Raw genomic sequence first — 69,151 nt, 5'->3', positions numbered from 1 at the left:
ACATTTTTGGAGAGACCCCAATTCACCACAACACCATAACTCATACGGTACATATTAAACTCAGTTGTTCGGTCTGTGAACTTTTTCCATGAACCCTGAAGCTTATTCATCCATCCCTCGTTTGTAGCGTCTATCCCCTGAACTCCCTGACGCATGAAAGATGGCCATCCAGGCAGATGAGGGAGCATCTTTCCACCGAAGCCCCTGCTCGCTCTCCAAAACCAATAGAGAGTCTTTGGCCCCCATCTCGCCTCCATTTAATCTCAATGGAGCAATGATAGCAAACATCTGTAAGTGGGATGCGGCGTCTCTCTATCTGCTGTTCAGGAGAGCTATCAGCACAAAAACACTGCCTGACTGCTTCGCCGTCAGCGGGGAAAATGCTGTGAACAGCTGGATGTCCATCCAAGCGAGCACTGGAATGTAGATGAGGTCTGAGTGTGACTCAGAAAAGAGAGAAAATCTTAGTTCTTGGCTCCAGATGATGACCAGACTGATACTGGAATCAAGTGAACCTAAAACTGAAGCCTGTTTCAAGATATTGACAATAAGGATGAATAAAAACAGACATAAAGTGTTCGTAAAAATTCAATACTGAGTGAATAGAATGAAACCTTGAAACAGAAAAATATTTTTATACAAAAATGCTATTTTTTCAATCATGATCATCACGCTGGTACAACAGTTGATATAATTAACAAATACAGTCAATATTTATTTTCTATTGAATGTCAAGCAATGTAAATACATTATAAATGCCACAAAACTAAAACAAGATAAAAAATAATAATAAAGAAGAAAAGTTTGTTGTTTTATTAGAATATCTATTGGTCCAATTAATAGATTCTTAGTAGGCCTAGCAAGGTTTTAGTCAAAAGACTCACAAGAATGAAAGACTAATAATCTGAACGAAACACATTTACAGAGAAACATAAACCTTTGCAAGTTAAAAACACCATGGCCACAAACATTAGCTTTCTCGGGTCATTTGTATCCATTTATTTATTTTTTTTGTTCACAGTAGATTTACAGTTTTACCCCCTAAAACATTTACCGAAATGCTACAGCAAATAATAGTAGCCTGGTTGCAGACGTTCTTTATAATTGATTTATTCAGTTTGTTTGTTCAATAATACTTTTAAACATTTTTTATGGAAGCACACAATAACATTAAAAGTGACGTAGTATCAACGAGCGACGCTCAGAGCTAGTGATGCAGTAAATGGAGCGCCATTATTGAAAGTTACGGGGTATAATAATAAATATAAAGAGCGAGAAAGTCCACTAGGTGCAGGTTGGAGTGGTAGTGGATGGATCAAATGAACACTTTCACCCAGGAGACCGCTGTTCGTGTCCCGTGTGAAACCAAAAGTCAACGTTGACTTTATGTCACATAACGTTACATAAGAAAGTCCACTAAGGGTGGTTGTTATTTATGTAAGTTACGTTGTTATGGTTGTTATGCTACGTTGTTACGATACTTTGTTATGCTAGTTGTTAGGCTAAGTTAAGTTATTGTTTTTTCTAACCTTAACCAAGTTGTTTTGTTGCCTAAACCTAACCAATCATTTCATAACATTGGCATTGTGCATTTCTGCAAGCATGATACAAGGCTGATATGAAACCTATTTTTGGTACAAAAACGTCAACATTCAACGTATCTGTGGTTTGCAGAAACGTACAATGCCAACAGTTTTTCTGGCAACTGTGTTGCATTTACGGAGCGTAACATAAGCCAAACATAAAATCATAATTTTGTCATTTTTATTTCCTAACATGAAGGTCTAAATACATTGCCAGGAATTGAATGCTGGAGGAGAAGTGCAGAAACATTTATTTGGCCTAAAAATAGTCCATTTAATACATATTGATTCTAAAATTACTGCTAATAACATCAGTTAATAAAATAACCAACATATGTAAGAATGTAAACTCCATTCATGTTGCTGAAAACCCACAAATTATAGTTCTGTTGTTGTGCTCATTGATGGCTGCTTTCCCAGTAAAAACAACTGAGGCTTTGTGTGTGGGAGTAAGAATGGGGACTTCCTGTTTTTCTGTGACAGAGCCAGAAAAATGACAGCTAAAAAAGAAAATGCTACAAAAATGGCAACAAGCAAAGATGAGGTCAACACAGCTGTAGAGGCTGCGGTAAGTCGACTAACAGAAATAAAGACTGTTAATCCGTCATATTTCTTCGATCAACTTGAAAAAATGTTAACTGTTCCTTGCAACCGCTGCTGCAGCAAAAGTGCAGACTGAAAATAACATCTGATGACATGAAAAGTTGAACTCGAAAAATAAGCGCCCGAAAAATACTGTAGGTGCTTGGGAACGTGATGGCCTGCTGCGCGTTTTCATTGACAACAATGGATTTTAGCATGCAAAAGATGCGGCATGTGTACGAAAGGGAAAAAAAACAAAAGCATAATACTTCCTCTTTAAGAACCTGGGAAAATTAAAACTGGAGTAAAAGAATCTTTTTCATTTAATTTGTTTTTAATGGGCAAAACCTGTGTGTCATCATCATCAGGCCTGATGAAGCTGCACAGCTCGTTATGATACTAAAATATAAAAAGAAGAAATTCTTTTCCAGCGAGTCTTTTGTCACGGATCTTGAGTCATAATTATGTGACATTTGCAGCTCCTGTGATCCGAAACAGTGCCAGAATAAAAGCATCACATTGTCAAGTTATTATCTGCTTGGTATTACAACAAACACTGTTAAAAACCTGTAAAAAACAAAGTACTAACACAGTCTGACAAAGTTATTTATGACCGTTACTGGAGGCCTGTACTGAACTGAGGAGTCCACAATAACATTAAAGAGCGTGTCGACATCTGTTTTTGAAATTCTGGCCAACAGATAACCTTTTAAATTCCCAATGGGATATTTACACATACAACTCAGTAGAAAGTGAGCGATTGTTTAAACCAAATTACAGCAATGGTAGCTTTAAATACAGCGTTATTGGAATCAATTAAGAGACGATTACATCTTCCTATACATGGAGGTGCCGTGTGGTCCTCATTTCTGTAACCCCCTCTTGTTCATTCCACTGTATAGCGAGGTGATTTATATGCAGGCTACCTGCTTGTGTTGGCCAACTTCCAGTCAGATTCATCATTTCGTGCTTCTGTCACTGTAACAAGACAGAAGTTCATTGCTTTTCATTAGTTACATTGAGTTGTTTTTCATTTTTCATTTACAGACGGTGGAGAAGAGGAGCCCCTAAAGGCCGCAGCACTCAGGCGGGACGTTTTGTAACAGATACTCGACATGAGCTGCTCTGACAACGCCCTCGGGACTCCGGGCGGGGCCATGCAGGTCCGGGCAGCCCGTTTCCATGTCCGTGTAAAAGCTTCGATTCGACGTCGTGATAAATGCCTCAATTAACATTCCAGTCCATTAAGGCTTTGACATTTTTACTTTATCCGGACGTTTACAAAAAAAGCCTCACTCGCGGGCAGCGATCTTTTGGAAACATGGCCCCGCTTGTGAATTTGACAGCACACCTGCATTAAAAGCGCCCTGGTTTTAGTGTCCTGTGTGTTTTTACAGAGAGCTTTTAGGCTCCAGTAACAAAAGATAAAGATTTAACGAGAGGGGAGGCACTGAAAGGTTCGCTCACCGGCTGCCCTCTGAGCACCTTGGCAATTTTTTCTAGTGACTCACTGAAGCCCAAAATAGGTTCAGAAAAAAAAACGTTGAAGACTTACTTAAAGGACACACACATACACACACACACACACACACACACATGCATGCACATAGTATACACAATCACACACACACACACACACACACACGCGTACGGCTAATGCATAGGCTTCATCCGAAATCCTACATACCCGATTATGTGGACTATCACTCAACATACCTTTGTGTGAATAAACAGTAGTATGTATCTTTTTGGACGCACTGAGCTGTAATTTACGTTGTCACTTCCTGAGAGCTTCTTTGCCGGTTGGAGACGTGTAACCATGGTAACCTAATGAGACACCATACAACAGTTTGTTAGAATCAAAGTCTGAACTAATTTAAAATGTATATTACGTATAGCAAAGTCAAATCTTATACTTGCACTTAAACGGAAGCGTTGCTGACGTCACAGAGCTGTCCGTCAACGTCTGCTATGACTGTTATCACTTTGCATTGTGGGATACAGTAGGCGAGGTAGACTGGTCTGATGCATACTGGAGATTTTTTCCAAATCAGTACGACATCCGGGTATTTTTTACATCCGCAGAAAGGTTTGGTCTCATTTGAACCGGAGCATCTGCAGATTAATTTATGATCCACTAAAGTTAGGCACGATACAATATTAATAAATCCCCATTTTTGTTATCTTTGCCGCCTTTTGACCATGAGATTGATCTGTTCTTGGGAGGGGAGATGGAGACACACCTGGTGTAGATCTGCCCTCTACAGTGAACTATTCTGGTTAATAGATTAAGTATTAGTGTTTGTAGTAGATTTGTTCATGTTGTTCCATGAACACTAAATCAGATTATACATGAGGGAGTCACCAACACTGGGCCATTGTTTTCTTGTATAAGCTTTATGAAGGAGAGGGCTTTGCTCCTTGTTGCTGATCAGCTGCAGATTGATTGTTACTGGGTTGTTGTTTTTTTGGGGGGGGGTGGGGGTGGAGAGAAAGAAGCATAATGTGTTTCTTTTCCTAGTTTCCTTTAAAGAGCAATTTAACACGCTCCTTTCATGTATTAAAAAAATGCATTTGGACACAGTCCACCCCCGCTCCAGGGGTTTTACAAACTCTGCATCATTGTTGAAACTTCAAAATCACAAAAACAAAACTGTTAAAGCTGCAGTGGGTTGGGAGCAAATATAATTAAAAAAAGTTATTTTAAGAAAACGGTCACTATATCCTGACAGGAGTGCATGAGACAGGTAATCTGAAAAGAAATGATGTGCCTCTGTGTCCTCCGGTGTCCTCCAGTGCTCCTAATGGCATCTGCAAGATTTCACAGACAGGAAGAAAACAACCAATCAGAGCAGATACTATCGATATCGGGACTGAAAAAGTCAGATCGATGCATCCCTACTAAAAACCACCATATGTCAAGTAGACCGAACCCAATCCGCACACGAACATCATTTGTAAATAATTGTCTGTCTGGGTCGGGTATCCACACTCTAACATGCATACAGTCTTTTCAAAATAATCTTCCGTCTTCACAGGAAACAACGTGGTTAGGTTTAGGAAAAGATCGTGGTTTGGGTTAAAATAACGACAAAAGTGGCGTTACTTAATTACGGAAGTTGTGTGACAAATAAGTCAGCGTTGACTTCTTGTTCTCTCATGACCCATGAGCAGCGGTCTCCCACCCGTCCACCCCGACCTCCTCCCTACGCAGAGTTTGTCGCTCGAATTACAGTGCATTCATATTTGTAGGTATAGGCTGTTTTACGTTTAAGTGACAAAGCCCTCTAGTGGCCGTAGTAATTCGATTCAGTAAATCGGAAGTCAGGTGATGTAAATATAAAGCCCCAACGTGGGACTTTAACGTGGGAGACAACTGTTTGTTTCCCATTATCAACCGACAGTCGACATTTGTCTCTTTTAACCACGATTGTCCCTTAACCTTAACCACAGAGTTAATTAATTCTGTAACCCTGTTGACAGAGGTCCCCTAACCTTAACGACAAAGTCATTTTAATCTAACTTTATATTTGTATTTCAACCCAAACACTGCTCTTTCCCTAACCTAAATCAAGTTTGTATTTGTGCCTACATTTAACCAAACTCTCACCATCACATTGTCAGATCATAAAACTGATTTACAGTGAGCGTTGAATCAGAAAACACTTGTTCTGTAGGGCAGTTACAAACAACATGTTTTGTCGTTTAATTTGGAGGACCTGTTTTTGTTGTCAGCACACAATAAAATACATATTGCCTGGAACCAAGTTTCAAACATTCTCATTTGTGGTCCCATGGCTGTCAGTGGTTTGTGCCATTTTGATGAAATATAAAACAGAAACATTGAAATATTTATGCTACAAAAAGGGCTAAATATTGATCGAATATAGTTAATTTAAAATGAGGGTTCCCTCTAGGTTTCATTTGTTTGGTGAGCCGATTATGATCATTTAAATGTGAATCAAATAATCAGACTTCGCAGTTCTAATTCGCTTTTAATCCAAAACTGAATTGGTGCTCCATGTCTCCCTGTACCCAAACGTTTTTATGTTTCCCGTAATTCAGCTAAAAAACAGACATGATTTGTACGTCAGTGTGATTGAGTTTAATAACACACAGCTTGTGAAGTGTCTCGCTGTCAGACGCCGGCTTGCATCTGGCTCTTGAAAACTCTGGGACTCCGCTTAAGAACAGGGGTACATGAACAGGATGAGAGCAATCCAAAACATTTCAAGGACTTGTTTGACGGCTGTTTTATCACAGTGCTCATGAATATAGACAGCATTGCCTTCTCCTGTTATTGAGACTCACACTAAGCAGCTGACACAGAAAATCATTCTCGCTATTTTACTGTTCATCTCCCTTAGATTCTGATGCTGCACACTAAATGTACCGAAGTCAGTGTTTTGCAAGTTACAAGTAAATCCTCACATCTTCGAAACAAAACAGGGAAAGGGAGAGTTCAACTTTTTGGCTTTCTGGCAGAGATTTACCTGAGAAGACGCACATGTCTGTCCGTTAAAGCAGCAGTGGGTAGCATTGGAGCAAATATGATTAAAAAAAAGTTATTTTTATAAAACGGTCACTACATCCTGACAGTAGTGCATGAAACAGGTAATACGAAAAAAAATCTTGTGCCTCTGTTTCCTCCGGTGCTCCTAACGGCATCTGCAAGATTTCACAGACCGGAAGAAAACAACCAATCAGAGCCGAGCTGGAGCCTGCCGTCTCTGAGCAGCTGTCAATCACTCGCAAACTCTGATCAAAAGCTCAAACTAGGCAGCAGATTTTGTTACTGTAATGTCTATTCCTCACCTCAAATGCTTTCAGGAACAAGGTCAAATTAAAGCTATTAAAGCTGAAGTAGGCGAGATTGGAGCAAATAGGATTTTAAAAAGTTATTTTTATAAAACGGTCACTATATCCTGACAGTAGTACATGAAACAGGTAACCTGAAAAAAATCATGTGGCTCTGTGTCCTCCGGTGCTCCAAACGGCATCTGCAAGATTTCACAGACCGGAGGAAAACAAGCAGTCAGAGCTGATCTGAGGTCTGCTGTCCAGCTGTCGTCTCTGAGCAGCTGTCAATCACTTTGACCAAACGGTCAAACTAGGCAGCGCTGATCAAATATGAATCAATATTTTGTTACTGCAATGCTTATTTATATCCTCAGATGTTTTCAGAATCAACTTGTAGTGTACGGTTTAGCTGTAAAATGAGAAGAAATTTGTGACGCGGGAGCCATGTTTAGATCAGGTTGAGATGAAGAAACGCCAAGTATTGGTCACATGACCGGAGCACAGCCAATAGGAATGCTCTCTCTCTGAAATGACCTGTGATTGGTCAAAGTCTCCCATTTTTAAAGCCTGAAAACAGAGCCATGAGGAGGAGCAGAAGTCTAGTTATCTCTCAGAACACTTGAATTACAATGTGCTGGAAGGTTATTATGGAATTCTTGCACAATGATGCAAAAAATATACTGCCTACCGCCACTTTAAATCCAAGTGGTTTATAGTGAGAGATTTGATATGATTCATTGTGGAAATAATTGAGAAATTTCAAACAAACAAAAAAGTATTGAAAACACAAACAATGGTGAATGATTTGTAACTACTGGGCACCAATTATTAATTTTAGAAAATTATTTCTTTTCAGAATTTTCTTCCCAGACACCATACAAACATACACCAGCTGTGGTTGTTGTATTTACTGTGTGATTACTCAAAACAAATGACTACAAAATTAATTAAATTCAAGCTTTTTCATTGGTTTTTAGTCCTTGAAAACTTTCAGCCTGAAAACTGAAAACAAAATAGTGTTTACTGTATTAAAGATAACAGAAACTCAAATGATGAAATAGTGAATATTCATCACTTCATGGACGCCTCAGTGACTGTACAGTATCCAATACTGCGGAGGTTGTTTGGTGACCTCTCATTAGCATGAGTTACAGACTGACCTGACCTCTCTGTAATCTGCTCCCCCACATGACGGGCGCATCAATTATTGAGCCATTAATTATTGGCTCAAACAGATGTCAGTCAAGTGAGACGGACACTTTGACCCTGATGAATAACACACAGAGCTATAAACACACAGGGAGTGTGTCTGACCGTCCGGCCGGCTGGCCATGAGCACTCGTGTGTGAACACATTTGAGAGGTGCTATAAATTTCAAGGACGGGGAACTGGTGAAAGGAGAGCTTCCATGACAATGACTGGCACATATATCAGCGTGTGTGGTGGTGTAAATACTCACACTGCTCCATTTCACTTCAGGGAACCAAATAAGCATCCCAGTAAAAGACATTAACACATCTAATTTGGGCCATATGGAGGGAACGTATATGTAAATGAGGTGGCGATGGCTGGATGAAAGATTCGCTGGTACTATGCAAGGTGGTGGTGGCTGGAAGATAGATCACAATCTCTTAATATAACCTTCCTGGAGCCCTTCAGAGTGAAAGCTCAGCTTAGAGAGTGATTTTATCTTCTGCTCAGGCTTATTGAGCTTATTTCAGTCAGTTCCGTTAGTAGAGAGCTGCACTAAAGCTCTCAGAGTTCATGCTTTTATTCCCTCTGGAGCCGCCGACGCCGACTATGCTCATTCATCATACTGTACTTGTGGTGGTTTGGATAAAAGTGTTGTGTTTACGTAAGGTATCCTAAATGAATGGTTGTTATATTTACTGTTTGATAATTCCAGGTGGAATAGTGGCAGGTCTGGTGATATTCTCTATTTTCTTACTAAATCCCATAAAAAAAAGCATATAATAAACAACGAATATTAACTTATTAATTAAGTATTGTCTTATAGATCTTATAACTCTGTACCATAGAGTTCCATTGTTGTCCAAAAACTATTAAAAAAACATGTCCACAGGATCCGTCCTTTCCACGCTTCCCATTCATTGTCTATGCAAGCAGCTGTGCAATGCATTCTGGTAGCATTCGAGAGACGGGGCGTCATGTTGACCGCTCAGTGGGTAGAGTGATACTCCTTTAACCGCAAGGTTGGCGGTTTGATCCCCAGCTCCTACTGTCTGCATGTCGAAGTGTCCTTGAGCGAAACACTGAACTGCAAGTTGCTCCCCAGGTGCTTCACAGCGGCCCACTGCTCTTAACGATGGGTTAAATTGCATATGTAATTGCATATGTATATGATGAATATAATGTATGATAATATAAACGTTTAAGTTTTAAAAAGTTTAAGTTTTTTTTTATAGTTCCAGGTGAAAATGTGTGGTAACTCTTCATTTTACAAATCTGCAAATTACATGGTAATTAGGTGATAATTAGCAGGTAACCTATTTGAAATTTCTTTGGAATTACAGCCAATATTTACCTCAAAATGTATAGAAAATTACTTTATTATAAACATTATTTGATAATTATATTCCGCTATTTTCCGATAGCTGGTAATTTATTTCATACATTTCCAGGAAAAGAATACAAAGTTAATTGATATGCTTTATTTCCATGTCTGCTGGTAAATAGATAATAATTAGCAAATAACTTATTTGAAATTTCTTTAAAAACTCCCTGATTGATTACATTAGTTACCGGGCTACATTTGTGTAGACAATAAGTCATACAATGGAGAGATTTGTGCCTGATCAGAAGTGTCTTCTATTAGTTTTGGTTTTCCGCCTCTGACGAAGAGCAGCGCACAGCCGCTTCTAATAATTTGGAAGTAATTCCAAATAAATTTCAAAATGATAACCTAATTACCATGAAATTCGCGGACCTGTAAAATGAAGTGTTACCAAATGTGTCAAGTCTGGGGATATTCTCTATTTTCTTACTATCAAAAAATCCCATTACAAAAGCCCATAATAAACAACAAATATTAACAAGTATTGTCTGATAGATTTAGCGTCATTCGAGAGACAAGGCGTCATGTTGACCGCTCCTCATTTGCATAAAGTTGAGGTCTAGGCTACTTTATGCAAATCAGGGGCGTCCGCCGTTAACCGTTGTTGATCTAAAATAAAGACAAAACTTCATGGCTTATTTCTCGCATAAAATGTTTTCAGAAACACATTTCAGTGAGCTGTTTTCATGATAATTAACATAAAAATGTTTCCAAACAAGCTGCCATGTTGGTTCCGGTTTGAAAGCTCGGAGCAGCAGCCCACGAGGGAAAGCGTTCATCCAATCAGGTGCCTCGTGTCTAGTGGCAGCCGGTGGGAGGCGATCCCTCCTGTCCAAAAACGCCCCTGTAAACATGTACCATTACACTGGGTGACTTGTTTGTTAGTTTCCATGACTGTAGTTTATTTCGAATCAAATCCCACACACACCGTCCTGCTGCCAGAGATACTCACTAAAGCACCAAATGTGTATCAATCCACGGCTAAAAATAGACCCTAACAAATAACACAGTTCAATCCTGTTTGAGAAAAGTTTGCTAAAAACTAAAAAACAAACTTTCAGTGGCTAATATTTTTTTTTCAAATTTGACCAAAACTATATAAAAATGAAACAAAATATTCAGTATTTCCTTTATAAAAGAGTTTCTCTTCATCATATTGTCTGTGAAGATTCTCAGTCTTCCAGGTCATGGTGTATCCAGAAGGCTCATTTTGTAGCAGTGTGGAGAGACGCTGCTGAAATATAATTAGAAAGCTGAAACATCCCACGGAATAGATGAAACAGGACGAGTTGTGTCAAATATATCTGTTTTAAAATGAAAAGGGTTTTAACGAAGAAGATGGAAAGTGTAAAATATTGACCAAGGAATTTTTAAAAGTTAGCAGTTAAAAGTATAAAGAATATGTGCCATGTACAGAGATAATAACCCAAAAGTTGAGTGTGGAGACTTTTTATGCTTGTGCATGTACATTTGGGTATCTGGAGCGCCTACCAACCCACAAACTGTGAAATAAGACAACCCAGTCAGTTGTTAGTGGACTGTCCAGATCAGAAAACATGTGATTCAACAAGCCATTCAGATTTGACTCCCCTTCCTATGTCACATGCAGGCTCATTAGAATATACCGCCGACGGCTTGAGAACTGCCTTAGTAAAGGTGCACCCATGGACTGTATAGAAGAAGTGGACGTAGTCGCCGTGACGTCACCAATTGGTTTGTGGACTGCTGTTTTGAAGCCTCGAGTTTGACATTTTGGCCGTCGCCATGTTACTTTTTTGCAAACAAAAGTGACACAAGGTGCACCATATTCTTCAGAGAGGCCAATCAAACGCTCCGTTTTAGTGCATTTTAACGGGATGGCAACGGAATTGTGTTGCCAGGCAACAGTTTTGGTCCATGTTTACTTCCTCAGCTGATGTTATGTACATACACCGCAACAGGAAATAAACTGGGACACATTTAGAATGTTTATGTTTAAACTGTGTGATTAAAACCCTGTGATGATCCAAATATTGTATATTTGTGACATCACAAATGGACAGAAATCCCAACGGCTTGTTTCAAACGCACAATTTCTGAATACGGGCTGTGTGTGTTTCTCCATATATTGAGCGTTTTCATGGTTTAACAGTATTTATATAGCACTTAAACCTGTTTTATAATATAAAAGAAAAAGAAAATCTCACTTTTTACAATATGGGACCTTTAAAGTAACGTGTGTCCATGGGGTGGGATAAGAGTCCATGTCAATGGGGTCGTGGGCCATGCTTTTTTTGTATAGGTATAAAATATCAAAGGTCATTTAAAGTGCACTATCAAAAGCCTTTTTTTAAAGTGTTATTTTGTATGCACATATAACACCATATGACCTAATGGCTGTCAAGGTGTGAGCCACCGGAGAGTGGATTAGATAAGCATCAGCCACATAGCGATAAACCACAGAAGCTCATGAGCCGGGGCTGCTGGGGTGTGTCGCCGTGGTAACCGCTCCCTCTGCCCCTTCTCCAGCCTGCAGGTCGTACGTGGATGAAATATCTCACACAGCCTGAAGCTCAGGAGTTAAAAGTTTGCAGAAGTGTCCCCCTTCCTTCGTCCCCCCCTACCCACGGTCATCACTGGAACACTGCACATCATAACATCACGAGGACAAAACATAACGGAAATGTTTTCAGCCGGACGAGTTATCACTGTAATGAGGCTGTCACCGTGGCGACGTGCCAGGGTTACCGGTGACAGCCAGGACAGGTGACGCATGCCGCCGGCTATGGAGATCACAGCGGGCTACAGCCGTGACTTTCAGGAGGTCTAACCTTGTGTTGTGCCTCGACATATCGAATGCAGGCAGCCAAACAGCACTTTGATGTTATCTGTCTGCTGGCATTAAGTGGAAAGGTTGTTGTCTACCTTTAAATTAGTAATAGTTTTATAACATTTCTGCACATTTCTGTTTTACTATTCTCTGTAATGATTGGTACGATGAAAATAATGACTCAGACTTGGCAGTTCACAAAAGCTTTTATATTCCTAAACTCCTCTGGTGCACAGGAAGTCATGCATTTTATATTTCTGGCAGCACCATGTTTGGAATAAGTGATATGTTATAAGTGCAGAGACCCAAAGTTGTTGCGAAACTAGATGAAAACATGCCATAGATAAACATGGTCAATGACTCATTTGATGACTGATTTCCCTGAGGACATGGTACCAAGTGGACTCGCTTCTCTCCATATTTGCCTTTTTTCCTGTACCAGTATTGCTTTATCAGTGCAGGAAATGCATGCAAAGACTTAAACATGTGCATTCAGGCCGTCTTTAGTGCTATAGGACTAATTTGCAAATGATCCCAATACAAACATGCTCATATAAATTCTCTTGCAGGCATCACTTAACTGTCTAACGCTGCAACATCCTTCTTGCAAATTCGCTCGAAGCTAGATTTGACATTTTATGTAGCTGGTGATGAAACTGATGTGCTGTGAAAAGTGGATATCAATCCAGCAGGTCAACATTTTAAGTGCAAACACATCAGTTTTTTAAGAGGGTATATGATGGATGTTATTCTCTGGGCTATTTTTGCAAACACTTTTCTTTTTTCCTTTTTTTTACCCAGAGAAGGTTGGACTGATGGGAATATTGTGTATGTACAGTACAGTGCACTGCTGCCCCCATATGGCAACCAGAGTGAAATGCAGTTGCAAGTATTGAACCTTAAGTTTCTATAAAAGCCAGTTAGGAGGAGTAAAGCATACGTGGTTCAAAGAGCAATTTAGAAATATAATTTTCTTTGGCCTGATTTAAAGGCGTCATGGGTGGAGTCTGTTACATGAAGTGATGTTTTAGCACCAGGCTAAATTAATCAAGTCAGAACATGCAGCAAGAAAGACAACTTGAATGGCAACTTGCCGATTAATAGAATTATACTCAAAGGTCATTTTCAGGTTCGTACTTGTATTTTGTGTTTCTACTTGAACATGTTTACAGGCTGTAATGTTAAAAAAAAAAACTTTGTTTTCCTCATACTGTCTGCCTGAATATGCCTGTCTTACCCTCTGTATGAAACACGTTTTAGTGCATTTCAATGGAATTGCAATGTTATTGCATTGCTAGGCAACAGTTTGGGTCCATATTTACTTCAGGTCAGGTGATGGCACAGTTTCTAAGTATAGGCTGTGTGTATTTCTCCATGGATTGAGTGTTTCAGTTCTTACAGAGTATTTATGTAACCTGCTTTATAATAAAAAAGACATGAAATTCTCACTTGTTTACAACATTAGACCTTTAAATGCATCATGTTTAGGTAGGCAAAAATCTAAATTGTGTGTCTCAGGCCTGGTCTCAGTTAATTGACCCAGGTGTGTGTTTTTTTTTTTCACAGCACAAGTATAGAAGGAAAAGCACAGGTGCTTCTGATAACATTAACGACGGCTCAGTGACTATCCCCGTAAGCCATGAGAGCGTGACAGTGAGCCAGCATGCACAATACCAGGACCCTGACGCTGAACCAGCTAAATACAATTCAGAAATCATTATCATGTGCACATGTGCTTCTCCTACTGTGACATGTCAACATGTCTTCCATTTAAAAAAGGCCTGTTGGAGCCTGTGAAGAAATGAGCTACATGAAATGAACAAAACCAAACATGGACACACGGTGTGCTGAATACATTTATGGACATGTTAGCTGTGCAAGGAATCTTTAAAAATCCATTTAAAAATATTCAATTTGGAAATTCATATCACAGTTGACACTAAATTTACAGTGGATGGACATGATTATATACATTCCTTAAAATGTAATCAAATACCAACTTGATTTGGAGACTTTTCCTTTTGCCACATAACATTTTTGCAGAGTAGATTAGACCGTAGATGTGCCAATTTTGGTGATTCTGAGCACTTTTATGATTTCTTGTCCATCCTGGCTGGTTTAAAGTATAATGATTGACGGTCCAGAAACAGGCTTCTTCTGAAGATGCTCTGTCCTTCAGCATATAAGCTGTCTTAAGTGTAAATTGGAGCTGACCCATTGACAATAAATAGAGATCTGGTGTGAGAAATTTATTTGAACAGGATTTTATAGCAGAGATTAATCAGCTAAAGTGTCAAATGCGATTCAGTGTTGAGAAAATGCCTGGCTGTTTGACTCTGTATTTCCATTCAGAAGGCTAAACGCCAAAATGCTTCAAATCCAGTTAAGACAAAGATATTCAGTGTTTGGCATTCAAAAAAACATAGTGTTGCCAACCCTCCAATGTACTGTTGAAAGGAAAAGTTTATACCCAAAATGAGCATTATTTTCAGTGTCTGTCACATTTTTCAGAAAGCAGTATTTTCCACTTCCACCTGCCAAAGAGAGTGAAAGGCCAAGATCTGGAAGTGAAACCATCACCATCAATTCTAGCTATGACAGACAGCACTGAGCGCTAATACGATCAGTCTCGCCCGCAGAGAGAGAGTCCAGTTTGAGTTGTAAAATCCTTTAATACGTCAAAACTTTCCACACTTTCCATGTGAAAACTTTGATACACCTTGTTTACAGGCTCATGACCAAAATGTCAAAACACCCACAAACATTTCGCTCCCACTTTATTCTCTTCTTTGGCAGGCCGCGGACAGTCACATCCTGCACAGTTCAAAAATTGATTTCGTTGCCAGGGAAACTGTTGAAAGGTCGGCAAACAGCTGAATTTGGTTTAAAAGACTTTATCTTCAGACAGGCAGAGATGGATTCGGCCATTATTGCTTTAGCGTACATCTAGAGTTGTGGGCTGGTGGATCTGTCCATCCAAAGACCAATCTATCCACCAGTTTCAACATTCACCTCACAACGAGGTTCTTTCTTTCTCATAGTTGTACAACTTTGATGAAAATAACTTCAGTATGCTTCAAACAAAGTGTTTGCTGGATGTTTGAAAAGCGTCTGAAACCCCCCTTCCTCCCACATCTCTCCGACGTCAGATGAACTAGTTCGTTTTTGAGCATGCTGACACCTCTACAGCTCAGTCCTGGAGAAAGGTGAGACTTGCACTTGCGGGCATCCGAAACAAGCTGTGAAGACAACACTGACTTACAGTTTTACCACCTCCTAAGTTTATATGGCGAACTTGCAAACAATTGCCTGTTTCAACATCCAACATACATATATATATATATACGGAGCAACATTAGCATTCATTTGAAGTCTAATATTCACTCTCTTTTGCTCGGTTTTGATCTCCACCTGAGGGAAATATCTGACTCGGTTAGTTGTTAAATGCTCCACTATATGTTCACCAGCTATATGCTAATTTTGCCTCTCTTTGGTACAGTCAGGTTATCAAAGTTTTCTCAGCAAAAAACAGGCGGCAACCTCCGGTTCTGAAAAGTGAAGCCAATGTGGAAAGTGCCTTAAACTTGCATTCTTTCTAACAGCCAGCAGGGGGCGACTCCTCTGGTTGCAAATAGAAGTCTGATGTATAGAAGTCTATGAGAAAATGATACTACTTCTCACTTGATTTATTACCTCAGTAATACAACATGATAGAATACAGGTGAATGGCGACGGCCAAAATGCCAAACTCGAGGCTTCAAACCCGTAGTCCACAAACCAAGGGGTAACATTACGGTGACTGCAATCACTTCTTATACAATCTATGGCTGCCTGTTGCAGCAGGAAACAGGTTGATGAGAGCGGTGAGAGTGAACTAAAACAGTAAAGTTGAGGGCCGTAAAACCAAAACAACAATCTGAACCTGGGAACTGTAGAGTCGGATTATAATTCTCATTGTTCATCATCACAAGAGATTGTTTTAGTCGTCATATCATCAATCGTTAATATACATTTTTGATTATAGCCCCTATAAGAGCTTGACTACATCAAAAAGACATGGAAGACGTAGCAACTATGTTTTACTCTATCAATATGTATGGATATCAGAGGAGGGCAAACATCTTCTGTGTCTTTGAGAGTTCCTGATAGCATCCAGCAAACTGCTGTATAGTAGTCCTGGAGCTTTTTGAAAACGTTCTGTCCCACTTTAAAGGGCACTTTGAAGGACTCAACAACTTCTCCATGACAGTTCAGTCAGTAGAAGCCTTGTCTACTGTCTTCCATAAGATGAACCACATTCGTTCACTGGGCAGAAATTACATTTCCAGGATCTGTTTGAGTGGTTGCACAGAGCCAGTCTGCCTTATTGACAGTGGGAAAGATCAGGGGTTAGAATCTCCCACTGGAAAGATTGTAATCGAAAACTGTGGTCGGTATTCATCTTTGAACTTTTCATCAAAGGGCTGTGATTTAACTCTCTGGACAAAGTAGATGAGCATGCAGCTCTTCCAGCGAAGCAGAATGCGACACAGTGACTCATAGGGTCCAACTAACATTTGTTTTAAGCTTTTCTGGCAACACAAAGCTCCACTGTGATGAAAGCAAAATACCATCCGACGTGTGCAAAAAACTTTCCTTGTGCATCTCTGTGGTTAGCGGTTTCTCAACATTATAAAAGGGCACATTGTGGCAAAGCAGAGTGCCACACAACTTAGGAAATGTAGAAAAGAGTCTGTAAATGTCATTAATGTCATTTATCCTATATATCCTATAGATTTGTCAATTGTCATCTTTCCATACAATCAGCTGAACTCTAAAGCTTTTTCATAATGCAGCAAGGTCCAATAGTAAACTGCAAAGGTTAACAAAAACAAACATTAAAGGGGACATATCAGGCTCATTTTCAGGTTCATACTTTTATTTTGGGTTTCTAGACTCCAACATGTTTAAATACTTTAATGTTCAAAAGACACATTATTTTTTTCATACTGTCTGTCTGAATATACCTGTATTCAACCTCTGTCTGAAACGACCCATTTTAAAGCCTGTCTCTTTAAGCCTCTGACACACCAACCTGACATCTGAGAGCTAGCGGTGAGGAAGGCCGCCTGTTGCGTCGTCTCACGTCGCCTTTGTTTTGGCCGACAAGTTGCACTCGAACACACCGCAAAGACTACAGCCGACGGCTGATTAGCACGTATGTTCTGTGCCCGCGTGAGAGGAAATAATTCTCCACACCAGCAGGCGGCGGTAGTCTGTTTTCGTGATCCAAAAAGGAAACCGGAAGACCGAGCCGTTGTTATGATACGTACATGAATTAAAGCGGTGTTTTCAGACCACTCTCACTCACCACTTCACTGCTTCATTCCAGATGGCCATGTTGTTGTGAAAATAATCCGTGTATTGGAATGATCAGATGGGATGAAGATGAAAAAATGAGAAGAGCCTGTGTTTATCCTCTTGACTTTACTCGTTGGCTTGCTTTTTTCATGCACTGATTCGTTTAAGCTAAACAGTCAATCAATCTTCTCTCACCAACGGGCTCCGCCGTCAACATGCTGAATTGGCCGAAAAACCTCTGACACGGGCATAGTAGCCGATCGTGTGGGACACTCCCAAAAAACTAGGCCGACAGACGCTCACCGACGGGGAGGAAGTTAATTTGCACCCTTGGAAACTGCAGTCGAGAAAACAATCTCACCACAAGGTCCATTTAGTAGCTGCTCTGTAGATTTTGATCATATCACCTGATCAGCATCTTCATCAGCAGATCGAGTTCGCTCAGTTGTCTTGTAATTGTATTCCATAATGTCTGAGCACTTTCTGTCTGCTGATGAAGATGCTGATGTGATCAAAAGCTCCAGAGGTTTGTATTTATTTTTCCAGGTCAAGATTTATGTTGCGACAATAATTCAATGGAGGTGAATGAAGTTCTCTTGATGGCGCTCACAGGATTAAAATTTAATTATATAGAAAAACAGTGTCCCTGTTACTCAAGATAACTAAGTTCTCAGGGACCAAATTCTAATGAAGAAATAGTCCCTCTGAGAACAGTTGTACTGTTTGCAGAAAGATGTTCCTGATAGTTAGAATCATTTTCCAATGCTGTTGGCACCTAAAGCAAACTCTCTCCATTATACTGACTAGATATCACGAGAGATATTAAGTCAGAAAATGTTTTGTAACGTTGGTGAACTGACCCTTTAATACACAGCACTATCTGTCTGTTCATGAGGGACATCATCAAGGCTACCACGAGAGGAGGGAGACCATGAGTGTAATCGGTTATTGATCCCTGTGCCGTGTAGCCTCACGACTCCTCTTTCTATCGACTGCCTCCTGACTCTCGCCTCCGGCGGTGTGTGTGGGCGGTGCTGCATGAAGAGGCTGTTAATGACGTTATAAGGACTGTAATTGACAGGAGCAGGAGGTCATTTCTGCACAGAGATTTGAGTCTTGGCCAAACATGTGATGAGCCTGGTTGAGAGTTCAGAGGACGCGTCTAGTGAGGTCTAACTCTGAGGATATGTGAAGAGTCGGGGTGGAACACAGCCAAGAGCTGAGAGAGGAGGCAGATGGTGGAAATACATGAAAAAACATCAGACCTGAAACTGACAACAGAGTGCAACCAAGAAAGTGGAAAATGAGGTTAGACGTAGGGCTGCAGCTAACAGTTATCTTCATTATCGCTTAATTGACAAACACATCGACTTTACACTTTAATTCTCACGGCGAGAGCTGTTACTCAACCTGTGAAAACTGGGGGTGTAGAGTTTGAAAGATGTGGGCGTTTCTCAGGCAAGAAAGATCTAACCATATATAAGAAGTGGACGTAGTCACAATGAAATCACCCATTGGTGTGTCGACTGCCGTTTTGAAGCCTCGAGTTCGGCATCTTGGTTTTTCTGCAACCAGAGGTGACACGAGAGGGTGGAGCTCAGTACAATCGAAAGCTGAACGCCATGGTAGCGACCTGTCAACCACAAGGTAGCCACGCCCTAAAGCATAACCTGCTTTATGGTCTTTTTGACTCTTAAATGTCCCATATCGTGCTCATTTTTATTTTCATACTTGTATTTTGTGTTTCTACTAGAACATGTTTACATGCTGTAATGTTCAAAAAAACCTTTATTTTCCTCATATTGTCTGCCTGAATATACCTGTATTTACCCCTCGGTCTGAAATGCTCCGTTTTAGCACATTTTGACAGAATTGCAACAGAATTGCAACAGAATTGCAACAGAATTGCGTTGCTAGGCAACAGCTTGGGTCCGTGTGTACTACGTGTCAGCCGATGACATTCACATACACTGCAACCAGGAATAAACTGGGACACATTTAGAATGTTTACGTTTAAAATTATGTCAAGGGTCTAAATATTGTATATTTGTGACATCACAAATGGACAGAAATCCTGACGGTTTGTTTCAAATGCAGAGTTTCTGAATACGGGCTGTGTGTATTTCCCTGTGGATTGAGTGTTTCGATACTTTCACAGTATTCATATAGGACTTAAGCCTGCTTTATAATAAAGAAAAAAATGAAAATCTCACTTTTTTATAATATGGGACCTTTAAATAAACTCTTTTAAAGGCTGCATTACAGTTAAGTGATGCATTTTTCTGACCTTACCAGACTGGTCTGTTCTATTATTTGCATTTACCCACTTAGTCATTACAGTATATCCACATTACTGATGATTAATTATGAAAAATTTCATTTTGCAAATATTTTGTAAAAGAACCAATTGTCAACCCTACAACATCATCGCAATATTGATATCGAGGTATTTGGTCAAAAATATGGGACCATTTGATTTTCTCCATATCGCCCAGCCCTAGCTGAAAGCATGCACTGTGCCTAAATACAGCCTCACAGAGCAGCTTGCATGGCTGCAGACTCTTAGCCTTGAAATTAAATACTTGATTAATTGTCTTCCAATCTATTAATCATTGCAGCTCTAGTTTCTCACAATCCTCCTGAGGACCGTGACAACATTAAAGCTCAGATCTGTGCAGATTTTGTGGTGACAGCTGTTTCGTAATCAGAGACAAACATCTCGGCTGTGGTCATACTACTCAAGGGTTTTAATGAGTAACATGGAATTTGAATTTCTAATAAAAAGCAGAATGTTAACTTCTTTTGCATGTGGTGCCGCTGACATTCAGAGCAAGAAGACGTACAAGAAACCTCTTTATTGAATTTATTAAGTTGTATTCAGACACTCAAAACTGATCAGCCCATCACTAGTAATGCTGTTTTACATCATTAAAATTCATTAAGCTGTAAGAGAGACCACCAGTTAGGTTAATTATGCTACCTGCTCATAGCTGTAGGTTAGCAAGTCCAATACAGTCCGTCGTATAAAATCGAAGGGCAGTCATTAATTAAAACATGATCAACACTGTGCAATGCAATAAAAGTTCCTTTCAAACATGACCATGGACCATTTTCTGAGAAAAAAGTAACAAGACACCAGAGAGGGATTTTGTTAATAACACTACATATACCTAAAAAGACCACCAATGCTTAACATGTGACCAGTTTCTGACACGGTCTAGGATGGAGAAAAAAAACAAAAGCAGACCTATATTGAACTGTACAATTGTTCGGAACCTCTACATGATTTCCTTGTGAGCTCACGAGCTCTGCAAGCTGTGCTAAAGGAGGAAGAAGACAACATTGCACCCTATAACAACATTAGAGTATAGTTTTTTTTCCACAGACTCGTGACAATGGGTGGTAGTCCAAATTCTCTGTTTGTGTGCTGTCTGAACTCTATTCTATAAAACAATCCCCCCTTTGATTGAGATCACCCAAATATTGATGCAGGTTGACTACTGGCCTGGACAGAAACAGAGCAGATTAACAAAGACAAGAGTTTAACAACGAACTAGTCGTATGTTCAAGTCTTTGCAGCTCACAAAGCAGGATGTTCCACAGTTTCCTGTTGGTTTTCTTTTCCATGTGAAGCCATATCAGTGTCAACACTTTAACTCCTGTGATGAACATGAAAAGCATTTGTTAAATAATGAAATTTAAAAAAAATCCTGGCCTGAAGGTGTTCCTGATGTTCCAAAACTCCCATGTTTTCCACACCACGAAGACTTTGTTGTTCAATATGATTCACAGCAACGTGACAAGCCCATATTGCTCTACAGATGGATGCACATAATAATAGGAAGCCAGATGTGTATCAAGATATATATTTTTTTTTTCAATATTCGCAAAAGACTTTCCAACTTTTTTTTAAAAACTGGACAGAACCAAATTTATTTTCCGCACTTTCCACTAGGAGCCTTGGATGAAGATGTCTTCTCGTGTAACAGATGTGAGGGAGGGAGGGGATTCTTCTGTGCACATCAGTCCTCTCTCTGGCACCGTCTCAACACACAGATGCCTCACAACAGATGAGAAGCCGGGCGTCTCAAGATGTTAACAATTTGGTTTTCTTCTCATTGTGAGCGTAACTTAACCCGCCGCGCACAAACAGTATCGCAGGCAACATCATTCGCATCCAGTCGACCCTGTGAAGTGACGAATGAGGCTACACTTTCTCATCAGCAAATCACACGACACAATCACACGTTCACAGGTTTCTCACTCGCTCGTCTTTCTAAAATCGGGGTTAGTTTTCCAACTGAATAAGAGATAAAAATGTGTTTTTAGGCGTTGTAGTGATACATGCATCCATTATACTGATATACACTTCTTAAAAAAAGTTAAAAAAAAAAAAAAAAGAACATCAACAAAAAAAAAAAAAAAAAGGTATTAGAAATGCAGCTATACAGAGTCTTTTAGCTATTCCAGGGGGAGTGAGGTTGACGGTCAGGTGTGACGTCAGGAAGCCAAGGAGCCCGATGTCCAGATGTTCAGTTGGGAAGGGGAGGGGTAGAGGAGAGGGGGGGTATGTGTGGGAAGGATGAGCAGGAAGAGCTGGGTTAGTTACTGCAGCAGGAGCGGCTGGTGGGCTGAGCCGTCTCCGTCAGGTCCACTCCCCGGTTCCGCCCGCTGCTGGCTCCGGCCGCTTGAGGCTCATTCTTGGGTAGCTTCTTTGCTACAATGACACAGCAACAACATCAGTGATGATATCACCATAGATAATCAGATAACCCCACCTATGATGACAACAAAAATTAATTCTTGAAGGGGGACCTATTATGCTCATTTCCGGGTTCATACTTGTATTTGGGGTTTCTACTAGAACATGTTTACATGCTTTAAAGTTCAAAAAACGCTTTATTTTTCTCATACCGGCTGTATTATGTTGTTTCGTTAAATTATCTGTTTTGTTTTTTTTTGTTAAATGTTTTGTCTAATTGTGCATATATTGTATTATTGCCCTTGAAAATGAGATGGTACATCTCAAGGGGTTATTCCTATTAAAGGGTTTCCACTATAATAATTTATTTTTTCTAACAAACACATAACAAACAACCATTTTGGATAAAGGTCCCTTTAAGGCCCGGCACACCCACACAGGTGTTTTCATTTACTTTGGAATTACGAGTCAACGCAACGCACTAACAATAATAACGTTGTCATTTGTCCCGCCCTAACAGGAAAATGAGGATCTGTCAATCAAGCACAGCCTGCGCTTGAGAAGTCTAATCAGGCAACATGAGTGTTTGTTTGGAGTGTGGGTGTGGAGAGGACTCTCTCATAGACAAACTATCTACTGGCAACACTGTTTCTACACCTCAAACTACTTCACATTGTGAGCTGACGGGCCTTATTTTGCAAGAAAACTATGCGATTGCTTTTTGCTAGAAAACAGTGTGTTCTTCAAATGCTAAATGTGCTACAGCTTTCAGATAGTGCATTCTTCAAAGGCCACAGAGTCCTCTAGACAAGCTGAAGGCCGAGCCAACCCTACGTCTCTTCCGGTCTGACCAAATGCACAAATACTTCAACAACAACCACCAGGAGGTTTCCATAAAGAGTGGTAAGTACCAGTTCACCTAAGTGAACTTTTGATTTCAGTTCAAGCCTGGCCTCCAGTATCCATATCCTGCAGTGGCTTTTTCATTGGTCCAGTTCCTCAGTGACAGTGATCGCCTGAATGCATTTGTGTACACATGATATTCCCCAACTCTACGGGTTGAAGAGAACAGCCTGAATGCCCCACTGTCTGTCCACAGCTGCTCAGGAGATTGGTGTATCAGGGCTCCAACAGTAGGGCAGATGGTATTTTAGATGTATTTTAGGGCTGTCAATCGATTAAAATATTTAATCATGTGATTGTCCATAGTTAATCGTGATTAATTGCAAATTAATCGCACATTTTTTTATCTGTGTAAAATGTGCCTTAAAGGGAGATTTGTCAAGTATTTAATACTCTTATCAACATGGGAGTTGACACATATGTTTGCTTTATGCAAATGTATGTATATATTTATTATTGGTCAATTAACAACACAAAACAACGACACATATTGTCCAGAAACCCTCACAGGTACTGCATTTAACATAACAAATATGCTCAAATCATAACATGGCAAACTGCAGCCCAACAGGCAACAACAGCTGTCAGTGTGTCAGTGTGCTGACTTGACTATGACTTGCCCCAAACTGCATGTGATTATCATAAAGTGGGCATGTCTGTAAAGAGGAGACTCGTGGGTACCTATAGAACCCATTTTCATTCACATACCTTGAGGTCAGAGGTCAAGGGACCCCTTTGAAAAATGGCTTTGACAATTTTTTCCTCGCCAAAATTTAGCGCAAGTTTGGAGTGTTATTTAAGCTCCCTTACAACAAGCTAGTATGACATGGTTGGTACCAATGGATACCGCTACAACCTCCGAAAGATCGATTGCGTTAATATGTTAAAGAAATTTGTGTCGTCAAAACAAATTGGCAACAACGTGTTATTAATATTTATGTGGTCAACCCTACAATATCATCCTTAGGTTTTCTAGTTTCATATGATATCAGTATCTTTACTCTAGCGTTAAAACTGAGCCTGATATAACCTCCAGAAGATGGATTGTGTTAATGCGTTAAAGAAATTAGCGGCGTTAAAATGAATTTGCATTAGCCCGTTATTATCACATTAACTTTGACAGCCCTAATTTATTTATTTATATATATATATTAATGATAATTGCTAAAATCTGCATATAGATAAGATTAGGGAGTTTAAGATGTAAGAGACACTTACCAATGGCCATGAATATCTCATTGACGTTCATAGAGGTCTTTGCTGATGTTTCCATAAAAAGCAAGCTGTTATCATCTGCGTATGACTGTGCATCCTACGAAAGAGAAACCAACATCAGGACATCATTCATTAGAATGACCTCACAGTTTGCATAGTCAAAAAACTAAATGTGGAGGAAGCAAAGTAGTAGATCTGATCAGTCAGACAGAGATTGTGTTAATCTGGCAAAATGTTTCAGTCTGTGAATGTTTTATATTAGCTTCAACAGACTTTGACAACTTCCAATGTATTTGTAAAGATTTCTCTGGTTCTGTTTACATAATTAATTAATTAATAATGACTTAAAATGACACAAACCTGGAAGTCCAGTGCTCTCTTGTTTGCGAGATCAGCCTTGTTCCCAGCCAGAGCTATTACAATGTTTGGACTGGCTTGTCTCTGAAGCTCTTTAACCCAGTTCTTCGCCCGTACAAATGACTCCTGGCAAGCAAAACAGGGAGGGGGAGAGGTTGTGGGGGGGGGGGGAGGGTGACTCAGTTAGTGAAAATAACAATAAGACCCCATGTGATGGAAAGATGAGGACAACAGGAGCCTTCCTGTGATGTCTGGCTATGCTTTTGCTCATCTTTTGATCAAGTGCAGAACAGAGGCACATTAAAAAATTACGCATTTGATGAAATATGAAACTAAAGTAAAGTACATGAAACGTGGGTGACATGCTTGTTCTTTGAGTTTTGAAGAGAAGGACATATCTTTGTTCAAGACCTTGTCTTTAAAAAGATCATCATCCCATTTTTGTGACTTCTTTCAAGCACAATTTACAAATAGAATATAACTAAATCAGCTGCTGCCGTAGACGCAGCTGTTTTTCCGATGTTAAGGCTGTTTTCAGATTTAATCAACATCTTTAATACTAGAAGACACTCGCTGTTAAATATATAAACTTTGTGGAGGTTAACAAAGTCCATTATGTTCTCTTTGTAATCAAATCTATCAGCACATAAGGTATATTTACACATATTTGTGAGCATTGTCATGCCAACCCTTTCGGAGTTAAGTGACTAATTAGGTCTAAATACATTGTCTGTAACACAACTGTGTTGTCATTTCTAAATTTGTCAAGATACCAAAATAAGTTGGGTTTTTTTTTTGGCCTGACTGTTACTAAGACATTTTTAACTGGAAACGGCCACTATCTCTCTTCCTCATTCACAACAATGTCATTCCAGCTACGGTTAGTGAAAGCAGCGCTGGTCAACAGCAACCACATGACAGAAAAGCTGGCACCTAACTCACCTCATTTGTTATATCATACACCACAATGGCTGCCTGGGCACCTCTGTAGTACATTGGAGCCAGACTGTGGTAGCGCTCCTGACCAGCTGTGTCCCAGATTTCAAACTTGACTGTTGTGTCGTCCAAACATACCGTCTGAGTCAGGAAGGCAGCTGCAGGTGCACAAAGCAGAGGAGCCAGTGACAAATGGGCATGTTAGCTACTGAGACACACAAAACGTGTTTCTGCGAAGGCAATAATTTAAGACCAATGCTGGAGGCATAAACACACATACTAGAAGGATTATCTGGTTGACTTAGTCCACATTTTGGAAAAGCGGGCCCTAGAGATATCAAACATGTTTTATACTGATAATCCAAAAACTGGATGGGTGCTGAAGCATGAAGTAGGGTGAGATTCACTCACATTTAGTTTTAATTTTTATTTCCTCTGGAAAGATTAATTGACAGCAAAACACCCTGTTCACATTCAGTCAGTTACACACACTCACACCAGGAAACTGCCCAGTACAACTTCACTTTTGCTGTTCTGGGTATCATAACAGCAACCTTTGGGTCACAAACCTGGAATTTGATTCAACCATATCCAGTAAGCAGCATGTTTGCCAAAGGGCAATCAGTGTAAGATTATGTAGATGATAACTGACTGCTTTAATCTCACATAAACTGCTGAACACACCAGGATTTAGATATGGAGGTCCAGGAATTCACCTAACTAGTGCAGTGCCTGTTTGGGGTGTGACTTATCTCGCGGTATTGTTGCTGGAAGTGTTGTCGGGACGTGCCTGTTTGGAGCATTTTGAAAACCGCTCATTGATTCCGGGGAAGTGAAGAAGAGTTTGGTTGTAACGTTAGTATATTGAGTATCCAGCAGCAAAAGCGAACTGCAGTCAATGAGCTGCAGCCTGTAAAGGCCCGCTATGGACGACATGATCGACTCAGTCCGCAGAGCCCTGAAGCCCCGCCCCCGCACAGACTGCTATCGCTCGTTTATTCAAAGTTTATTAATGTTGAACATGTCGCGTGTTCAAATTGCACCAAGTTCGACACTGCACATCCTCGGGTCCCCAGCAATACACCCGTCAAGTGTGAAATAGACTGGATGAACGGTTCACAAGATATGCGAAGGACATACGTACGTACATACAGAGATTCCTCGCTTTATAGTTCAATTATTTCTTCAGTTCTCTGTTTCTACTGGCCATTTTCACACTCACAATTCTCCATCTATTCTTCATTTCCCTTCTTCTCAAATTAATTGTTTTCGTATTTACTTACTGGGAACTATGACTCTTGTGACAGCTATTTGCTTGCACCCTTATGAGGGTGATCTCAATATTCAATGCTCAGTCCACTGTGTGACTCATTGGAAGTCTCTGCCAGTAATATCCTTGCATACAATTTCCAAGGCCTGTTCACAGGAAAAACGCCAGAACAACAAAGATACATACCTCCGATTGTGCTTTCTTGGAATTCGTGAAACTGTCCCTTGACGAAACGAAGTACAAGACTTGACTTCCCCACGGCTGACTCTCCTAAAAGCACAAGTTTGAACTGGCAGATCTTGTTGCCTGCGTTTGGCCCATTGGGTCGTGTAGCTCCGCCTCTACCTGCCATGTCACACTGCCCGGTCTCTTCCTCTGGACGCTGACGTACTGTGGAAACCTGTAGAAAATACCTGAGCAGGAGAGAGAACAGAAAGCAATCAGTTTCACATAAAAAGTCTAAAAGATTCAAAAATCAATGTCAGGAGATTGAATTTTACAGGTTTGCTAAGTTTATAAGAAATTAAGCAACATTTTACTGTCTGCAAATATGAATCATTATTACAAGACAAGCGCAAATTGATTGTTGTTTTATTTAGCCTTAAATCATGCTACCTATTTTAAAATCATAAGTTTTTTATCTGTAGGTGAATGAGCCTTAAACTTAGTGGACATAGTACAGAGAACATAAAAAAAAACGTACAAGCAAACACAACCAGGCCTAGGTTTTATGTAGAAAATGCTGCTGCTTAACTTCATAAGTTTCTTACAAAGTAAAAAAGTCCAGGTATGCAGCTCATTAATGACCAATACCACTTCCCAAATCGTGGTATGAGCAACTCCAAAAATGAAATTTACTAAAGCAGCATACCTGGTTAACGTTGTAGCTGTCATTTCTTATAACTCATACCGTACGCGTGTACTGTTAACTCAAGATCATTCTTGGTTCAATCGAGATTTCAAAATATGTTCTACCTTACTTTATGTAAAATTTTGACAAAAAAATACTATTTGGAAGTATATGATTTCAGAAATTGTCGACTTAAAAAGCGTTGTTTAGAAACTAAAATGTTTATGTGTGTTATCTTTGTAGAATGGAGGAAATATTGAGAAATTTAAATGTCATATGTTTTACGCTGTTGTTCCATAAAACAAGCAGTCAAAACCCGGAGGCCAAAAATGTAACGGATGACATAATGACCATGTAGGGAAAATTACTGTAGTTCACTACACACTGAGTCAACAAGAGTTTCACATTACCAGCCACACTTTTTTTCCTCTTCAAAAAAATAGTTGGTTGCTTGCCATAACTAGCTAAGCAAATAAGTGTAACAGGTAGGACAAAAGACATGCGAGGGTTTGGCTCACACTGTAGTGAGAGTTCCTCCTGACCCCAACATTTTGACATCTGAACTTCTGCTTCCAAAGTTCCCAAAAGCTTCTCACCTGTTTACCAAATTTAACTGCAACATCTAGAAAAGTAAAAAAACAGTCGACCAACTGGTGTAACTGCAACAACAAAACCTCTGGCAACTCCTGCTTGTAGCTTTAAAGTTATGTGAGGCAGACTGTCACAAAAGGGGGATTAGTCACACACGAGTCTGGGCACATTATGGGAATATGTTTCAAGGTTAAGTTACAGACAGGTTTTCTATTTAGCTATATTTAAGGAGCTGTACACCCGGCGGTGCCTCAGGAGGTTCTGAGGGTCATTAAGGACACGACACACCCCGACAACAGCCTGTTCTCCCTCCTGCCCTCTGGTAGAAGATACAGGACCCCCAGGACTCACACCAGCAGACTGAGGAACAGTTTTGTCCCCCCAGGCCATCAGACTTTTAAATAGATAATTCATACGGCACCTTCTCACACAAAAATATATCTTATACTGTATATACTGAATATGATCTTAATGTATATGTTCTTAATATGCCCTTGTACAAAGTATTTCCTTCTATAATTGTAATGTAATTGTAATGTAAATGTAATATAACGTATTATTATTTGAATTGAGCTTCCCAGCAAAAAAGTATTTCACACGATTGTTACTGTATAACAGGCGTGACAATAAACATCTTGAATCTTTAAGGTGAATATCAACATAAACCAGATTAACCAGACAAACATCAGATTCTCCCTGTAACTTGGGATATTATTATTATTACCACCAACCAACCAAGAAAACACAGCGTCAGTCCAATAATATGACTGTCTACTTCGTAGGAAACGCGTTACGACACAGAGTTAACCACAAATAACCTGTTATTAAGGCCATCAGACTTTTAAATAGATAATTCATACGACACCTTCTCACACAAAAATATATCTTATACTGTATATATTTTCTTAATGTATATGTTATTAATATGCCCTTGTACAAAGTATTTCCTTTTATAATTGTAATGTAAATGTAATATAACTTATTATTGTTTTAATGGAGCTCTCCAGCAAAAAAGTATTTCACACGAATGTGTAACTGTATAACCGGCGTGACAATAAATATCTTGAATCTTTAAGGTGAATAACAACATAAACCAGATTAACCAGACAACATCAGCTTCTCCCTGTACCTTGGGATATTATTATTATTACAACCAACCAACCAAGAAAAACACAGCATCATTCCAATAATATGACCAACAACTTCGTGGGAATCTTGTTACGACACAGAGTTAAACCACAAATAACCTGTGGTGTTGTTGTTGCCTGTCTCGAATTAGCAGAGTAATGACTGCTAGCTGTAGCAACAAAGCTACCTATTTAAGTTCAGAGCCTCTAAGTCAGCACAACACCTATCAAAAAACATCATTTCACCTGTGTAATGTTTGTTTCAAGATTCAAGAGTTTTTTTTCCATTTGCACCAAGGTAATTACAGTACAAAATAAGTAGCACATTCAACTCAACACAATAAATAAATCGATTATTAAAATATAAAAGTGTAGCCCTCAGTGTAGTCAATAAGTAAACTAAACTACCCTCTGCATAGGAACGATACCCCCAGAATACAAATATACAGTATATATGCTCCATGACCGTGTTAAAAGAACTTGTAGCTCTCATAAAAATATCTTAAAAAAAAGAAATAATTAATATATTTCAGACAATTACACAGTGGAAGGCAACATATTGCACAGCATTACAGAAATTAGAGTTTCAATCTGTGTAGTATCGTACACACCAAGCTCATACACACACTAAGATATGACATTTAACTCTACATGACGTTTGAGAAATAGAGTAAAATAAAATAAAATAAAGAAAAATAAAATAAGATAAAGAAAAATAAAATAAAGTAAAATAAAATAAAGTAAAGTAAAATAAAATAAAGTAAAGTAAAATAAAATAAAATAAAGTAAAATAAAGTTAAATAAAATAAAATGAAGTAAAATAAAATAAAATAAAGTAAAATAAAATAAAGTAAAATAAAATAAAGTAAAGTAAAATAAAATAAAATAAAGTAAAATAAAGTTAAATAAAATAAAATGAAGTAAAATAAGATAAAGAAAAAGAAAATAAAGTAAAATAAAATAAAATAAAGTAAAGTAAAGTAAAATAAAATAAAGTAAAATAAAGTTAAATAAAATAAAATGAAGTAAAATAAAATAAAATAAAGTAAAATAAAATAAAGTAAAATAAAATTGACAAAGATAAAAATATATACTAAAATGAAGGAGACTTTATTGATCCCAGGGGGTCTCTTATATAAACATAAAGAAATGTAAGTAACATGTAAGTAACATGTAAGTTATGTACATAAACACAATATATGTAAAGAAATATAAACTAATAAAATGAGAATATAAGAAATATGTACAAATATTTGTAATATATAACAAATAACCACAGTGCAAATAAGTAAATACTGAGAGAACACAACATGATGCTAGTTTAGGGTGTGTACAGCTAATGTGACAGCTAGCTAGCTAACCTTAGCTTAGCATTAATATAGTGAACTCTCTCCTCAATCAGTGGACTAAACACAAGAGTCACAGTTATATATTATAAACGTAGGTTAACGTAGTGTAATATAAACATGACGACTGATGCGGATTCACAACGTTAAGTTACAATGCTAACTAGCTTTGGCCCTTCCACTGTGGCTAACACAGTGAAGCTAACGTTGTTTAGCTATAACTGCACGGCCTATAGAAAGAAGGTAAGGACACTGGTATTGCGATATGGAGTTTCGCGCATGCTTAGTGTAACTCAAGCTGCGTATTGGCGCACCAGATTCTACTGCGCATGCGCTAAACCACCCCGGAGATATGACGCATTGATGACGCGTGGACCCAGCCTCCCTTCCAGAGGCCGTGGCCGCATCGGGAGGAGCCCGCAGGTTAGCTCCATTAGCTAGTAAATATCAGCTACTCACCTACCAAACAAGAGAGAGAGCCAGTTATGGTGAATCTTCTGGGGTTAATCTTTGTTGTCTGTTGTCACAGTGTGTGGATCATCCAGCGAGCTGCAGTATAACGTTATGTTTCATTAAAGGCTCCTCGATGTCTCTCTCCCACTTCTTTCTCTCAACTTCCCCTTTTCGCATTGAACGAAGGATGATGACAGATCGGATGACTGGAACTGACAATCCGCCTACGTCATAGTGAGACGGACCAATCAGATGCTCGGGTTTATTCCCAATTTATTGATATCCAAAAAACAACTACAAGACACAGAAAATAAAAGACTATTAAGACGATATATTAGGTCGAAAATAAGCAGTTAAAAGCAGTCTGTCCAGTACTTTAATATAAATAAATAGCAAAACGATTATTCGTCATATTTGTGATTGACTATTAATTTACATAGATAGATAGATAGATAGATAGTAACTTTATTGATCCCGAGGGAAATTCAAGTTTCCAGCATCACAGTTCCATAATGCAAAACATGTTTGTAAAAAGGCAGTAAAAAAGTTAGTACTATAAAAGTACAAAGTACAAAAACAATATACCAGATATAAAAATACAAGGAGATGAAGAAAAACTGTTAAAACTGAATATAGTGCAGCTGTGAGACAGGACTATTAAAAAGTGCAGAAGAGACTGTTAAAAAATGAGTATAAGTGCAGGGTAACTCCAGTAGCTTAGTCTAGTGCACTGTGTGCATCAGCTAACACAGTAATAAAAAGTGCTAAACAAAGTGTAAAAAATATGAATCATTTAAATAAAAGGAAGTATAAAAATAGGAGCACTATATACAGTATTGACAATAAACAGACTATTAACAAAATTGCACAAGTGGAAAATTATATTGCACAGTGAGAATGAATGAATGCAATTCCACCTGAAAATATCAGGTTATTATCAGGATATTATCAGTTTTTGGTGTGTAAGTGTAAGTGGTCTACTGGGAACAGTGCTGGTTGTGGAGTCTGACAGCTGCAGTAAGGAAGGACCTGCAATAGCGCTCTTTCACATACTTATCTGACTTTCCAAAAAAACTACAAGACACAGAAAATAAAAGAATATTAAAGGTCCCATAGTGTAAAAAGTGAGATTTTAATGTCTTTTATATTATAAAGCAGGTTTAAGTGATATATAAATACTGTTAAACTATCAAAACCCTCAATATACGGAGGAATACACACAGCTCATATTAAGAAATTGCGTGTTTGAAACAAGCCGTTAGGATTTCTGTCCATTTGTGATGTCACAAATATACAATATATTTAGACCATTACACGGTTTTAAAACATAAACATTCAAAATGTGTCCCAGTTTATTTCCTGTTGCAGTGTCTGTAAATAACATCAGCTGACAGGAGGTAAACATGGACCCAAGCTGTTGCCTAGCAACGCAATTCTGTTGCAATTCTGTTGAAATGCACTAAAACGGAGCGTTTCAGACAGAGGGTAAATACAGGTATATTCAGGTGGACAGTATGAGGAAAATAAAGTTGTTTTTTTAACATTACAGCATGTAAACATGTTCTAGTAGAAACACAAAATACAAGTATGGACCTGAAAATGAGCACGATATGGGACCTTTAAGACTTTCATCGAGATATTAGGCATAAAAAGAAGCAGTTAAAGCAGTCTGTCCAGTACTTTAATATAAATAAATACCAAAACGATTATTTGTCGTATTTGTGATTGACCATTCATTTACATAACTAACATTAAGTGTATATATGTATATATATATATATATATGTATGTATATGTGTATGTATGTATATGTGTGTGTATGTGTATGTATGTATGTATATATTGCGTGTTGTTTTGCATGTGCATATTGTATATTATAAATTGTATATTATAAATAAAAAATTTGCGCATATAAGAAAAGATAACAAATTAGTTAATATGATTAAGATAAATATGTAAGTAATGAATTAGTATTGTGATTAAGTTATATTATAAGTAATGAATTGGTATCCTGGAGTGATAACAAATTTATATTTTGATAAGGATAATTATATCAGTAATTAATTTATATTTCTGTATGACACAGATTAAAGGTAATAATTATAGTTAGAATAATTATAAATAATAATAATTATAGTTAGACAAATTAAGGAATATCTAATTAGAGTATATGTATGGCTCCTTTTTGAATATGTAAATCAAGGCATCAAGTGTTTGACAATTTATTTTTCTTACGTTTTTCATTGTATGTAAATACTACTTGTTTCTGACTGTCCACTTGTTGGTATGATAATTCTTTTTCTTTATTTTTTCTCTCTCTTTTTTTGTATTCTACATGTTCGAAATAAATTTTGAAATGAAAAATGAAATAAGTCATACAAATGTCACATTATTATCCCAATTTTATATTCACATACAAAATATTATTAAATACCCTTTTATGATTGAACGGTTTGATGTTGCTAGTAGTGATGTGTCGGTTACGAACGAGCCGGTTCAAAGAGCCGGCTCTTTTAAGTGAACGATAAGAGCCGGCTCCCGTCCGAGAGACGTTTTTTTTTTTTTTTCTTTAATTAATTCAAGGTAGAATGATAGGATGATCTTCTCCGCACCACGGGCACTCCATGCACTGATTGTGACTGAATGTTGTGTTAATGACATCCGTGCGACCAATCAGGTGATGACAGACAAGGATCATACCATCAAGCAGAGAGGGGCGGGGGCGCGCGGCGCGCTGACGGTCTACAGGTACAGAGCAGGAGGAAGAGGAGGAGAGAAAGAGAGAGAGGAGTGTGGTGTGCGAAAAGCAGACAAGGTGAGTGACAGTCGGAAATGAAGCAGCATGCAAAAAAATTATGATCTTCTGGAAATTATAAGGTTAAGTATAATTATATTGAATAACTTAAGTGATATATGGGCACAATAGATAGATGGATAGTAACTTTATTGATCCCGAGGGAAATTCAAGTTTCCAGCATCACGGTTCCATAGTGCAAAACATGTTAGTAAAAAGGCAGTAAAAAAGTTAGTAGTGCAAAGTACAAAGTACAAAAAAATATACCAGATATAAAAATACAAGGAGATGAAGAAAACTGTTAAAACTGAATATAGTAATAAAAACATATGTTTTAAAACATACTAATCATAGGTCAAAACAGCACTAAATTTGCCTGAATTATAAAAGGCAGAAGTGGTAAAACAAAGAGCCGTTTGGGAGCCGAAAGAGCCGGCTCTTCTTGGTGAGCTGAGCCAAATGATCTGGCTCACTAAAAAGAGACGGAACTCCCATCACTAGTTGCTAGGCAACGAAACTCAAAACAGGTGCACTGCACCAGCGTAGAAGAAGAAATTGGTGTCGCGTAGCAACCAGGATGCTTAAAACTTTTCCCATAGTAACTTTAACGTTAGACGATAGAAGTTAGGACGGACGTTAAACAGACAATATAAAGTCAGAAGCTTTACCTTTGTTGCCTCTGTTGCTGCTGCATGCGATATAAAGTTGAATATGACCGACGGAAATACATTTTACCTGTTGAAAGATACCTGCAGATGTACAAACATACAGAGGGTAAGTGGACTTTAAGATGCAGCAGCTAGATAATGTTGCGTTAGCTTACTGCTAGCTTAAACTTAACATTTGTGGAGCGTTTAATTATCATAAATTAACCTTTAGTCTTGGCGGATAGGCTACTGTACACACTGAATACTATCATGTTTTTCTTTCAACACCAGGCCGGGAAACTTCCACCTGTAGGAGACGATGCTAAATCCTGTTTACAAGAAGCAGAAAGGGTAAGAACATGTTGTATGTGTGTGTGTGTGTGTGTGTGTGTGTGTGTGTGTGCGTGTGTGTGTGTGCGTGCGTGCGTGTGTGTGTGAGCATTTTATTTATTGTTTGTTTGTTTATTTATTTTGCACAATTTAAGACTACACAACATGACAAAAAAAAAAAGAAAAGAATAATATACAGTGCAGGAAGAGGCAAAAAACCCACTGGGCTTATGGGAAGCCTCCAACCAGAGACAAGAGTAATATAAAGAAATAATAGATAGATAGATAGATAGATAGATAGTAACTTTATTGATCCCGAGGGAAATTCAAGTTTCCAGCATCACAGTTCCATAGTGCAAAACATGTTCGTAAAAAGGCAGTAAAAAAGTTAGTAGTACAGAGTACAAAAAAATATACCACATATAAAAATACAAGAAGATGAAGAAAACTGTTAAAAGTGAATATAGAGCAGGGTAACAGCTGTGATACACGACTATTAAAAAAGTGAATATAGTGCAGAAGAGACTGTTAAAAGTGAATATAGTGCATTATTATCTGTCCTGCAGACCGTCCTCCTTTGATAGAGACTGACGGGTTGAGTAAGAATGGACCTGAGAATTTGTTTTAAAATAGGTCTTTTGACACTGGGATGTGGCGTTAGTTAGCTTTGCTGTTAGGTGCTGAGTGTTGCACATTTATCTATCTATGGAGTGCATTCCTTTATATTTATCTCTGGGTGCTTTTGGCACAATTGATATATGGGGTATATGGTATGAAATATAATATAAAGTAGCAGACAGCTTTGTAAATTTTGAAGGTGTATGTTCACTCTCTCTAATATCAACGTTTTCTACTTTCCAGCCCCCCACCCCACTGCTGATAAGGCAGTTCCGCAACAGCATCCAACCAGAACCAGGAGCTATCAGAGTGCACCAAGGGAAGGCAAATGATCCAGATATTGCCAGCACCCTTGTTCATGGCATCAGCACCAAATCTTCCCTCACTGTGAGTAAGCACACATACCTCCTTGTGGGTTAAAGGGCAAAAAAGAGGGTTTTTACTACCCCAAATTTAGTGGGTTGATATATTTTTAGATTAAAGCCATTGAATCATTTATTACTCTGCTTGGTCCTGAGATTTATTGCTCCTAAAGCTTACCCAAATCTAGGACCAAAAGTTCTTTGTTTGTTGGCATTTTAAGATGCTCCTGATACCCAATGCCTCTCAGAATGTGTAATTGTTGCTGTAGCTAATGGGTCAATTCAAGAAAAGATGTTCAGTGGCAGTTTTACTGTAGTGTGTTCAGTTTTGGCACAAGCTGACTTTGCATACAGTACACAGTTTTAAGCATACAAACACACCCAGAATATGGATATAACTTCTTCATTTTTACATGTTTCCAATAGGGCGGCAGCTTGTTAAATCCTCCACAAAAGACCTGGGTCCAGCAGAAGTTACAAGATATCGGTGAAGAAGGGTACGCCTCCAATCAAAAGGCACCGCTGGGCCGGTCACACAATCAGCATCGTGGACTTCCCACCTGGTATAACGACAAAACTACATATGGTGGGAAAACAGTTAGAGGTATGTGTATCGTCAAATAAGGCCACAACTGACACAATTTTTTTTTAAAAAAGAAGAAAATATTCTGTTAAGACACAAAAGCTTTAACATTAATATGCAAATAATTATCAATTTTATCCAAAAAAGTCAACCTTGTATTTATGTTACTAGTCTCCCAAAAATGTTCAGATTTTTTTTAAATGTTATGTTATAGGTTTATAAATAATTATAGGGAGAGTAGGATTGAGGTGTCTCTTCTCTTTTTGTCCAGGGTTGGGTATGGGTGAGATTATTAACCCTTCGAAAACAGTGGAGGACGTGGAGAGGGAAGCTGAGGAGGGACACCAGTCTTACATTCGTAGCCACAACTCCTATTTTGTTGGTAAGAAGAATGGAAAAAAATATATTATGCATAAGGCCTTTCATCACAATAAAATCACCTTGCTCTACTCCAGGTGAGCGGATTGATAGGAAGTACGACTGGAGTAACAACAGTAAAGACAGCAGCTTTGGGATCCCTACACCTCATTTCCACGACGGACGTGATGTTGGCAAAACTCTCCACTGGGTGGGGGAGACACGGAAGTAAGTGCTGAAATAAGTGGGCACAAGTGTTTTGTTGTTAATTTCCACAACACTATGTATTCATTCAGTGTATACCTAACTTAAAGGAACATAAATTGTACCTGACCCTGCGCTTGTATTATTGTACCACAGGTTTACCAGTCCAACGACTGTTTGGAAGAGATCTGGGAAATGGGAAAAGATGGTGCCACAAATTGGCAAAACCAACAGTGTGTACGTTTCTGTCACACTTCGTCTGACCAACTCCGTTACCTCTGACTATATTTTACTTACTAATGTTTAACTTTATTCTCTCATTAAACCCATCTTTTCAGGAGAGGAAATACCTTGAATCTTCCACCGGATCACACTTTTGGACTTCTCTTGCCGCCGGCTGAATTTGGTAGAGTTTATATTAAAAAAAAATCATTCCTGTGTTACATATTGGAACATCAACAGATGTGGTGTGTCCTGAAAAAACATATATATACATTTTGTCTGCTTTCTGCACAGGTGTTGGAGAACTAATCCACGCCACAGAGCCAGCCCAGTACGTGAGAGGCCAAGACCAACAGCACAGCCTGGTCAACGCAGTGCGAATCCACCTCAAGAAGATCAATTTCGAGAACTTCCACTCCCTGCTGCAGGCATTCAGTCATTATGACAAGGTACGTTGTTGACCAATACTTTCAATCAGCTGACCATTCAACTCACATTTAACAACAACATTTAAAGTAACCTGAAAAAATACAGCAGCACTTTATTCACTGTAAGTCAACATAGCACGGTTTCTCAAACCTATGTTTTAATATCAAAGAATAATCAATGAAATCAGAGCACACAGTCCTTTCTCACAGTGGACATTTTTACTGATCATAGCAGGGAAAGCACAAAAGCAATGAATAATATTAATAAACACCCTTTTTTACATTTAGGCCCTGGCTGTGATTATTGATGTCAAAGGTTACACCAGTGTTTAACAAACAACCAATCGATTGATCAAGAAACTAATCAACAGATAAATCGACAATGAAAATAATTGCAGCCCTAAAGGCCAGGGATGTGACCCTGGTGTTAAGACATGCAATACAGTGACAGTGCTACTATAATTTTCCTATCACAGTCTCACACTTGTAAAAACATACTGCAGTCGTTGAGCCTTTCTATGTTTAACTGTTCATGTGTATCTGTTTATGAAAATCACTAGGCAGGCAAGGGAATGATTGACAAAGCGGACCTGCAGGCAGTGTGTCATCAGTTCCAGCTGGACGTGAGCAGGCCGGTTCTGGATGATCTGATGGACTACTGTGACACAGACAAGGACGGACTTATCAACTTCCTGGAGTTTGCTAACTTCCTCAACTGGAAGGACAAGATGCCCATCAACAGTCAAGAATGCATTAGGGAGAAAGGTCAGTTAAATGCATTGTAATGTATATATTTATTTACTGAGATGCTGTCCAATTATGGTAACCTTGAAGTTGGCATATTTTTCTAGAACTGCTCTGCTTCACTTTCACATTTGTATGCATTTATCCCTGCCCAGGTCTCAGGTATTGAATTACAAATGCAGTTAGATGATTTATTTGTTATGGTATTTCAGATTCAACATTTCCTATTTATTTTTTTCTCCTGCAGAGCGTCAGACCAGCACGGCTCCAGCCAACATAGAGAGGAAGCCTCTGTCCTTAATCAAGCCTGAGGACCTGGAGCCTGGTAAGCCAGACAGCTCACTGAAGACCCTCAGGACCCTGAGGCGACCCAGGGCCAGCCCAGACCACTTCATGACCTCCTCCAACCTCATCGGGTCTGTCAGGGATCCGTCCACATCAAGTAAGTCAGAAATGGAGATGTGTGGTGACAGGTAGATAAGCATACACATTATCACACAGTGCTACATGTGTAATGGAGACTGAAGAAAAAGGACAAAATGATTTATAGGGTTGTTATTTGACTTTTTGCTTGCCTGCTTGAAACCCAACAGGTGGGATTTGTGGGTGACAACATAGTATGTTGGGAGCCAGAATGTGCACAGTACAGAAAAAGGGGGAGGTCAAAGGTGAAATAACCAAGAACCACAATATGCAGACACTCTCCCTCACATGCAGATACCGTATAATGACACAAGCATGACACGTTTGAGCTCACATTGTGGAAGATGTAAAATACTGTAAGTGAACTTATTGCAACCATTAATTCTTGTAGATGGTAAATCTCACTGCCTCATATTGTCATAGAGTCATATTAACTAAAACCTGCTTAAATGCCTTCTGGAGCATCCCATGCATTACTTTTCTTTGCTTAACAGGCTTGTTTGAAGACATTTTTACTGATGTGCAATAATTTTATAAGCGCTAATTTAACATATTTATATTTCATTCACTCCCATCATGTGGTCTCTCTTTACATAGACAGCCGCGCCTATGGGATCCCGTCTGTACGCTCCGACCTTCCAGCTCCACGCATAAAGAGAGTCAGTGACATTACCAACTATGGCGAAACATCCACAGCTGGAGATCTTCTGCATCCATCAATTCATGCTGTTCAGGGTGTTTACGAGGAACACTTCTTCTGTCCGCGCAGCAAGAAGGAGGTACGCAGTACGCACAAGATCAGCCGTATAGTGTAATTAAAGGATCATTTTGGTATTTTTCAGCCTGGATTCAACCTATTTTCCCATGTTCTTGTGTCTAATTGACTGATGGGGACAACTCTTTTTGAAACTGGTCTAGTATTGAGGGAGAACGCTGCAGCCGCCAGCCGCTAAACAAGCTGTAATGTAATCATATGGGGCAACCTGGCACCGTCAGTTTATGTCCACTAAAAGTGCTTGTTTTCGTGACAGGCTAAGATTGTTATTAAGTGTCTTTCAAAGAGGACTGCCATGGGACACCGGTGTTGTCAGAGTTTGTAGTGTTGGAGTACAGAAAGTGTAGCTTAGTATTATCTAACAGATTTTCAATGTAATCACAATAGCACACAATAAGTCACACAATAACAAACAGACTGGATCAAGGGAAAGGTAAGAAATAGGGTTTTATTTCACTGTAGGGTCTTTTCCATAATGTTGTCAGACACTTATAACAATCTGAGCCCATCAGTGACAAAAACAAGCACTTTTAGTGGACGTAAGCTGACGGTGCAAGGTTGCCCCAAATGATTACACTGCAGTTTTAGCGGCTGCAGCGTTCTCCCTCAATACTGGACCATTTTCAAAAGGTGTCGTCCCCATTTGTCACTTAGACTCAAAAACATGGGAAAATATGGTTCAGATTGAAAAATACCAAAGTTATCCTTTAAATAACAAAATAAGTAAATACTCACAGTAAAAGGGATGGACCCACAGGAGAAGCCACCGTGGCAATTGCTATCCAGAGTTTTTATGGTCATGACAAATCTAGAAATGTCATAGAAATCCCTTTTTCTAGGCCTGGAAAAAAAGGTTTTGGAAAAGTCATGGAAAACAATGTTATAAATATTTTAATGCGGTTAAATGAATATCAGTTTTAAACGTGTTTAAACACACATCGGTCTCTCGCTGCTGCAGTGTGGCTTCAGTGCTGTTAGATAAAATAAATAAAAAGACAAGAATACATAAATCTCAGATATAACTTGACCATGTTTTACTTAATATGTTTTTTCATACTGACGCTCTCATCCTCCTCTTCACAGATTGCAGAGATCTTCAGGAATGTGGGTGTTGATATTTCTGAGGAGACGTTCGAGGAGGCCTGGAGGCTGGCGTCCATGAAACATCCGGCCGGGGAGGTTTGTGTCGAGGTTTTTCGTAACGTACTCAAGGAAATAAAAGCAATGTGATACGCAAGATGTTTTTACCGGCACAGTGTTGGTGTGATGGGAGTGTATTTTTGACACAATGAAGAAGAATGAATTGATTGATGGAGCAAACATTCACTTGAAGAGCATGGTAGTTGTGCTGTAAAAAAGTCATGACAAACATAATGAAAAAATTATTTTTTACACCGCCATTTTCAATAACCTCAAAGTCAAGTACAACCGTTTTTAAAGGGCAACAAAAAAGGCAGTTTTAATACAAATCACAATCTTTTTGTATTTTGTTTTCCTTTGCAAGTGGAACACTTATTTTTATACATCTAGAGCAACACAACACTTTCTGTCCTTACATTGTTGTTTATATGAACTCAGCTACTGGGGATCTGAATGAACAAAATCAGCTTTGCTTTCTTTGAAGTGATGTACTCTTGCATTAATATGAGAACTCCCAAGAAACAATATGTTAAATTGAAATCTGTTTTTGTGCCAGTAGAGTCTATTTGAGCTGGCATGTGACCCAACTAAATACTGAGAACAACATCATCTGCACATCATTTATTTATGCTGTCACATATTCTGTTGCTATTATTCTATTCAACTGACCTAAAGGAACAGTGTGTAACATTTAGGGGGATCTCTTGGCAGAAATGGAAAATAATATTAATAAGTAGTCAGACTGCTCGTCTGTACCTTTTAACTGACACACACTCCGTTATGTCAGGTTTTTTCAATACCGTAGATAAGCAAATATACACGGTATGATAACCATCAATGTTAATACCGTTGTATACCATGATGTCCTAAAACCCTGAAATGAGTTAGCATTTTAGCACTTCTGGTTCCCTCGTCTGAAAGTCAATGGGTTTTTTGAATGAGTTTTTAGTTAGATGCCTGAAATAAGGTCTGTGGTTAACAAAAGCTTAAGAAATAAATACTCGTAGAGATATACAGTATACTCACGCTCATGCGACCGTGGTGTAGTTCGTTTAAAGCCTAACGTTGGCTTTTTACCTCTGCTGATTGCATTCACACTTCAAAAATCATAAAGTGGTGTTGATTTGACAAAACGTGTAAGTATCATAAACATTTGTTTGCCACAGATCTTATTTTCTGCAATAATCCAAAACCCAACAGAAAAATCCCACTGGCTTTTTGTTGAGGGAACCAGGGCGATGCTAACTTCCTGGCTGATCATCCCTGGAGCACTCCCCACTAGATGCTGCCAGATCTTACACACTGCACCTTTAACCTTTTATTTCACACTGTTACTTTATCGTGATTGTAGTTATGAATCTGTTGAAACAATAAATGCAGAAAAGGAACACTACATAAAACTTTAACAAAATGAACCCCTTTTTTAAATAGCTAACGTCAGATTAATCTGTTGCACCATATAAGCATCCATTACAGTTCCTGGCAAAGGTCCCACCTAAAAGAGGGTTATGTGAAGTTACATACTGTATCTGATACACTCTTATCAATATATGGACTTTGCTCTTAGTCAACATCAAGTTGCTCTCATGTGATGACATACTGGAGAACCGGACTGCTCCTTCAAGTGTATCTCCATTATGGGGAACAGCAACAAACAACTTGTTTTATGTAGTAAAGCCACCAGACTCCATTAACCATAACAGTATTTTTACCTCACAGAATACGTGAGTTGCTGGTCTACCGCTGCCTCAATCGGCTAGTTTGTTTGTGTTATTGTGTGACTTTCTAACGTGGCGTGCACAGCAGCACATTGCTTAGCTTACTGTGCCAGTGCTCCTGTCTGCTTCTGCAAACTGGGAGCATGCCGACCACCATCTAATACCAACCAGGTTCATATTTTCATGCTCATCAGCATGCAGGGAAAAGACAAAAACACACGCATTGGTGGAAAAAAGCAGAATGTGTTTATCATTCATATTAATAATTACTGTAATTGATTAAAGTTGGAGTCTGCTCTTGGTTTTGAAATCACAGATTGTGTTGAAGTAGTTTCAGTCTTGACTTGTTTTGACTCAAGCTGTCTTTGTTCTGGCCTGAATATTAATACCAGTTTCCTGTCAAAGTCTAAGTATTCATTAGTCACCACACAAAATATTAATAACATCACAAATTCAGAGATAAACATGTCAGCAAACAAAGAAGTGTTTTCCCCATTACAGATCTGTTTATAGACAATCACTGTCTCTATCAAAATGAAAAATGGAATTTCATGCACACAAACAGCTCATTTGTCATGTCAACATTTCATCTGTGTTTTATTGGAAGCAACATGTCATCTTTTGTTGGTACACCTAAGCTGCTGCGAAACAGTGTTAATTCTTTAATTGATTGCTTTGGACTTAGCAATAACAGCCGGTGTGACTCTTTCTATGCTGGTGAAAGACCTGAGTAAATACTGAGAGGTGCGTTCTCCGTACCTTATCGTATGTTCTGTCAGAGAGTATTAGATCTGATTTCCAAGCATATTTATCTTATAATTCTATTAATCAACCTTGAAATGGGAAGTCTGACAGAGATAGCACAATTAATTTATGGCTCCTTGGAGCTGAGACACATGCAGACATACAAACAGACACACAGATTTTCAAAGAGGTACGAGGAATTGTTTGCAATCTGTTTCGCTAGCCAGATTAATGAAACATCTTGGCACGCAGCCTCGACTGATGCACACGTCTGAAGATTACAAAACAGTCAAATAACTAATAAAAAAACCATTAGCTCTTTGTACATTCACCACTTGTTTTTGTTTTCTTGTTAATTTCCATTAAACTGAGTGATGCACAGGCGTGGTAAATTGTTTAATGTGCTCTCACCATATCCATGAGCATATTGACATGTGCTAAGCTAACCGCACTCATTTAATCTCATTAGGACTCGGCGAGATGCTCCACTGGAACCAAAAAACCCCCACGCAAACTTCCACAGACCACATTTTACTATGCAAGGAAAATTAGAATAATCCTCGCCGTGTTTCATTATGCATGAATTAGCGGCGGCTAATGACAGAATCCTCTCTGTTTGTCAGATATGTTGTCAACATTAATAATATTGCAGCAAGCTTTAACAGAATGGGATGACACGCAGCATTCATGAGCCTGTCAGACGTGATGTCTTTGACAAGTGACACGTTTCTGGCAATGACCGTGGGCTCAGACACAGGCTTCGTTTGAGGTAGTTAAACGGCGGGGGAATTTTCTGCTACAATTTGTCGCTCTTGCTTGGAGCATAACTATTTTCACTTGTTATAAGACTCGTAGTACTTTGAACTCTCATGTCGCCGACAACCATGTTACTTATTGTTTCTTACTATGGAAAATGGATTATCTTGTTGCCCGTTGCTTGTTTTGACAATACATTTACACTAATATATGTGGTCCCTTATATATATTTTCATCACATGTGGCAAATACAGTCATGGAACACAAGGACTTCACTCGGGCTGACCCGAATGCTTCGACTGTTGCCATGGTAATCGACCTCCAAATCAGTATTCGAATGCTTAGATTTCTATTTTTTATATACAAGCATGTAATAATAGTTATCCCATGAAATAAGGAATAATCCCACAACATTATTCATATTCAACATTAATTATTATCAGTATTAGTTATTCTCAGACGATACTGCTGTTTGTTATGTGTAGAGGTGTTTGTGTGTACAGTAGTGCAGCAGTGGCACCGTCCCGAAGCTTCCAATATCTTTGAATATTTCTCAACGAAGCTTTAAAGCCCAAATATCGAAAAAAGACGAGACTAAAATGTAGTTTAAAAAATAATAACTTTACCAAAATCTCTCTTTATTTTCATCTGCTTCTACCTTCTCTTCCCGTCTCTCTCTTTCAATCTGTCACTCACTCTCTAACACACACACTGCAGCAGCGCTCAGTCCATCTCTGTGTCCTCAGTCCTGACATTTGTACTACTATAATGCATAAAGTTGCGGTTTGCCAGTCTGTTCAGGTTTGGGTGGTTTATGATCGCATGTATTTGCATGTTGGACGGGCAGATTGGCCGGGTGGGTGCAACTGAACCACGCATCACTAATGAGCGCAGACAGGAGGACTCGGAGTAACTGTAAAGCTGCATTCTTAATCATTCAACCTTTTTTTTTTCATAAGATAATAATAAGATAAAATCTTATGTGCAATAAGTTTGACTAAAAAGTCATAATTATTGGTTTGGCTAGACTAGATTATTTTACTGAAATATTCCATATAATCTGATGACTAAAAAAGGACATTTGACACAGGACTAAGACTAAATGAAAAAAATAGACAAACTAAAATGTGACTAAAACTAATAAGCATTTTTATCTTAAGACTAATTCTAAATCTAAAACAGCTGCCAAAATGAACACTGTGGAGAGTATGTTGTAGTTTCTCAAGAGAGGGTTTGAAGCAAACATTCATAACGCCAGGGAAGGCCTTGCTCTTCCATAAAGTGAAACATAAGGTTCAGCCTCCCTTACCATCCCTGTAATACTTGTACAGTCCCTTAGTTTATCAGTGTAGATGAGATATGATAGATGAGTACTGATTGTGAGTGGGGGGGGTAGGGCAGATTTCCTGTATAAAATAAAGGGTCAAGGGTACAGTTTGGTGTTCAAGTCAATCAAGTAATTTATTGATACAACATATTGGTTTAACAAACTCAACAGAGTTCATTCTTGACCTTAGATATTGGTTTGACAAAAAAAAATGAAGGTCCACTTTCAGCTGCATTTCATGGTCTTCCTCAGTGATAGTTTTCTCAGTTGTCATGGTGATGGTTCAGTTGTCATCATGTGACTAGGTTGTATACGAAATTCCATTCTAACATGCTATTTAGTACGCTAAAACAGTATGTGAGATTTTTTATTATGTCTGAAATCTTAGTATGCAACACTGGATACGGCGGCATAAATATCCCACAATGCAATGCGTTAGTGACGACAACGTTAGTGACGACAACGTTAGTGACGACAACGTTTATAACAGACGTTGACGGACAGCTCTGTAACATCAATAACGATTCAATTTAACCTTAAGTATAAGATTTCACTTTGCTGGGTGTAATATATATATATTTTCAATTAGAACGTCAAAAAACACATCACATCTTGTGAACTCTGAGCTTTCAGAAACTTTCCACTTAGGAGGTCGTGAACACCACAAGAGTTCATATGGACTCTTCTCATAAACACAGTAAACACGACCCCCTTTGAAGGCACCATTAGCCAGGACCATAGTTCCATGCTTACTTTAGGTCACATGGTGACAACAGAGCCATCACCATGACAACGGAGCAAACCCCATTTGTGGAGGAAGACCGAGCAGTGTGATTGAAAGCTAATACATGGACCTGGAGTGAGGTTTTTATTTCTTTTGGTAACGTACTCAACAGCTTTTTTTTTTTTTTTAGCAAGAGACACTTTAAAAGTCTTCCTCCAGTGACCTCATCACTCTGTTTATATACTGTATCAAAGCTAAAACTGTTCTACAGGTGATTCAGAGGAGTTGTACAGCAGGTAGAGGACTATGACCTCATAGAACAGTCTCCTCACAAATGTTTCTTAATGTGTAAAATCACTGGAGGGGGACTTTAAAAGCATCTGAGGGTCTGAGGACGACCTTCAAGTAGTGAGGTGGGCTCATTTATAAAGTCCGGAGGTCTTCAGGTGTCTGCATAGCTTCGGTCTTATGGCTCTGGGTCCCGTTTCATGTGATCATAATAGACAGTTCTTCAATCTGCTGCTCGCAGATGTTCAGTTTAAAGTTGTCTTTTATGGATAGGTAAATTCAGCCAATCATTACTCCCCTGCTGTGTCCTGATGACTGACAAATGGCTTTGCCGCGTCGAGTCCAATCACTCAGCCTGTTTCCAGTGCCAGTGCCAAACAGTCTCGACCGTCCAGTCAGGAGAGGCTCCACTCGTCAGCTCTCGGTGGAATCTGGAAGGAAAGGGGCAGACGTGTTTAACAGGAGCTACGATAGTTTACCATCTAAACATAAACGCTCTAAAACTCAACTCAAACTAACTTCTGCTTCTTGTCTCACCTTGAAAACAACGAGGTGAGGATTCTGAAAATAGCTTCCTTATCCTGCCAAACTGCCTGTGTGCTAGCGTTTGGGATAACATTTGAAGTGTAACAGGCTTTCTCAGAGGGGATTTCAAGACCTGAAACAATAGGAAAGAGAATCTGGCTAACTAGATAGGTGGGCATTAGGTAGAATAGACACACCATGTGGTCCAGCAACTAACCGGATTACTGATTGGAAATGGAAAGAGGCTTTGACTGTTACATGCACTGGGCGTGAAATTATTTCCCCTTTCTGTTACAGCGGTGAATCATATCAGTGGCTCTTTACACCCAAATCGGGACAACTGAAGTGATGCAGCGACAGCATTTTACATTTACATTTTTGACAAGGTCCTTTTCAGACATAAATACGTAACATTGCTGGCTTCATCTAGCTGTTAAAGTGAGGAAATTGGTGACCGTTGCGTTAATTTTGCTTCATTCAGACATGACAGGACATTTCAGGAAAGAGCCACAACAATGCTCGCACGATATCTGGCACCTGGTGCGTGAGACAGCGGAGAGTTTATTAGATATCAAGGACGAAGAGCGTTTTTTTTTGTTCTCTTGCAGGATGAGAGCCTGTTTCCCAATGTCAGACAGTGATCCAGCATGGAGAAAGACAAGACGTGGTGACGGCACTTTTGTTTGCTCACACGCTGTATGTGAAGCGTTTTGCTGGATTCTCAGAATTTCATCCCTCCAGTTGGCACGAATGAAAAAAATCAAAAAATATAAAGAGGGAGGCAGCTGGTCTGATTATTCTTAAGACATAAGATTTTGTTTTTTGGACCCTCTTTTGCCCCGGTTGAGCTTCACAGACTGCCTGTGTGTCTGTTAATATTTGGAAAGTGTGCCACTGTGCCTCACTGTGAACTTCCAGAAGTATTACAGTGAATACACATCGGATCATAGGATTGTCTCAAACTTGGCTTTTATTTACTTTTCTTCTCATCGGTGCTTCTATTAATATTTCTTACTTTAAAGTGCATTAGTGGCATTCCTCCAGTGAAATAAATGTCACTTTCCGTGTTTCCCCAAGTGAGGCATTAAATATTAGATGAACTCTCATCCACCCACACATGACACTTTGGAACATTTCTCCAAAATTATCCTTTCCACATATATTTGAAAAACGTTTAACTCCGCACCATCAGCTTTGTGGCTCTGTTACCCACCCAACAGAAACAGACGTGCCATGTGTTGGAAGGCCTGCAGGTAACTTTTAAGGTTTTGCCAACATATAATTAAGTCTCTAAGTAAATATTTGTACTTTTTTTTTTTTAAATTGTGAAGCAAACAGAGATTTTGGCTCATAACATCTGAGCAAATTAATGATCAAAAATTAACTTTGAGCAGAAAGAGTTCGCACACTGCATGAAATAGATTTGAACATGTCAAAGCTGAATGACGAGTTGCAAATGACGATTGCAAATCATACTTTTGGACGCATGGTATGTCTGTGCAGACAACAAGCAGTGTGGTGCAAGTTCACACTTCACTAGAGCTAGCTCAAAGTTCAGGTCACACTGGGGCTGGGCAATATATGAATATTGTATCCTGATATGAGACGAGACATCGTCTTAGATTTTGGATCTGGTAATATGGCACAAGTGTTGTCTTTTCCTGGTTTTAAAGGCTGCATTACAGTAAAGTGATGTAATTTTTCTGAACTTAACCAGACTGTTCTAGCTGCTCTATTATTTGCCTTTCCCCACTTCAGTCCTTATATCCACATCAATGATAATTATTTACAAAAAAATCGCATTATGTAAATATTAGGGGTCAATCAATTAAAATATTTAATCGCATGATTGTCCATATTTTTAATCTGTTCAAAATGTACCTTTAAAAGGGAAATTAGTCAAGTATTATATACTCTTTATAACATGGGAGTGGGCAAATATGCTGCTTTATGCAAATGTATGTATATATTTATTATTGGAAATCAGTTAACAACACAAAACAATGTCATGTGATTATCATAAAGTGGGCATGTCTGTAAAGGGGAGACTCGTGAGTACCGATAGAACCCATTTTCATTCACATATCTGGAGGTCAGAGGTCAAGGGACCCCTTTGAAAATGGCCATGGCAGTTTTTCCTCGCCAAAATTTAGCGCAAGTTTGGAGCGTTATTTAGCCTCCTTCGCGACAAGCTAGTATGACGTGGTTGGTAGCGATGGATTCCACTACAACCTCCAAAAGATCTATTGCGTTAAAGCAGCTGTAGGTGAGACTGGAGCAAATAGGATTTAAAAAAATTATTTTTATAAAACGGTCACTATATCCTGACAGTAGTGCATGAGACAGGTAATCTGATAAAAAAAAAAAAAACATGTGCCTCTGTGTCCTCCGGTGTCCTCCAATGCTTCTAATGGCATCTGCAAGATTTCACAGACCGGAGACAAACAACCACCTCCCTGGGCGCTCGCAACTACTCGCTCGCTTGTCAAGTTGACTTTTGAGACTGCGGTTGGGGATGGAACAGACGGTGGCTGATGTGTCCGCTTCTTTGCCAAGCCGTCCACACAGTGCGTGAGCGTGAGAGTTAACGACGCCCACGTTCATTAGTTGCAAACGGATATATTCGGTTCACCAAAAACACGAGCGTGTTCATGCACAACACTGACGACAAGCTGAATGCTTACTCGTAGACTGCTGTCACTATTTTCTTCTGTGGGCCGCCATCTTCACTAGAGGCCACTTTGAAGATCTTTATGCCCTCGGGGTCATCGGGGCCATCATATGTCGACAGGAGATAAAACCTCATGACGACGAAGCAGAACTTTCTACCTGCAAGAAAAAACACGGAAACAAAAATTCAATAACTGAGATTATGAGTCCATGACACCTTCCTTGGGAAGAGAGTTTTATGACCTTTGACTAATATCATTACACTCTGAATGGCAGTAGTAATTGGTTTGTTCGGGATGTGAAAGACTTCCTCTGACCATAAGGGGGACCCTGATGGAATACATGCTGTCTTGAAATCCCTTTAGTCATTCACGGTTCTCAAACCTGTACGTGTTAATGTATGAAGACTGATCGCACGGAACTCACCAAATTTATCAAAGACGACAGACACGTCTTCCGGCAGCATAAATATAATATCTTCCATTGTGACAGCGAGCTGCTGTCTCTGAGCCTCGGTGAGAGACCCGCACCTCGTCTGAACATAATCTATCATCTGAAATGACAAAAGAGATCATCATAATAAAACAAACTGACGGGGATAATTCATCATTATCCCCACAAATTGACTACTCTTGATCGTTTAACCCTTTGCGATGAATTTGGACCTACATTTTTGGAGGATTTATTACATGATCATACTTCTACTCTACTACTATACTCTACATTTTTAAAATGACCACAATACCCAAAAGAGCAGGCAGGTTTTCATAGTACTAGCTGGTGAAACAGTCTTGGTAAAATGTTTACTTTTCATTTGAATATATCTGCAGTTTGTGTGCATGTACGGTATGTGCATGATTTGTTACCTCATTGGACACGATCCCCTTTAGACTTTGGTATCTGCCAATGGACATCATGTTGGAGACGTGGACCAAAGCCTGGGATGGACGAGGAACAAGAAGGTGATTTAGTCACCTGCATCATGGTGGATGATGTTAGTGCCTCATATCATGAGTAGCGTGTTCCTGCAATAGAGGAGGCTGCAGCTTCAGGACCGCATTTCTAGGACCCTAGTTTTTCGCGAAGCCTACGGTCTTCAGTGTAAATGCTTGTTTATCGCTCATTGTTTCACAATTACAGCTTTCAATCATATTGTTCAATCTTTATCAGCAGATGGAGTTTGCCCAGTTGTCATGCAATTGCAGAAGTTTGAATTTCCATTTCCCGCCCCCCCAAGCACTTGAACCTCAGCTTTGAGCCATAGAGTGCTCAGAAATAATGGAAATTTTAATATTTACAAAGCCATGACAACTATGAAAACTCCATCAGCTGATGAAGACCATGTCATATGATGGAAAGCACCAGAACAGCTACTAAACAGACCTTGAGGTGAGACTGCTTTCTCAACTCAACAGGAATTACTTGTTCCTACCAGAGTTAAATAGGTCATTAAATAAGTGGCATTTGAGAAATGCAGTTGAGATACATTATCTTAAGTTTTCTAAGGTGTTTTCAGCCTTTTATATTTATAGATTATTACATTTGATGATAAAACAACTTTTGTCTACACCTTCTAATGTTACCTGCTTCACTCCTCTCTCAAACTCCACAGAGTTGATGTCTAACTCAAAGTACAGATTGGTGAGATACATGATCACTCTGCACCGGATCCATGTGATCGGATCCGGGATGCCGACCACCGACACAGCGGGCTGACCTCCGGAGCTCCCCGGCGGAGGCTCGTCTCCTCCGGGCTGTGAGCTGAACAGTCTGTGCTTCTGGCTGGCGAACACGACCCTTTGCCTGCTCAGCCTCCGGCCTGGTCCTCCGGTGAGAGGACGCACAGGACGGACGCACACCCCCGCCCTCTGCCGGTGCACGGCCGGATGCTCTCTGCAGGTCGAGCCGCTCTTCCAGGCGCAGAGCCCGGCAGAGCACGCCGAGAGGCCGCCGAGCTGCCGGCCTGCAGCGAGGCTGGTGATCCGCTGCATCAGACCGAGGAGGACGCAGCGGTACCGGCTTTGTTTGAGCCTCGGTGCGGGGCTGAAACAGCATGCATTGTCTGCTGTTGCCTTTGGTAACCTTACGCAACTCACCCCATGCTGTACCCAGAATCCTTCTCGAGTATGATGCGACGTAAACACACATGACTGCTGCCTTCAGGTGCTGCTGGAAATGCAGGAAAAATCAGATGAAGCATTTTATATATATTTTTTTTCTTTTCCACTTTTTCTGCTGCTGTTTTTTATGTTATCTTTTTTGAATATATTTTATATTACTTTAATCCAATAGCAATACGACAGTGTAAAAATACAAGTAAACAAGTAAAATCTTACATTCAAAATCTTGCATTATGTACTTTTACTTAGGTAAAAGTACATACGTATTAAGAACAAAAAGTAAAAGTACTCATTATACAGAATTGCCCATGTCAGAATAACATATATTACTGTATTATAATTATAGATGCATCAATATAGCATTTTATATTTGTTTTTTTCTTTTCCACTTCTCTGTCTTTGGCTTTTTCTGCTGCTGCTTTTAATGATTAATTGATATATTTATTTTTTTGAATATATTTTATATTACTTTAATCCAATGGCGGAAGAAGTACTAAGATACTTTACCTAAGTAAAAGTAGCAATACGACAGTGTAAAAATACAAGTAAACAAGTAAAATCTTGCATTTAAAATCTTGCATTATGTACTTTTACTTAGATAGATAGATAGATAGATAGATAGATAGTAACTTTATTGATCCCGAGGGAAATTGAAGTTTCCAGCATCTCAGTTCCAAAGTGCATAGTGCGGTTGGAAATGCAGGAACAGTCAGATGGAGCATTTTATATTTGTTTTTTTTCTTCTTCGCTTCTCAGGATGGCAGTAGTGTTTCTGTCTTTGGCTCCTTCTGCTGCTGTTTTTTAATGATTAATTGGTATATTTAATCTAATTGGTAGATTTTATGAATATATTTTATATTACTTTAATCCAATGGTGGAAGAAGTACTTTTTTCTTTTTACTTTTAGTACACAGGCCTACTTTTTTCTTGCAGGCCCATGTACTAAAAGTAAAAAGAAAAAGTATGCGATACGGAACGCACCCTAAGTTTCAACTTACTCAGTCATAAAGACAGAAAATAAATATTGTCATTTGACAGCTTTCTTGCAAGGACTAACGATCTCCACTCATCTCTGTTGTTTGCTTTCTTCTCAATGCTGTTACAGCTGTATCCTCTCGTCTTCATCTCTCCTTCGATGGTTCGCCTCCAGGTTGTTTTGGGCCTCCCTCTTCTGCGTTTTCCCTCTGGTGTCCAACGCAATGCCACTTTTGTCATGTCATCAGATGATTTCCTTAATACAGGTCCAAGCCATCTCCATCTTCTTATTATCCTTAGTCCTTGCCCTATGTGCCACCAGGTGCAACAAGGACTAAGTAAGTAAGTGCGTAGGTCTACTGCAGCAGCCCTCACAAAGTAGGCCTAACATACTGTTGCATGCAGTAGCCTATGCACCCTCTTGCTCATCCATCCATCCATCTTCAACCGCTTATCCGGGATCGGGTCGCGGGGGCAACAGCTCCAGCAGGGGACCCCAAACTTCCCTTTCCCGGGCCACATTAACCAGCTCTGACTGGGGGATCCCGAGGCGTTCCCAGGCCAGAGTAGAGATATAATCTCTCCACCTAGTCCTGGGTCTTCCCCGTGGTCTCCTCCCAGCTGGTCGTGCCTGGAACACCTCCCAAGGGAGGCGCCCAGGAGGCATCCGTGCTAGATGCCCGAACCACCTCAACTGGCTCCTTTCGACGCAAAGGAGCAAGGACTCTACTCCGAGTCCCTCACGGATGACTGAGCTTCTTACCCTATCTCTAAGGGAGACGCCAGCCACCCTCCTGAGGAAACCCATTTCGGCCGCTTGCACCCCCTCTTGCTCATATATGCAAAAAAAAAAAAGCATGCTGCATAATGCATATTAGGACATTCTGGTGTTTTTGGCATACTGCATTTGACATACTATGTATTGGGACATACTAAATGTTTTTCTAGCATACTAACTAACTAGTATGGTAGTGTTGTTTATTGGAACGCACAGTTCCAAGGAGCACTTAAAGGCAGCAAAGTGTCTTTACTGACAGCATCCAGTAGAGGGAGATACATCACCATCTATCTGCATCATGTCTCTCATGTGTTACAAAGTATGAGGAAACTAGAAAGCAAACTTTAAGCGTGTCTGTGCGCGCATGAGTTATAAACACATTAAAAGAGGACATTTAAAAAGCCAGTGAAAGTGTCTACACACACACACACACACACACACACACACACTGTTAGAAAGGCCTGGACTGTAATAGGACTATGATAATGAAAAGTTCATAATTAGTTTATTTTGACTGTCACTACATGCCCATAGAAAGGTGGGAATTAAGTCATACAATTGTTATACAACTAATAAACAGTAGGAACATTCATACAAACAAATTATGAACTTTTCATTATCACACACGCACACGCACACGCACACACACACACACACTGAACCTGTTGTTCCTCTGGGCCAACATGTTTCTTTGTGTTTCTGCGCAGGTGCCCAAAATGATTGTGCAAAAAAAAAAAGTGAAATTTGATCATCAGACCAAAACATCATTAAGTCCCCGCTGTTTGTCGGTGATTACAGGTCAGCGACGTCACGCGGCAGACACCTGTGCGCGCGGCCCCGCCCACCTGAAGTTCTCCCAACTAATTTTATTGATCAATAATTAGCAGCGCAGCTCACTCGGTTATTCTGAAATTGCGCTCAGACACGGAAACCTTTCCTAGTAATTATGCTGTGTGTCAGTTGAGAATGCTTTTTACATCTGGGAGTCGGATGGAGCAGAATATTAACGACTTCCTCACTCTGGAGGAGATTAATTGTTGGAGAATCTGCAGATAAAAACACAGACACAAGAGAAGAAGAGTCCATGATGCTGGTTATTACACCATAACCAAGACATTTAACCAGGATAGAGTGAAGAGGAGGAGGAAGTAAAGGAGGAGTGAAGGTAGGAAGGAAGACAACAAACATTAAGCTGAGCAAAAGAAACTAATTTTACATGTGAAAACTTACAAATGAATAGCCAGACCATATGAGCTGCTCTTGCGAATAGGTTTGATTTCCTATGTGAATAATTTACACACAGAAAAGAGACATATCTGCATGCATCTAGCAATTCAGACAGAAAAGAAGCAAGCAAGATATGGATGTTTTTATTGGACTTTATTAGTTGTAACCCACAGAAGACATTCCAGAAATGTGTACCATGATCTGCAAATATCCCACGATCCACAAACATGTATTTTTGTGTTTGTGTTGTGTAAAGTCACAAGTTACGCGTATTTGCAAATCGCCCTGTATTTTTGTTGATGTGACTTTACACTACACAAATACAAAAATACATGTTTGTGGATGGTGAAATATTTGCAGATCATGTTACATATTTGTGAATTGTCTTCTGTGGATTACAACTATTATCTACAGATCTGCTGCAGTACCAATCGGACAAAATTCTGTAAACAAACAGGACGAAAGTTACAAATGCACAGGAAGCGATCTGCAAATGCGAAATAGATGCACAAATGTGTAAATGTCACTTTACACATAAACCTTATAATATACGTATTTACAGAGTAAGTTATGCATATTTGGAAATCGCCCTGTATTTTTGTGAATGTGACTTTACACAACACAAATACAAAAATATATGTTTGTGGATAGTGAGATATTTGCAGATCATGGTACACATCTGTGGAATGTCTTCTGTTGGTTAAAACTAATAAAGTCCAATAAAAACTTCCATAGCAAGACAGAAACTTACAGTCTTTGAGAGTTTATTTTTCATTTGTGCCCCGCAGGCTAATGAATAAAGTTTGCATCTGTTATCATACTTAAATATATACAGTATATAGGCTATCACAAATAACCTTTAAAACCAGTTAAGAACCAGCCTGCCAGGTCAATTACTGCCAGTAGGGCTGCAGCTAGAGGTCACCGAGGTCATGTCCTGTTTCTGGGAATTTAGAATTTTTTACCAACATTCACTTTCTACAAGTATAGACTTTTAGGACTAATTCAGTTATTCCTTTATGTTGATATTTGATATTAACCCAAATTTGTTTTAACGCCACTAATTTCTTTAACGCATTAATGCAACTTGTGATTTTTAGGTTGTAGTGGGCTCAGTTTTAAGGTGAAGATACTGGTATCATATGAAAACCTGAGGAATCCATCGGTACCAACCATGTCATACTAGCTTGTTGCCAAGGAGGTTAAATAACGCTCCAAATTTACGCTTAATTTTGGCGAGAAAAAACTGGCATGGCCATTTTCAAAGGGGTCCCTTGACCTCTGACCTCAAGATATGTGAATGTAAATGGGTTTTCTGGGTACCCACGAGTCTCCCCTTTACAGACATGCCCACTTTATGATAATCACATACAGTTTGGGGCAAGTCATAGTCAAGTCAGCACACTGACACACTGACAGCTGTTGTTGCCTGTTGGGCTGCAGTTTGCCATGTTATGATTTGAGCATATTTGTTATGCTAAATGCAGTACCTGTGAGGGTTTCTGGACAATATCTGTCATTGTTTTGTGTTGGTAATTGATTTACAATAATAATTATGTTGATAAGAGTATTAAATACTTGACAAATCTCCCTTTTAAGGTACATTTTGGAAGGATAACAAATGTGATTAATTTGCGATTAATCGTGATTAACTATGGACAATCACAATTAATCGTGATTAAATATTTTAATCAATTGTAAGCCCTAGTTAATATCTTTAAATATGACAGGATTTAGCCAAAACACTTCAGTTAAATTAAAAGTAAAATGAAGGGATTCAGTATTTTTCCCCAAAAAACTATAAAGCTGGCCCTGTGGAAAATAGTTTGAAGCAGCAGTTTGACCAGATAAAATTAAAACATAACTGAACACTTAATTGAATAAATGACGTGAATTTTTTTTTTTTTTACAGATTTTTGGAATGGTTGCAATGGGGGGAAAATTGGATTAATTGTTTTTTCTCCACTTTCTTAACTGAATTTCTTACTAGTCTTGTATCGTCAATGCTACCGGCTGTGAAGGTATACCTGCTGCAGGACACTGAGAGTGTCTCGTAGATGTGATTCAGTGTCGTGGAGACGGTGTGTGTTGAGCTGTAACGTCGTTGAGCTCTTTCCTCTGTTGTGCCACTGAAAGGCACTGTTGTCCACAGCTGAGCTGCCGGGTAACATGATGAAGATGTCGTGTTGAACAATCCTCCAGAGTGTTTAACGGCAGGTCACTGGTGGAGCGTAGGTTAAATATGGAGCCTGGTTTATCAATAATCATGAGACAACTTCATCAATAAGATATGCTGCTCTGGAATATGTTATATTTTCTGGATAAAATCACAGCTTTAAAGAGTTCTGAAAACAGGATTTGGATGTCTATATCTATATCTATATTTATATCTATATCTATATATATGACATTGTAGCTTCTGTGTTCATATGGGAATATCAGATGAAACATGGTGGAGGTGCTCGGGGTCGCAAACGAAAGCTGAGGGGTCTCGAGACAGTTAACACGATAAGAAAACAGAACCAGTTTCAGCACCTCAAAATTATGACTGTATCTAAAATATTTACTGTAAATTATTTTATCTGAGTGTGAATTCTGAGTGAGAAATCTATGCATTTAATTTACAGCTGTGTAACAGTACACAAAGCGTACGAAATAACAACTTACTGCTCATTATAAAGTAAACCATTGAGTGTCTATTATAGGGATCAGTGAATGAGTGAACGAGGGAGTGATTTTGGAGGCATCCTATGTTTATTTTTTCATAATTTCCTCAATTTGTTGTGGTTTTCATGTACATTATTGTGAAGGTTCTCTCTGAAAAACAGTCTTGTGCAATAAAGATGTGCAACCTGTGTCACAAGTAGACATTTATTTCTTTGTTTTAAGGGTCAGAAGACGGCACAAAAGGTTGGGAAACATTATGGTAACACGATATGTCTTGATAAATATACATAATATGAAATTGATTCATGTGTTTTATGTCATTTCCCACAACTTGTTTGTTCTGATTCCATCTCCACAGTGAAGCGGTAATGGACTCAAAAGAGCAGATTTTAGTTTTTGTTTTTCTTCATTATCAGGTTTATAAAAATGACTTTGCTCAACTTTCCGCTGGAAAGGATGGCATGTTAAATCTGAAAATATGTTGTTTTCGTAAATTTGAATTTAATCTGGGCTACAGGTATTGGATTTTTGTGTCTACTGGCAGGGAGCCACACACAATAGCAGGCACAGGTGTTGACCAAAAAAAAAAAAAAGAAGAAGAGAGAAAAGGGAAAGGCAGAAAGTGATTTGAATTATCATTGTAGAATGAGTTTGGCATCTCTGCAATGGAAAGAGCTTTAAATAGAGCCACAAAGTTTTATGTAAAATTGATGCAAGGATATTTCCAAAATTTATGTTTCTCCCATTTCTTTTCTTTTTTTTTTGTTCTGCTGAAGCTTTTTACCAACTCTCCATTTCAAAATGCAGCGCTTGTTGATCAAGAGTACGGATATCTTTGACTTGAGCGTGGCGTAATGAGAGAAATTAGCACAAATGCTCTAAGTAATAGTTCCTGATTTTTTTTTCACTCACAAATTATTTTTCAACTTGTTTTTGGATCTATGCATAAATTAAAAAATCTGCTGAAATTTATTATTCATCTGAGATGTGATTAATATGCAAAATTATGCAAATTAAGATGCAATTAGGCTCCAATTCTCTAGTGGAATTTTCCATTATAATTTAATACAAAGTAACAGAGTAATTGGTGTCACGTGTAATTACGGTTACTCAAGTGCACTTTCAGGCATGCAAATGATTCGCTATATGTTGGTTATCCTATGCAAATGTACCATGTGGTGTTTTAACAAGTTGAGGAGAACACAATGGGTGCGTGGTTACCCAGTGGGGTTGGAACAAGGTAAACACACCAGGGTGTGTTTTTGTTTTTTTTAAATGAGAAGAGTTGGAAAACTTTCAGCGCTCAGATTATCACCAGCTAACACTTCCAGTTACTTTTCTTTTCTTTTTGAATTTTTGTGGAGAGGCACAGACTTTCATCCGTCACCAATCAATTAATGAGAGAAAACAGTTTTGGATGTGACTCGGGAACTCGTGTTTCGTGGGAAAGGAGGCGGTTTCCAACATGGAAACATGTTGCTTCACTTGACACAAGAAGTATCAGACCACCTCCACCTCCGCCGCTGCCGCCGCCGCCCCTCCTCCATTCACTCACAGCTTTTTGTGTCTTCATTACAACTGCGCCCTGTTTGATCAATGACACTGCAAATGTCACGAGCAATCACAAAACATTATGCGCCGGGGACAATTACGCCTCGGCTCGGCGTGACAAACTTTGCAGTCTGCTAGCCGGGCGGGGAGAAGAAAAGCGATTATGTAATTGATATCTATTTAGATAGAATGAAAGTCCTGTAAACGCTCGGAGGGAAAAAATGTCTCGCGGAGCAATTCCTTCTTGGGAGGCAAATTGATTTTAAATTGTTACATGGCTGGTTACATGTCCTGACATCTTGCTTTGCTCTCCGACACACACACACACACACACACAAACACACACACACACACACACACACACACACACTCACTCCCTGGCATTAAAAACACACAGATACACACCCTCTGCTATCTGTCTTGTTCATGATCAACGCTCAGAACAAAGACATCCTCCCTCCCTCCTCCTGCCCCCCCCCCTCACCCATCTTCTCTCTCCCTCTCTCTCTCTCTCTCTCTCTCTCTCTCTCTCTCTCTCTCTCTCCGCCTCCACTCTGTGTGCCTGCCTGCTTGCACAACTCTCTCAAAGAACATAATCCCTCAACAAAATGGAAACACAAAGGAAACTTGAGCTCAATCCTATAAACGCGCGGACACAGCAGACAATGCCTCCTCCCACCCGTTTCCCCCCTATCCCCGTCCCCCTGCCTCCCCAACAGCCATAAATGCCCCGTGGCACAGATCAGGCTTTATCAACCCTCCCTTCCTCCTCCTCCTCCTCCTCCTACATCCATCCATCCCTCCTTCCCTCCCCGATTAGTACCCCACCACCACCACCACCACCTCTACCCCGCCGCCAGCGTCTCCCATACCTCCACACGGACCGTTCTCATGCAGCAGGAGGGTGGAGGGCCGTTTGATGATTTGGCTCCTGTTTGCGGACATTTTTTTTCTTTCAGTTCTTACGTGTCTTTGATTTGAGTCGTGTGGTGAGCAGATATGTATGTACAGGTAGATGTTCGTCACAAGGCTCAAGTAAAGCAGCAATTTGACTACCTGCAAGTTGCTCCCCTCAATTTCGAGTCAGTATGAGTGCCTTGATTTTGCGAGAGGCTCACTTTGCGGAAATCACCACCGTGTCCAACACTTTTACATCCTTTTTCTTTTTGATTGCTTTGTTTTGCTGATGATGTTCAAGTGTTCGTAGATGGTGAACAGCCACGATGATGATGACCAACGAGTCCTCCTAATTAAATGACAGAATACGTTGTTGTCCGTGCCCTCTGGAACGACACATAGAAGCAGGACAACATCAGTTGTCAGCAAATTCCCAAACTTTTAGCCGTGTTTCGATTCACATATTTTTATGGGCAGTTTGAAATATTGCATTGTATGGAAACGGCAAAATTAGATAAAACTTGTGTAGAAAAAGTTTTCACACTCGCTTGTGATGGTTTTTGCCCTTATGGAAAAAGAGTTGATGAACTAAATGGGTTATGGAAACGCCCAATAAACTGACATACCGAACATTTAACTCATTTGACTGATGCAGCTGTTCCACTGTCGGCGTCTTCTTGGATATTTCCATAATGTGCGAATGCTTTTCTTCGTCCCCGGACAACATGAAACATGGCCGATACAAGCTGACATGAAAGAATAATTACAACTTATCCAATTGAAACAAATTCCTGAAGACCAATTTCCAGTTCACTACTTCTTCTTCTGCTCTTTATCCTAGCAGATTACAGCCCTTCGTAGCCTATAGCGCCAAACTACGCTGTAGCTGACTAGCCGAGTTTATTCTCTCTAAACCAGTTGATGGAAACGCGCCTAATTTCTTTTTTTTGCGACATTTCAAAAGTTCGCTTAAAATTCGCTTGACAATTGAACAGAAACACAGCTAATCACTGTTGAAAAATATATGCTATGATTAATATGGTTAAGTTTTGGGTAGGTTTAAAGACAAAAGCGACTTAGTTGGAATCAGAAAAAGATCATGATTTGGGTTAAAACTACTTATTCATTGAGGTTAGGGGAGATTTGTCATCACGGTATCAATAATAAACACATGGTTAAGGTTAGGAAGCAATCGTGGTCATGCTTTAAAGAGAAAAGCACCTATGACTGTCAGTTGGAAACGAGAAATGAACGGCAACCTCCCATGTTAAAATACAATGTTTTGTTGACCCATCCATTCAACCTGACCTCCTCCCGACATGGACTTTGTGGCTCTATAGCAACAACGTATTCTCATACAAAGGTTTGTATGATATCTTACGAAAAAGTTATTCCTCCTTTTTCGTTTGTTTTCCTACGAATGTCCAGCAACACGTGTCAATTTCCGTTCGTTACATGCATACAGTCTTTTCAAAATAAACTTCCGCCTTCACAGGAAACAACTTTCTTAGGTTTAGACAACAAAACTACTTAGTTAGGTTGAGGAAAAGATTGTGGTTTGGCTTAAAACAACACCAGAAGTGGCACTACTTAAGTGACATATACATCAACGTTGACTTCTGGTTTCACACGGGACACGAATGCCTGTCTCCTGGGCAAAAGTTTGGTATTTTTTTACCCACCCCGACCTCGTCCCTGCGCGGCGTTCACCACTCTTTATATTTCCTGGTTCACAATTACCGGTACGTGGATTACACACAAATTGATTGAATTCATAGATATAGCTACGAAAGTTTTATGCGACCAGCCTGAGCAACGTCACCTGATTTCCTCCTTCGCTCCCATCATAACGACCACTAGAGGGCTTAGTTACTTGAACGTAGACGTAAGTTGCTTTGGGGCGCATCGTTCTTCTTGTTCGTCTAACCCAGTTCGTCTTCTTTCTTATAACAAAAACAAGTTGCTGTCAACACATAAACACAATCACTTCCTGTGTGCCAGTTCACCCATGAAACACGTAGGAGGCATACGTTGAGTTTTTTTACACAACGTATCGTAAAATCTGCCTTGAGCTTACCTGAAAGTTTGCTAACTATTGTCCCACATTAGTCAGCGAAAAAGAAACAGTCAAATGTCCTTCAGTTTACTTTAATCAGACTTGAACTGAACTCTACAGTCACTGCGTGCTCAAGATATGAAATTACAATGATGCATGCAGAAAGATGTGAACTGAAGATATAGCTTGTGGCTTTGGCAATGTAGGTCAGTGTCAGTTTCCACCTCTGACTTAACTGTTTTGCTCCCGTTTTGTTATTAGAGCTCATCCAAACCAGCAGCTGAGCACCAGCTGATGCCCTCCGCTCTCCTGAGAGTGATTCCTGCTCGGAGCCGCAGCAGCAGCGTCGGAGAGGGAGCCCCCTGGAGGTGGAGGTGAGGTGGGTGAGGTTTGAGCGACTCTAATCTGGTTGTCGGTGGGAGGAGGAGGGGATGTTGGGGAGATGTTTGGCATCGGTACCGGGACTCTCTGTGACTGTGTGGTCTTCGGAGAACCACTTACCGCCCCCGTGCTCTCCTCCAGTTCCAGGCTCTGGAAGGTGAGGCAGACTCCCCCCCCGCCGCCCCTCCCTACCAGCCTGCTGATTAAATCAACCCCACTCAGGGCAAAGCGCGATAACCGAGGCAAAGTAGGCCGCCTTCACTCGCTGTCACAGGAAGAGGAAGTGCCCCGGTGTACCTTCACCTGTGCCTGGTGCCTCGCTGGTGCCGCCGCTGCAGCACACAGCTGGAGACGAGACAGCGAGCGCGTTAGATCAGAGAGCAGCGAGGCTCACGTGTCGCGTTTCCTGCTAGCGCGACTGTGTCGAGTGACCGTCGGAGGCCTCAGAACAAAAGAGACACAGAGACGACAGCTCATTTCTGTCTTAACTGAAATTACCAACCGCTCTTTGAGAGTATCAGTATGATTCTGTGTTCATGACACTGACATATAACGCTTACAGTCTAAAACTGTAATTTACAGTCTGCCCTTACTGAAAATATTATCTCCTCAAGCAACACCACAAAAGAACAAAGTGACATTCAAACAGCATGAATGTGTGGATAACTTCATTTTGATTAAGAAAGAAAAAAGTAAGTTGTTGTCACATGTGGCTCAATAAATTAAATCAATTTGGAGATTTAGCAACTAAAGTAGTGGAAAGAAAAACAGGTTGGGATTATTATATACATTTCCCTACATGTAACATGCCAATGAGCAAATCCCACAAACATCAGAGATCTGGGATGGCGAGTCCCTCTCTATAAATTCTATAAATGTCTGGTCTCTTTTCATGGATTACTGTCATTTGCCATCCGCTATTGTGAGCGCCTGCCAGACTGGCTTGCCATTTCTGGGCCTGTGTTTCCAACCTTGATATATTTGCCAAATGAATATTTGAAGCTGTAATTAAATTTATCCCACCTCTACACCTTCTGTAAGACGGCCACCTTGCACATTTCTCACATGCCATATTTCAGCTATTTTTTGTGTGAAAAAAAAAGAAGAAACACAGCTTGTTGCCATTTTTTAATGATTTGGAATGAGGATATTTTTACTGGAATAAATCTGATTTCAGGACATTCATAATGGTCCTGCTTCCGTATTCAGACATAAATACCGATCGTGTGGCGAGAAGAAGCCTTCAGAGCTGTCACCGGCTCCATAAACAAACTTCATAAAATGTCTGTAAATATGATTACAAAATTAGGGGATGAAATTATTGCAGAATTTAATGCATTAAGCAAAAATCAGGCGCCGCTCCTGACAAGTTGCTATTTCCGGACAGCTGAAAGAAAGCGCTTAAAAATCAGCATTAATGTGTCCACGTGCAACAACAGAACTCCTCTCATTAACACAGTCTGCTGTGGATGTTTATTCTCACATTTTAAAGGTAAAAATCCCCAAAAAGTTTATTGTTTGTTTGTGTAACAGAAAAGAGCTTCACAATGGAGGAAAGGTAATGTTTTATTAAAGACTACATACAAGAGGATGCTTAAACTATTGTTCGCACTGAGACACAAGGCCTTGACGCATGCAAGAAACAAACAAAACATTTTATTAATTCATGATGAGGAACAATGGACCCTCAACTCTGTATTTTGACTTTTTTTTTGGAGAAGCGCTTTTTTACCTCCGAGACAAAAAAAAACAAAAATCACATTTCAAAAGTTAATTTACAAAATATTAGACGATTATTCCTGTCTAAAATTCATGACTTTATAAAGTAACAAGGATTTTGTTGAACAATGAATTAAGAAATATATTTTGTGTATTTAGATTATTTTTTTTCAGAGTAAATCTCACTTATTTGAGACAGTTAATGTCTCAGTTTGGAGTGAAACTCTCTCCCGGTTGTCTTGTCCGTCCTCTTTCTCCCCATCAGAGGATCTGATGGCTGACGTGTCCCGTCGTCCCTCTCCCCTCCGAATCCTGTTAGTTCCACTTTAAAGGAGCCCACTCCTCATAATTAAAATCTCCAAGCCTCCCAATAATTACCACTGGTTCCCTTGCACTTTTGAATTGCACTTGTGGTGACATAATTCATTAGTGTTTGTCCAAAGAAATGATTTAGAGTCTTTAAAGTGCTCCTCCATGCAGAATAGCTATTAAAGCAGCCATATGCACATATGCTTGGAGCGTTAAACGGTTTGTTGAAGTCAGTCGGGGTACAAGCGATGATAAACATAAATTATGACTAATACACTGCACCAGTGGCTTTTTCGAAAATAAAAAATTACTGACACAGGGAAACCACTTTGGATTCGCCGCCGCAGCGCCACAGCGCCGCAGCGCCGCAGCCCCCCCCCCCCACCCCTCATCTGTGTGTGCTGAAGCGAGGATGTAGGAAGCACAACACAAATGGCTCGGGCATCACCTTGAATATTCAGATGGGTAAGCTAATCGTTTATGCCTGGATACACCATTGTGATTACCTGGCTCCTTTGGCATCACTTCTGAGCCCTCTCAAGGCGATGCAGCGTGCCTTTTGTTTTCATTTAGTCCCATTAAAAAAGTTTAGGCCACACAATGAGACTCCCACCACTGAAGTTCACACTGGGAATTTTAGACCAATAAATGTTATTTCTTTTTTTCTTCAACAACCTGTGATTACTGTGCAAAGTGCAAACCAGTCTCTGTTGTTTTTTTTTTGTGACAAACACCCTCAATGAGGAGTGTGTCTCGAATGACAAAAGAGAAAGATGGTTTTACCACCTAACAGCTGGTGCAAATGAGCAAAAATGCAGTGACTTTTACACCAATGCTGTCACTTTGTGCACGTTACTAGGTGTACACGGCTGTTTGATTTCTGTCCTACATAACACATAAAACATCTTATTCAAAATCTACACATCTTATCATTTTGGTATTTTTTTGAATATGGATACTAACAAAATAATAAGAAATACATTTAACTAAAATAACAGACCATTAACAGTAGATAATACAGGCTCTAATGTTAATTAGGGCTGAAATAATGAGTTTATTAATCAAATAGCTTCATGACAGAAAATTTATCAGTAATTGTTTTGCTAATTAAATTAATTTTTTCAGTCATTTTTCAAACAAAAATGAAAAATATTATCTTGGTTTCCATCCTCTCAAATGTAAGAATTTGCTGCTTTTCTTTGTCATATATGATATTTAACTGATTATTTTGGGAGTTGGTTAGACAATACGAGCGATTTGAAGACATCATCTAATGCTCCAGAAAATGATAACACAAATTTTTCAGTATTTTCTGACAATTTAAGCACAATTTTGGATCAATTAACATTAACAATAATCATCAGGTTAATCGATAATGAAAATAATCAATAGTTGTTGATGGACTCTTCCTTTTCTTCCTCTTTTGCACCGCTTGTACCTTGCTCAGCAAACTGCTGCTAAATATGGTTTTCATTAATATTAATGTTGACCCGTCTTGCTGCTCCAGCACTCGCACCTATACCGTGAAAGCCTCCAGTTCACGGTGAACACGGCCTGATGTATTACCTTTTACACCCCACTGTACATTCATCACTTTGTTTTCCCCTTTTGTGTTTCTCCTTTTTTAAGGGAACTGCAGGAATTATTAGCGGCTTAGCACCGAGAGGCCCCTAAGTAGCTCTCGGGGTGTAAGCCCCTCTCCCAAGTCAAGGCCAACAGCACTCTGAGCCCCCGGCCCCATTCACTGATGATGTACATGTCAGCGGGGACATGCAATGATCCCTCACTTCTCCATGCTAAATGATCATTTTCTTTCTTACACTCCGTCTTTCATTCAAGTAAATCCACTCCCCTAAAAAAAACTCCCAGCAAATATTAACATGCTGTCGAACAATAGTCCTCAGAAAGCATGAATCAGCAGATGATTCCCAATTCCATGCACACAACAGGGGATTGTATTGAGGCTACGTGTGTGTGTGTGTGTGTGTGTGTGTTAGGGTGGGTGGAGGGGAGCCTCTCTTAGCACCGACGTTCCCATCCAACAAAATTCCAAACCCCCGGCATCAGTACAGAGCTTATGATCTGTGGGAAAGCCGAGGCGAGTTGCGGAGCTGCGGAGCACCTCGCCCGAGTCTCCAGACGGCCTGATTTGGGAACGCCGTGAAATCCGTGGCACCTCTCCTGGCTTCCTGGCTGAACGGCTGCCATATCTTGTGATGGACTGAGGCAGGAGAGAGCGAAGCAGCCAGGGATGAATACGGCTTAATCTTTACCCAGGCCACATGTGTGTGCATGATAACATGGTTGCTTTCTTCCTGTGCAGGGTTATTCTCCGCCAGCTGCCAGGTTAGCTGCCTCGCACAGCCGTGTTTCGCTGCGATATTTGCCCGCTGTAAAAAGAACTATTGCACCTAAGGTGGGGGCTAATGCATGTTTTTGGAATTGGCGGTAATTCCTGACACATTTCGAGAGACAGATAGGGTGTCTTATAGCAAATGACAATATATGTAAAGACACCTAGCCCCCCCCCCCACCCTTTTAGTTCCTAATATTTTATTTGTGAGGAGCCTCCTTACGCTGGGGATAGAGGTTATTTTTATAATTAAATGGCGGTGTTGTGATCAAAAGCAGCTAGACCTAAACGCACATTTAAAGCCGGGCCGTAGGTCTGCAGACAGAAGGAAAGGAAAATGCTATTTTTTGCGACACAACATCCCACCAGGTTCCTGTACACAATAAACACAGATCTAAATGTGTCTACGCTAAATAGTTGCTAATTTTTCCAATTTTTATCTCACTGAATTTAGGTAACAAAGACGGCAACATTACAGCAGCTTTCTTTCCCATTCTTTACTATGCAAAATGTCTGACTTTATGTATGTGTGTGTGTGTGTGTGTGTGTGTGTGTGTGTGTGTGTGTGCTGCATGCAGGTGCTCTTCACTCCATACATTTTTCCACCATCTCCACAGGCCTTAATGCAATCACTCCAGCAGCTTGGTGTAAATTTCCCTCCTTTCCTCTCCTTCTCGCATAAACTTTCTCCCCCTCCGCTCATCTGCCCGGCTACACAAAGCCCATTTATTATGATTGCATTACCATAAATGATTTTATAACATCTGCTTGTCAATAATTATCGTACAAATTCCCGTGCCCTCTGACCCGTGCTCTGAATGAACCCCAGGTGTAAGGCACTGCCGGGCTAATGAGTAGCGCCGCGCTAGCACATTGTCCCCACGTCAGTGCACACAGCCACCGAAGCCACTTCAATTAGAGCCTGGCACACGCCTTAATATTAGCCGAAAATTGAGGAATCATGCGCTAATTGAAAACATTGCATTCAAGAAGAGAGAGAGAGGCTGTAAGCAAATGGTGAGGATATTTGATCTAATGTCCTGGAGGATGCACAAATGGTTGTTTCTGGAGAATATGCAGCGAGTACGTTGCGTGTTAACCCAGCAGCAGTAATGTGGACGAGGGCAGGTGGAACAAATTTTTACTATTTCTTAAGGAGAAGAATCAGGACTTTCAGGGGTACAAGAATACCTGAGCAAAAATGAGAGCACACTAATTAAAAATGAAGTCATATTACGGAGGAAACGCAACAAAAAACATCTCCTCACATTTATATTATAGTGTGTTACAAACAATTTATTAAGTGTTTATATACTGCTTGTAAATGCTAAATAGGAATGTTACAGTAAAGTGTTAAAGTTAAAGGTGCTATTGATAACACTAGATGTGGCATTCTCCCTCCCCCGTTCCAGTTTATTCACTTCACAACAAGTCATTGCCAGTCACTTACCGTCAAACTCAGCCATTTATCCGTTTTTTCCACACTAAGTGATGACCCAGAGATACCGCGTGATACCAACATTGTTTTATTATTGGCTCACGAGCCTTGTTAGAAGTGGGAACCAAACGTCAGATATCTTCCACAGAGATAAACAAAACATTAACTTTGGACCCGCCAAAATGTTTAAAATAATTAATTCACAATCATAATATATTTTGTTTCTGGAAAAAACATACATTTATTCGGCACCTCTCTAAAAGTTCTGTGGATGTCTTATTATTATTATTTTTTTAATATTCATCTACATTTAAATGTTACCAATAAGACCTTTAAAATAATGTGTTGTTAGTTTTTACATAATGAATGACTGCTTCTATAAGTTTTCGGTGTAGTCTAGTACCTGTTTACTATATTTCAATCACTTACGCATCTGTCTAACAGGTATGCTTTAGATTACAGGCTATTAAATTGTATTTTCTTATTTTAAAAAAAAGGAAAACATTGTCAAATTGGTGATAATGGTGCTCATTTATAGAAAAAAAAAGATAAATAATAATAGAGATTTATTTAAAAAAAATTAAAATGACCTGTTTTACAAAATTTGTATTTTGATGCACCTTTAAGGGGCTTTGCCGACATAGCAAAAGTAATATTTACAAATCAAAAAATTGTCAAACTTTGTGTAAAAATTAAAAAAAGAATACAGCAGCAGCAGTTAATAAAAATCCACTTCTTCCAAAAGTACCATACCAACTTGTGTACATCTTAAACCACACCAAACAAATCGTCATTGTGTTTGAGGACAAATGAATTAAAACAAATACACCGTACAATCACTTTAATGCCACACATGCTCACA

The 69,151-nt window shown here is 39.5% G+C and overlaps 3 protein-coding genes across 5 annotated transcripts; 1 reads left to right on the top strand and 2 right to left on the bottom strand.

Annotated features, from left to right (window-relative positions):
• Positions 1 to 20,529: 20,529 nt before the first annotated feature.
• rab5ab (RAB5A, member RAS oncogene family, b) lies at positions 20,530 to 31,645 on the bottom strand. Of its 2 annotated transcripts, none has more exons than XM_037784822.1 (6): positions 31,450 to 31,643; positions 27,259 to 27,485; positions 25,809 to 25,960; positions 24,870 to 24,992; positions 24,513 to 24,606; positions 20,530 to 22,406 (listed from the first exon to the last, which is right to left on the bottom strand). In XM_037784822.1, exons 2-6 carry the CDS (start codon positions 27,422 to 27,424, stop codon positions 22,291 to 22,293), a joined length of 651 nt encoding a protein of 216 aa, XP_037640750.1. In that variant the 5' UTR covers positions 27,425 to 27,485; positions 31,450 to 31,643; the 3' UTR covers positions 20,530 to 22,290. The 2 variants fall into 2 exon arrangements, with proteins under 2 accessions (XP_037640750.1, XP_037640749.1); XM_037784821.1 differs by having other exon boundaries at positions 22,268 to 22,406; positions 31,446 to 31,645.
• Positions 31,646 to 34,798: 3,153 nt separating this feature from the next.
• efhb (EF-hand domain family, member B) lies at positions 34,799 to 42,461 on the top strand. The gene is made up of 13 exons (XM_037784820.1): positions 34,799 to 35,007; positions 35,172 to 35,231; positions 36,072 to 36,215; positions 36,617 to 36,794; positions 37,045 to 37,155; positions 37,229 to 37,358; positions 37,491 to 37,571; positions 37,673 to 37,740; positions 37,851 to 38,005; positions 38,545 to 38,749; positions 38,976 to 39,170; positions 39,749 to 39,930; positions 41,010 to 42,461. Exons 1-13 carry the CDS (start codon positions 34,945 to 34,947, stop codon positions 41,154 to 41,156), a joined length of 1,719 nt encoding a protein of 572 aa, XP_037640748.1. The 5' UTR covers positions 34,799 to 34,944; the 3' UTR covers positions 41,157 to 42,461.
• Positions 42,462 to 45,719: 3,258 nt separating this feature from the next.
• On the bottom strand, positions 45,720 to 52,384 carry si:dkey-82o10.4 (uncharacterized protein LOC797793 homolog). Of its 2 annotated transcripts, XR_005208952.1 has the most exons (6): positions 51,402 to 52,384; positions 50,685 to 50,756; positions 50,245 to 50,371; positions 49,833 to 49,977; positions 47,161 to 47,281; positions 45,720 to 47,054 (listed from the first exon to the last, which is right to left on the bottom strand). XR_005208952.1 is itself a non-coding variant. In XM_037785896.1 (5 exons), exons 1-5 carry the CDS (start codon positions 51,807 to 51,809, stop codon positions 46,970 to 46,972), a joined length of 837 nt encoding a protein of 278 aa, XP_037641824.1. In that variant the 5' UTR covers positions 51,810 to 52,383; the 3' UTR covers positions 45,720 to 46,969. The 2 variants fall into 2 exon arrangements, 1 of the variants encoding a protein (XP_037641824.1); XM_037785896.1 differs by lacking the exon at positions 47,161 to 47,281 and having other exon boundaries at positions 51,402 to 52,383.
• Between the last annotated feature and the right edge of the window lie 16,767 nt (positions 52,385 to 69,151).

The sequence above is a fragment of the Sebastes umbrosus genome, chromosome 11, assembly GCF_015220745.1.
Source record: "Sebastes umbrosus isolate fSebUmb1 chromosome 11, fSebUmb1.pri, whole genome shotgun sequence".
Taxonomy (NCBI): domain Eukaryota; kingdom Metazoa; phylum Chordata; class Actinopteri; order Perciformes; family Sebastidae; genus Sebastes; species Sebastes umbrosus.
This window is presented reverse-complemented; position numbering and strand designations above follow the sequence as displayed.

Excerpts from the sequence above, each read along its gene's own strand:
- rab5ab (XM_037784821.1), bottom strand. The coding sequence starts at position 27,424 with ATGGCAGGTAGAGGCGGAGCTACACGACCCAATGGGCCAAACGCAGGC. Across the intron at positions 25,961-27,258 it reads CCAAGAAAGCACAATCGGAG|CTGCCTTCCTGACTCAGACG; the intron begins GTATGTATCTTT and ends GTGCACCTGCAG. Across the intron at positions 24,993-25,808 it reads TGTATGATATAACAAATGAG|GAGTCATTTGTACGGGCGAA; the intron begins GTGAGTTAGGTG and ends TTTGCTTGCCAG.
- efhb (XM_037784820.1), top strand. The coding sequence starts at position 34,945 with ATGACCGACGGAAATACATTTTACCTGTTGAAAGATACCTGCAGATGT. Across the intron at positions 35,008-35,171 it reads GATGTACAAACATACAGAGG|GCCGGGAAACTTCCACCTGT; the intron begins GTAAGTGGACTT and ends TTTCAACACCAG. Across the intron at positions 38,006-38,544 it reads CATTCAGTCATTATGACAAG|GCAGGCAAGGGAATGATTGA; the intron begins GTACGTTGTTGA and ends GAAAATCACTAG.
- si:dkey-82o10.4 (XM_037785896.1), bottom strand. The coding sequence starts at position 51,809 with ATGCAGCGGATCACCAGCCTCGCTGCAGGCCGGCAGCTCGGCGGCCTC. Across the intron at positions 50,372-50,684 it reads AGGGGATCGTGTCCAATGAG|ATGATAGATTATGTTCAGAC; the intron begins GTAACAAATCAT and ends TTGTCATTTCAG. Across the intron at positions 47,055-49,832 it reads ATAGTGACAGCAGTCTACGA|ATTCCACCGAGAGCTGACGA; the intron begins GTAAGCATTCAG and ends CTTTCCTTCCAG.